The sequence below is a fragment of the Ixodes scapularis genome, unplaced genomic scaffold, assembly GCF_016920785.2.
Source record: "Ixodes scapularis isolate PalLabHiFi unplaced genomic scaffold, ASM1692078v2 PGA_scaffold28__5_contigs__length_5199819, whole genome shotgun sequence".
Lineage (NCBI taxonomy): Eukaryota > Metazoa > Arthropoda > Arachnida > Ixodida > Ixodidae > Ixodes > Ixodes scapularis.
In genome coordinates this window covers 4,754,335-4,825,426 of record NW_024609855.1, presented here as the reverse complement: position 1 = coordinate 4,825,426, position 71,092 = coordinate 4,754,335, and the positions used below count along the sequence as shown (strand labels likewise).

At 46.4% G+C, this 71,092-nt stretch overlaps 3 protein-coding genes, 1 long non-coding RNA gene and 1 pseudogene across 4 annotated transcripts; 3 read left to right on the top strand and 2 right to left on the bottom strand.

Moving 5' to 3' along the window:
- Positions 1-2,584: 2,584 nt before the first annotated feature.
- LOC120849213 lies at positions 2,585-5,904 on the top strand. The gene is made up of 3 exons (XM_042291205.1): positions 2,585-2,696; positions 3,254-3,482; positions 5,767-5,904. Exons 1-3 carry the CDS (start codon positions 2,641-2,643, stop codon positions 5,902-5,904), a joined length of 423 nt encoding a protein of 140 aa, XP_042147139.1. The 5' UTR covers positions 2,585-2,640.
- Positions 5,905-6,967: 1,063 nt separating this feature from the next.
- Positions 6,968-11,188, top strand: LOC121832938. The gene is made up of 3 exons (XR_006077887.1): positions 6,968-7,095; positions 10,486-10,609; positions 11,098-11,188. It is a non-coding gene; the product is annotated as an uncharacterized LOC121832938 (long non-coding RNA).
- A 21,235-nt stretch (positions 11,189-32,423) lies between these two features.
- LOC120849217 lies at positions 32,424-34,804 on the top strand (annotated as a pseudogene).
- Positions 34,805-43,080: 8,276 nt separating this feature from the next.
- LOC115311553 (angiomotin-like) lies at positions 43,081-46,111 on the bottom strand. Its single transcript, XM_042291204.1, has 5 exons — positions 45,876-46,111; positions 45,691-45,810; positions 44,477-45,058; positions 43,566-43,990; positions 43,081-43,140 (listed from the first exon to the last, which is right to left on the bottom strand). The coding sequence occupies exons 1-5, from the start codon at positions 46,081-46,083 to the stop codon at positions 43,081-43,083; spliced, it is 1,395 nt and encodes a 464-aa protein (XP_042147138.1). The 5' UTR covers positions 46,084-46,111.
- A 15,539-nt stretch (positions 46,112-61,650) lies between these two features.
- On the bottom strand, positions 61,651-62,244 carry LOC120849216 (gastrula zinc finger protein XlCGF49.1-like). Its single transcript, XM_040221394.3, has one exon. The coding sequence runs from the start codon at positions 62,242-62,244 to the stop codon at positions 61,651-61,653; it is 594 nt and encodes a 197-aa protein (XP_040077328.3).
- Positions 62,245-71,092: the final 8,848 nt, after the last annotated feature.

The following is a 71,092-nucleotide window of genomic DNA, read 5'->3' as shown; positions in this document are numbered from 1 at the left end:
ACGAGATAACCGGGGACCGGCGCAAGGTGCCGCTATGACAGCCCTCACGCCGCGCGTCTGCCTCAGCCACCGTGGTGGGTGACGAAGCTCGCGCATGCTACAGATAACATTTCGCGGCACCTTGCGCCAGTCCCAGCTATATATCGTGCATGTCGAACGGAAGCGAGCGAAAAAAGCATGACCGCGAACAAAAAAGGAAGCGCGTGCGCATAGCGTGAGTCTTGGAGCAGCAACGTGCCGTGAGAAGGCGCAGCCAGTCTTTTCGGCAGGCGCTCCCGTGCCCCGCAAACTTTTGCTCCCGACTGTACGTTGGCCGATGCTCGTGTCGGTGCACATCTCAATCTCAACTAAACATCGAGCGCCGATTGTGGCTGACTCCATGCATGTAAGAACGAATTAATCTAACAGGAACTTCGTGAATAAGAACGAGGCAAGCGTGTGGCTGTAGAAGGATGTCGTGACCGGTGGCATACGTACACTGGTTTCCGCACGTTGCTTCTGTTTACTTTATCTGTTGTAATAGCAGTCTTTGTACCGGTGCGTGAAGGCCTCGGTTGCTTCGAAAACCAAAGCTGATACAGCCAGACTCTTTTTATCCGATGATTCTGTCAAGTCCTAATCACGGTGTCATATATATATATATATATATATATATATATATATATATATATATATATATATATATATATATATATATCAAGAGTGCACGTTTGGTGTTGTTTGCATTAATTTTACTGCGGAGGACGTTGCCTTTTGTGCGGGATCAGTCTTCTCGTGTAACTTGTCTTCCAAATTTGCGTGCAACAATTTTTGCACCCTCCGATTTCCGTTCTATATTCGGTTTCTTTTCTTGTAAATGTGTTTCAGCCTTAACATTTTGCCGCGGCGCAGCTCTGTTCAGAGAAGAAACGGTCTCAGCACAGCAGGGTGCACGAAGCGCGTCGTGTGTTTAGAGAGTGAAAAAGAAAATGAAATTGGGCAAGAAATGATTTGGTAACTGCACTGTAATAAGTGGCTGCCAGCAGTGAAAAAAAAAAAAAGAGATATGTTGCCTTATAGTTGGAGTTAAGTCATCTGCCTTATTGTAGTATTTGAGGTAGAAAGGAGAACAAACTAGATGCCTGGGCCGGCTTGCAAGAGACAGCGTCTCGGTTGAGACTGCTCAAAGAAAGCGCTGCCAAGGCTCGGGCGCGCGAGCGTCTAGGACTCGGTTTAAGCTCTAGCACTAGCCTTGACAGCGCTTTCTTTGAGCAGTCTCAACCGAGACTCTGCTTCATGCAAGCCGGCCCACATATCTAGAAAACCAATTTTCTGCCCCAAAAGGTGGTAAAAAAAATGTGTCGCATTACTGTGCAATTGCGGGGCGTTAGCATGAAACATTTTCGCGGTAGACTGCAACGCAAACAAAAAATGGAAAAGAAGAAGAAAAAAAAAAAAACAGTAAGTCCAGCGCGAAATGCTAGGGAAAGGAAGGTGGGAGTGGAGGAAGCAGATGGATAGCTGGCAAGGAGAGGAGGAATTTCCCTTGCCAGCTTTGTTTACTTACTCCTTTCCATGTTCCTTTCCCTTGCCCTTGGCAGCAGTTTAAATCAAATAGCGCTGCGTCGTCCTGGCTTTCATTGCACTGCTCAAGCTATGAATGACAAGGCGCTATACCATTCCAGCCCAGCTCTGTTCACCTGACCTCTCAAGCCAAATGCACAGAAGCGAAAACCTAGCCAACCTAGCCGAACGCTTCACATGACAATTACTGCGGCCATTCATATCACTGCCCAATGTTAGCATGCTAGACTGTAGCTCCTCATGGCTAAAACCTAAAAGAACACGGAAACATAGTTTTGTATGTTAAGACTGGACGACAAGACGACACGCACGCTGCAGGTGTAGACAGGCAGGTGCAGCTGTTCTATCTTTCTGGTGTAAATAGAAACATTGCCTTCAGATTAACACAGAACATTGAGGATGGCTGTTTTGTACTTCAGTTTAAACACAATGTTAGTTTTGAAACTTGATGAAAGGTCACGTTAAGTGCTTTATAATCCTTACTGTGTTCATTTCTAGATAGGTGTATGTTTATGCTGTGTGTCATTATCTTCACAAGCACAGTTGATTTAATGTTCACTGACTTCAGTTGTGGCAGGAATAAAAAAATTTGGGGTCAAGGATTAATATCTTTGGATTAGGACTTCGCCATGATTGCTTCGAATATTGGTAATGTTTCAGGTACCTTTATAAAAATGCAAAGATCATGTGTTTAAGTACAAAATCGTGGAGAGAAAAATGTTTTTTTGCAGATCTTGTGACTTAAAGTAGACCTTCAATCCGAAAAAAGAAAGCCAAATTGTTCAGCTCTCATGTCGTCTTAGAATATTGTATTTCTCAGGGTCCCAACAAACATGTTCAATATTAAATCAACTTGAAATAAACCAAGCACTCCTTTTTGGTTATAGATGAGACATCACTGCAAAAGATGCCAGAAAAAGTTTACATCATTGGACACGTTCTTCAAGCACACATTATATCATGAAACATCATCAAGAGGTGTTCCATGCAGCGTTGTCAGCTGTGAGGCTCCATTCAAAAATTACAACTCATTGCGAAGCCACATCACAAGGTGTCATTCTCCGCTTGCACCTCGTAATGCAACTAACTTCCAATCCTGCCGGACATGCAGTGTTAGTTCCTGCAGTGAAGAGGTGAGCCCTGGAAAGGCTTTTATCGAGCACCTCAAAAAACATCTCACCGGCAACCCGCCAACTGTTGTAACTTGTCCAGTTGATGCGTGTGATAGCCAGCTTAGGACATGGGGTTCACTCAAGACCCATCTTTCCATATACCATGGGAATGGAAAAAAAAATCAGTGGTGACAGAGCCAGTAGAGCAGGATGAAATAGTGACGTCATGCTGTAGCAAGGATGACAATGGTCTGGAGAACATTAGGGAAAAACCAGACGTTGAGAGTGAAGTGCCTTCAGTCATTGATGATCTGGATCCCACTCACTTAGATCAAGACTCTTTCCTTTTTAAAAAGGCAGAATATGTTCAGTTCTTTGCAAGAGTCACTCACTTCTAAAACAAACATACACTATTATGCTCATAAAAAGGTGCTTTGAACGACGAATACGATTGCTACTTTCACCATACAGTGGTCCTTGCAGATTTCTTTCCTTCAATATTTTGCTTTTCCCAAAAAGGTATTTTGATTACAAAGATTTTGGATATGAGGAGTCAGTGATAACATGAATTTTTTAAGGCTTACAGGTGTCTGTCTGGACGGAACATTGAGCCTGCCCAAAGATGTCCTCCTCCTCGTGACATGCCTACGTTCAAGCCCCAAAAATGATGCTGTGCTCGAGTGGAGCCTCAAAATCAACAAGGCCGAGGCAGAGTTCAAAGATCAAAACGCAGCAGCTGTCTGCCTCCTCCCATTGCTTGCATCCTACTTTCAAGAAAACCTCGGAGAGCTCTTCCAGTTACATCAGGTAGGAGCATTCATAATAACCAGTTTGTTTCCAAAGACACATCCTCATGACCTTGTTGAAAATAACTTCCTGGAAGTCTCACACAGGCAGTCAGCATTCCACTGAGAAACTATGCATCTGGAAATACTAAACTTTTCTTCATTTTTTGAAATTTTCAGCTATATCAGTCTTCCTGTATACCGTAACATACCGGTCATGCACCTATGTCCGAATAGGCGCCTACCTTGTGATTTTTAACCATTGGAGCAATGCTTTGTACTCTTTCTGCAGTTTCGCTTTCTGAGCGACCATCCCCCCACTTTTTCAGAATTGTCTGCAAAATCTTTGTGAACGCTTTCTTGGTATCTGACGACAATGCTGATAAAGAGCACGTAAAAAGTGAAATTACTATTGCTCTACGAGGAGCCAAACCTTCCTTAATCTTTTCCTGGCTGAGGTGGCTCAACTTATTATACTTCACATTAGAGTGCAATGGGAAGATATGCAACTCTAGGCTGGGTCATCTTATAGTATGTTCTACATAAATATTTCACTAAACCAAAGGGGGAGCGGCGGTGGGCACCCACTCTTCTACCACTTGCTTCTAATGGGTTCACATGATGTTTTGCATTTTTGGGATCGAGTGTTAGAGTTAACACAAAAATTATGCTAGAGAATTAACTAGTGACAAACGTTTGTACTTCCACTTCGACTCCTAAGTTAGGATCATTTGTTTTTAATATTAGCAGCTTCCTTGTCCCGCAGGTGTAACAATGAGGCTTTGTGACAGATATCAGCAGATACATTGCTGCTTATTTAACATTGTTTTTAGTTGTTATTGAGCGTTAGGACAACAAATGTTTGTAGTTAAAAATGTCCTTATTAGTGAGAAAATAACAGGAACTGCATCCTTTAATCTCAGCAAACGCTATCTCCTGTAGGTGGGATGAAGGGTTAAAGGAAATAAGGGTGAGATGAAAATAAAGTGGGTGAGATGAACCTCTTTCACATAAGTGAGGGGTGAATGGAGAATAGCCTTTTGGTATTCCCGAATACCCGTGGGATTAACAGACTCTTTCAAGGTTTGGGGTTCTTGCATGTGTGGGCAGTACCAGGAGTGCGCTTCTGAGACTGTGACCTCGCAGTGGGCGCATAGGCTCTTGTCTTTTTCCTGTGTATGGCGGCTGATGCACCATGTTCTTGTGGGTGTTACATTTTGCTGTTTCCTTGGAAACCATAGTGGTGTGGGTCCGTTGTCTTTTCAGGCGAACCTCTTCCCACCTGGTATAATTACCATCTGGGAGTGGGTCTAAGTCTTCTTTGAGTAGAGCCGTGAGGTGTTTTCAGTGGGCCTGTTGTTTGGCTTCCTGGGAGAATAGGGGATCCTTTGTGTCTTTTTCAATGAAGGCGGCGCTGTTGTCACCAAGGATAGTAAGGATAAGGGAAGACAGGAACTCGCATGCGGCGGCAGACACTGTTTTATTTACTTGGGAATGGTTTGGTGTACCAGGAAGCAGTGGATTTAAAGTTGTCGGCCTTCCTGCCAGAGTCCTTTGAATGTGCCCCACACTCGTCGTGTGTTATCTCGGAGCTTGCACCTCAGTTGTTTACGGAGCTTCTGGGTGTATTTTTTATCTTCACCATGCTTGCACTGAAATTGGCTTGGAGTTTTCAGTCCTTATTTCTCCTGTAACATTGTTGGGCTCGCACTCTGATAGCACACAAGTTGAGGAGATGAAGGTCTGGGTCGTCTTGTTTGGCTTGGTACTTCTGAGTGGATGTGGCTTTCATTCATTATCCGCTCACCTAGACACTTTTTCAGGTGCTAGGTTAATGAAGCTGATCTGTCATTTAGTGTTGGGGTGTCTTTCTGTCATTAATTCTATTTCGACGGGTAGGTGCTTGCTTCCCAAGGCGTCGGAGCAGTTCGCCCTCGGGCTTGGATGTTGTGTATGGCCCATGTCAAGTCTGTTGTGGTGTCGTTCTCAGTGCGACGTTTGCCAATGCGAATGGCAGTCTGTTTTTCTTTGAGAATTCATAGATTGGCCTGCTTGGCGGGTGTGAAGACATTGCACTCTCTGTCATTGTTTCGCTTGTATCCCCATATTCGTGCATCTGCGGTAAAGTCGCCGGCCATGATAAGTTCTTCTGGCATCATTCTTTGCGATCCGCCTTACGTCGTCTTGCTTGTGTCCCACAGTTCTACATTCTGTGGGAATAAATATAGAACCATAGATGTATGGTACCTTCACTAGCATTTCGTGCATTTCTCAATTAACCACACATGTTTTCTGACTTTTCTTAGGTGACAACAGAAATCACAGAGGAGTTTCGTAACAGTCTGCCTGCTTCTCCTGTAATTGTTGCACTGGGTGAGCTTCATGTGTCTTTTCCTTGCATGCTTTGTATTTTTGAAGGTGCTTTCTTTTTTAATTTGTGTTGAATTTTGGAACAACAACCTAGACCGTTTTATCGTGGGTAGTGCCATTTTGAGAGTGAGAGAGAGAAGAGGGGTCAGTGCAGATGACTCCTAGTGACTCAATTGTAGTGGGATACTGTAGTGGTGTAACCAGAGTGCTGGAATACTGCAGTGGTGTAACCAAAGGGTGGTGTGCCGATTTTGACCAGAGCTAGATAGACGACCACATTGTTTGGTTTCGGCAGCCTTATCAAGCACCAATGTAAAGCACATGTCCTGGTATTATACCATACTTCGACAATCAATGTTTGATTGATCCAGCAAGAAAAAGAGAAGTTTTTATTTTGGTTTGTGAGTGCAGGTGCCACAAAACGGCATACAGCCCAAACAGCAGGTGCCTGTGAGGCATTTGATTGTTTGGACCTGCATTCTGTGTCTTGTCCAACCCGAACAGCCAAATTTTCTGCTCATAGAATGTGTGGTCGCATGCGGTCCCCGGTCATTTAATTTCTAGCTAAAGCAATTTAAACGAAACCGACGACTGGCATTGCACGTTGGCATCAGACTTCCATGCTACTGATTCTGTTCACAAACTCAACAAAAAGTGTTTGATTCTACATGCTCATATACAAATTTTATGTTTTGTTCAAACCTTCAGGAGCACTTTGCATAACTTAATGTCATTACTGGGTATGGTAGCTCAACACTATTTAGTGCGACCCTTATTTGGCTTGGCATATAAGGTGTGCCTTATCTGTGATTGTGATGCATCTGTCTCAGATCTCAGATATGCGTCACAATCCTATATCGGTGTGCCTATCTATTCAGTGTCCCTGCTGGTAATACCTCTATAGAAGGTTCCAGATGTGAATATGACAATGGTATTTTTTTCTTCATTTAATGCGTGAGCGTTAAAAGCCCTATTAGAGAAAAAGCCGGCGTAGTGGTGTCGGTCGCATGACTTTTCTGGTCACTTGACTAGATAGGTCGATACATCTGATACTAACACATTTTCTCCACATTAATTACATTAATCGCTTGTTTCTTTCGTAGGCTGCTCACTTTTCGAATGCAGCTGCCAGCTGTTTGTGGACCATGAGGTGATGGTGGAAGATGTGGGCTTTCTGCAAGCTGTGGAGCTCCTTTTCGCCTTTATTATTGTTTAAACATCCAGTATGCCAAAGGTGCGGGAACCACACTTGAGTTCATTCAGAGGTATGGTTTATTTCCTTCATAATTTTGAGCCTCATGAGAGGCAATAAAGAGCAACTCTGCTGAATTTTGGCTGAGAAAACGATTAGTTCTCTTTATAATCATCTAGGAAGGCTACAACTGAAATCTTTCTGTATATAAAATTGGACCCTCAAAGTTTGACAAGCGCTAATCTGCTAATTTTAGCGAGCGATGTGCAGGCTAGCCAACTTTGGCACTTCCTTCAGATGTGACGTCATGTTGATGTCTGTTGTATACACCGGCTTTTTTCTCTTTCAACGCCATCACATGTCCAGTCAGTTCAGACAACACTACCTAGAGTTGACCCAGTGAGTGGGGTAAATCACGTAATCATGCATCTGCCATGGACATGAGTGTGCATGCAACTGACGTCGCTGCTTGCCCTTTGCCGAAGTTTCGGTTTCAATTTGCGACTTGAGTTATAAATAGCAAAGTTGCACAAACAATATTCTACTTTTCGTGAAACAATGTAGAGTTGTTCATGAGTGCTTTTCAAAGTAAGGTCATCCACTATCTTGAAATTTTCTAAATTGAGTAGAGTTGCCCTTTAATTTGTCACTGGCTACCCACATTTCCAAGCTCAATTTCAGAGTCCATTATTAAACCGCAATAGGGTGTTGTATTCTTGGACCACAGAATGAATAAAACGTGCTCGGGACGAAGGAGACGACAAACATTTCTTTCAACTAAGAACAACAGGAATGAACTTAAGAGCACTCCGTGCAATTCAGACTGCCAAGAAAATGGAGAGAAAGGGAGGCAGGAAGATAAAAAGGAAAGTGTAAAGTTAGAATTGTAACTCATGCTGTTACTTCACTCTTTTTCTTATTTCCTTCCTTACAATTTTTGACACTTACCTTTCTCTCTTTCTGCTTCCCTTTCTCTCAATTTCCTTGGCGGTCTGAATTGAAGGAAGTGCGTTTAAGCTCATTCATGTTGTTAATTAAAAGAAATGTTTGTCGTCCTTCGTCCGGGTATGTTTTGTTCTTTCTGTGGTCTGTGAATTTTACCAACACACTCTTCAGTTACTTTAAAGGTTGTTATATCTTGCATAATAATTCGATTTAAAAATTTCACCTAATGTTACAATGTGACTATGTTTGATCCTATCCCAGAAATCACAAATAAATATGTCAATATATCTACTATTCCTATTGTTTTATCTTTACTGAATGTGTCATTTACTTATAATTCTATTTGGCATTCAGTTAGAAGGCAGAATCATAAGCAGTATACATCATTAAATTATTTTTGGCTGGAAACAAATTGGAGCCTCAAAATATGTTTAATATACTCAGCTAATTATTTATTTAAGAGTTTCTTTACTGCACCACACTATTCTGTATCACTCTAAAAGTGTCTAGAAGTGATATGTGCAGATGATCTCTAATTCATCTAATTCATAACTAAATTTGACTGATATACAACCTTTTCACAACTTTTTGAAGCTTTATTTCTGCATGTTTTAGTAGCATGTGGTTCATGTTTGATTTTGTACCTGAATACCTTTTTCTCGTCTTTATACATGTTTATCAATCGTATGTTCTTTCGACAGTGGCTGGCCAAAATGTGGCTTCCTAAAAAAAGAGAATGATTCTCTTACAACATTCCTTTTGCCATGTCTGGTGCTTTTAAGCAATCATTAACAGCTAGTTGAGTATTTTAGGTCATTCAACTGTCTGCAATACTAATTATGCAAATGAGTGCTTGCTTAATTACGAGTAGAAATGCAGAGGAGGAATTGCTTTGTGACTGTGTAGGACAACAGACAAATTTTAATGCTGTATTGTAATAAAAGAAATAAGCATGAAGCAGGGATGGGCAAAATACATGCAAATATGTATCGAAATACAAATACAAAATGCTTCGTCAAAAATGTATTTAATTACAAATCTAATTACTTTTGCAAAAAAGTATTTAAGTACAAGATACAAATACAGACAGAAAAGTAGTTGGTCTCTTCCAAATACTTTTCCAAATACATTCCTTAAAATTTGCGTCAGCGACTTCAGGGCACCTGCAACAGGTTTCTGGGTATCTCATTTTAATTTTGCATCGCACACTCGGGAGTTAGTGCTCGAGGCTCTAGTAACGTAATACAAATATAATCACAAAAAAAAATGTAATCAGCTTGGACGTAATAGGTGAAAAAAGTACAGAGCTTCAAGCAGTTTTTTTTTTTTTTTGATTACATTTTGGTATAGGCAATCAAAGGACCGAGACGACCAAGACGCACAGCACTAGCTACAGATTTTTTTATTGTTGCAACTCGCACCAGTTACAAACATCTGGATGACCCGCGCATTTAGAATGTTCGAGGCAAAAGTATGGATGGAAATCAGGCTGGAAAGCATCACAAGTTGTCACCGTCACTTATTTAGCCAGTCTGCCTGTGAACGTTGATTTCGTCACTATTCTTTCCCTGGACTAGCATCGTAATTACAAAGTCACTAAACGCTTGTGCTTGATTGAGAGACACTGCATTCGGTGCAGAACGTAGTTTTCTTCCTGCTCTGGACAGTGACAATAAATTTGAGGGATGTATTTTCGCCCACAAAATTGTATTTAATTACAATTGTATTTGAAATACACACGTTTTAGTATTTAAATACACACGTCAAATACATTACAGAATTTTTAATGAAATACAAATGCAAAATACACAAAGTATTTGAAATACGTAGTTCAAATACTTGTATTTGAAATACTGCCCATCCCTGGCGCCGAAGTATGTACTTGTTCTTCTGTTTATGTCGCTGCTATAAAATTTACTTTTGTTTGCTTCCAAAGCTTCTCCCAAATGACTCAAATCAATTACATTGCTGTCTGTTCAATATCTTTTTAAATCAACATGTTTTTAGTGTTTTGTAGGCCTAAAGGTTACATATATGAATCCTACCCCTTAAGATGTGCCACATGGGGCTTATAACTTCTGAAATATTCCGAGTTCTGTATCCCCATCGCATCTGAGTGAGAGAAGCCTTGAGTGCCAGATTTTCTCCTCTGTCAGAAAAATGACACATTATTACAATATTTTTTTTTGTTGTTCCCTCATTGTTTTATTTTCCTCAAATATTTTACATATTTTCATATTTTCATATTTTCTTTAAGTGCACAGTGCACAGTCTGCTGGCCTAAATGTAGGTTTTGCTCAGCTTGTTATGGCTTAATTGTTATTTTAGGAACCTTCAACACACTTATACATTTGAACTGTGCACCTATGTGACTCTGGTGGCAAAGCTTAGGGCTTTCGACATTAGTTGTGCATGTAAAATATCAGCAAGTACTGATCCCAAATCCTTCACTGCAATTTTTTTTCACTTGTCCGGTTTCTGACCAAATACTTATGGGCCAATCTGCTATTTGTTTCAGATACCAAGTTGGTATCAAACAACATGATGGGTCACGACAGGAGGCCGGGAGGTCGAAAGGAGCTCGGGCAAGAGCAATCAAAGCCGCCACAGATCTTGCTGCTTTTGAGAAAAAATGGAACAGTGTGAGTACATATTTGATTTGGCATGTGTACGATGCGGTATCAAAAGGTTTCCAGTCTTGTCTTGTATTAAAAAGAAAAGCAAATAGCGGCACGACACTGCATTCACAGGGGTCGAGGGCAGCAACCTTGATCTGTCATGGTGCTGAGTGGCTCAATGTATCAATGCACAGGCGAGTTGGTGCATGATTATAACTGGTAGCAGCATGCAAAAACACACGGACAAAGGGACGAATGCACAGGACTTCGGTGTTTCCTTTTCATTAAACATTTAGTTGAAGTTCAGCGCTCGCCTTGTGCATTTCCTCCCTTTGTCCTTGTGTTTTTGCGCGCTGCTACCAGAGGCTTAGAGCATCGCTCTGTGAGCTTGGGAGCCCCGCTGTACAGGTTTTTGTGACTTCATGTGCGTGCGCCTCTGCAATTTGTGCAAGTGGTTGTGGTCCACCCGTAGCCTTTTCAATCATCTGAATATGAATTTGTTTTATTTTCAGCTCATCTGATGATCGATCGGATGCCATGAAGGTTTCTTTATAATTATGTTCTTTTACGGTTTACAATATAGTTCTTCAATTTCAAAACTGCCTCCGTTTCGTCTTGTCCCTTTTTTCAGACACACTACACTTGTTTATAAGGATTTGTCGTTATATTACGGAACTGTACTGCGCTAACTCATGATGCCAGACGTTATCTGTAACCCTCCGTAATACTACCAAGGCCGTAGCTGAGAGTTCACATTATTGTTACCGTACAGCGAGCACACGGCGATAGAAGTGCAGTACGCAAGTACGGGATTAAAGCTGCAAACTAAACTTGAGGTATGCAAGCCGTCAAGCGTTCCGACGGTATTGAGGGCGTAAGGGAAGGGTACAGTAACTGAACTGTTACCGTTACAATACGGCAATGGAAGTGCAGTATGAAAATACGGGACTGAAACCGTACCCTTCCCTTACGCCTTCAATACCGTCTGAACACTCGACGGCTTGGATACCTCGAGCTAAGTTTGCGGCTTTAGTCCTGTACTTGCGTACTGCGCTTCTATTGCTGTATGTCTGCTGTACAGAAATGATAATGTAAACTGTCAGCTACGGCTTTGGTGGTATTACGGAGGGTTACAGATAATGTCTGGCATCATGAGTTAGCGCAGTACGGTTCTGTAATATAACGGCACTTTTTTTAACAGTGTATATTATGCTGTGATTGAAATTCTGTTCTCGTGAATTTGACACGCCGTATACGAAAAACACAATGAGTATTAAAACTTGGTTTGGGGCTGAGGCGTATGAAGATGTTAACCATTAGGTCTCAGATTAATGAGGGTGAACGCAGTACAGCTGCATTTGCATCTTCGGGTGTCAGTCGTCCCAGCTCTTCTTCTTAGAAGTTGTTTAGATTTCGATGTCTGTTGTGTGAATCTTCTTTCTTTCGTCATTCTGTACTGCCTTGGTCGATTGTTAAGGAGACACATCATGTATAAGATTAATAAATTGTAGTGTTTTCTAGCTGAGGAACAACCTTAGGTGTCTACTTCTGCCGGTTCATAGCTCCAGTCCTGAACAACAAGACAACAAGGCTGAAGAGGCAGCGGTGGCTCCAGAGTAGAATCCCTTAAAGGGACCATGAAATTACTTTTTTACTTTTTCCAGATAACTTTTACATTAAACCGTCAATGTTCACTGAATGCCGAACAGGCATCCGTTTTCGTCTCGGTTTATTAACTTCTACGCAAAAAATTAATAAAATATCGACTTTTTCTTGACCGCAAAACAATCCGTGACGTACGCTATTTCCGGAACCGGAACTTCTCTCGGCAGTAGGAGATGGGAGCATTAGCGGCGACGAGTCGGGGTGCGCCGGTAGGTTTTACTGCGCCGATGTCACCGATGTATTTTCTGAATCGGCGCCTCTCATCGCCGCATCGCAGCTGAGCGAAATTCAACGAGATATGTTGCGCTACAGCGACAGCATGGGACTATACTCTGTTTCATACTTAGCGTGCAACGTTGTCAAAGCTACTGGCGCGAGCGTGGGGCTTGATCTCGTTGATCATTTGCACGCCTTCTCGCGCAAACAAAACCTTAGATGAAGCCACGCGCTCGCGCCAGTAGCTTTGACAGCGTTGCACGCTAAGTATGAAACAGAGTATTAGCCCCGAGAAGTTCGCGTGGCGCCCCCTTACGGCGAACCGGGGTGACGTCACGGCGAGGAGAGAATTTTTCCCCGACTCGCCCCGATCGCCCTGTGGAGGCTGTGACGACGCTAGCTGTCGGCGCGCCGTTTCTATTCAATATTTTTTTCGCGTGTTTTTCGTAGGTAGTGTAAATTTTTATATGTGCCTTTATTGAGGTATGGCCTGTAGCTACAGGTGAAACTTCAGCCAACATTTGAAGCATGGTTGACAGGGCAGGCAACGCATGAATCGCAACTGGTATATGAAAATGAAGAAATATGGCCACAATTGCAGGAGCATCACTATAGATTTACATTTCGCACAATACATGCTGCTGATAGTCTGAATGAATGAGCAGGTTATGTATACTATATTTTTTTTGTATCTCTGTTTTTAAACAAGATCGCCGAAGCAGAAAAGTTGTTCGAGCAACATACTAAATACAGTCTGGGCCATGGGGAGAGAATCACAAGTACGACAGCCCAATTGCGGGGGCAAAGTAAAAAAAACAAAACAAGATACATTTATAATATACATTGCTCGCATTTGACCTTTGCTGGATTCGGATAGTATTTCAATGGACTACATGGGTGGTATCTGTGAACTTGTTTATATCAACCCTCGAGTAATGTATAACAAACGTAAGCGAGGGTGTCTAGCTTGTTATTAGTCCCTTAAGCCCTAAAATTGAGATTTTACTTAAATCGAATCGTCTTGAAGCTAAAATATCAGAAGCTTTTCTCACGCAGACTGTCGCCCTTCACAGGTTCCACATTTTCTGCTACTATAGTCAGTTACAGGTTAAGAAGGTAGCGGCAAATGCCCCTCAAAGGGAATCAAATATCCCTCCGCCACCTCCGTATCCAATAGCGTCCCACCGTTTCCGTGACGTCGCGGCCAACGCGCGAGGAGGGTCTTGCCTTTCTGTATCATATTTGCTTTATCTTTCGACTTTGACTTAGCATTGTGGAAGCGACGAGAGGGAGATTAGAGTTTTACCCCACCGACGGAAACAAATACGACGTTTGGGGATTAGCTTCCCCCCTTCGATGGATACAAAGGCTGCTTTCAGGGGCTCGGTTCCCTCTCTGATGAATACAAAGGTAGCTTTCTTAAAAAGTGGGATCGGAGACAAGTGGGAATCCATTGAAGCGGAACAAGGAGCGTTTCCAGTGAACTCTTCTTTCGACTGCGGAGAGATTTGAAACGGGCGCATCACCGATTATGGGAGGAGCTTCTCCTACCTTCTTGACCTGTAACCGACTATAGTGCTGTATCTACCACTGGACAGACGTTCGAATGCTTGCTTTTACTCCTGTTTTCCTCTGTTGTCAGAGAGTACAGCTGTAGGGAGTGTGGAGGCTGAGGAAGCTTTTGGGGACCTGCAGCAGTGTCTTTTTTAATTGAAAATGACAATTCAGACCCAACAGTGTATTTTCCGAATACCAAAGGCTGGAACAAAGAATGTCAGGAAAAAGTATAACCATTCCAAATTACGGCACTATTGCTGTGCATATTTTTGGCAGTTCAATACATATCATACAGGCAACTGGGGGCAATTCAGCCGTTTTTGCTGCTACCATACAAACTAATTTCCAGTAATCGTGCATCTTCTAAGAAATATGCCTGCATACGTGTATAAACTATATAATTAATTCACGAAGAAGCTAGATTTATGTAAAACGGCAATCTTGCGAGGGGTCGGTGAAGCGGTGGCGCAAGTGTTTCAGACGGTAGAGTTCTGTTCCTTGCATGTTCATGATTTAGGACGATATTACATCCCGCTTTCAAGGCATTTGAAGTGGCATTTATATCACGGGCCTTTGGGTGGTCGGCAAATTAGCTCGCGACCCGACTCTGCGCTGCCACTCTGCATGCGCTGGTTCGCAGATGTTTTAAAGGCCCTGCGTCTGATGATCTTTGAAGTGCTAATTGAACAGCGTTGTTTTACAGGTAAAGATGTCGCTGGTCTGCCGCTGGCGTGGCCTAAGAAGAGGGGAGGAGCCTGGGAGAGGGGAGGGGGAGGGGCTATTGCGGAGCGCCAATGGCGAGGTGCGCGGAGGGGCGCGCGCCGGGAAGCAGGCACGGAGGCTGCGGGCTCCTATTTCAGTTGCTTTGTCGGAGTACAGATGGCGCTAGGAGCGCGCTGTCGCGTGGAGTGGGGAAGGCGGGGCAGGCGGGCGCAGCAACGACGCGGACACCTCTTTGAGTTGCTTTGTCAGAGTACAGATGGCGCTACGAGCGGCGCAGTGCGCTCGTGACGGTTGTGCGCCTTTGCGCTACGCGGTGAAACGGGCGCACGGTCGCACTAGCGACGCCGGCATGTTGTCGCAGCCCTGTCGCGACGGCTCTTGCGGCGCGCCGCCGTGTTTCGCTGGCTTTTGACGGCTTTGCGCTCGGTCGCGCGTCGTCGCTCTCTGCGCGCTTTAGCGCTAGTCACGCGATGAACTTGGGGTCCCTTTCGTGCGCGCTTTTAAACTGCAGATGACGGGGCTCTGTTGCGCTTTTGAGTTTATACATTTGAACAGTGATTGCAGTGATGTCTTGTAAAATTTAATCGGATTATATAAAACCATCCCTGATTGATAGACAGTTTGACGTCTATTTTTAGGTTATTGTCGTATCAATACCGCTTTTCTTCTAGCAGTCTTCTAGCTGAAAGGCTCAATATATAAAAAAAAGAAACGCATTACGTATAGTGCTGGTACCTGATCCCCCCCCCCCCCCCCTCCCGCTCACTAACGGAGATGAAAGCGGGGAACAGAAATAACTCTCGTATAGTAATAAAGTTATCATTTTTGCATGAAAAAGCAACGGTAGAAAATTGCGAAGGGAAATAAATTTCCTTATCACATATTTATGTTTTCTTTTCACATTTTTTTCGTTAGTTTCAGTACGGATATTGTGATCCGAAATCGGAGCAAGCAAGCCCAAAGACACAACTACGCAAAGCAGCAGAGACTGGGTTAAAGAATTATACATATGTCATTTTGGGACTCCACAATTAGCTCACATTCCTCACCTACCTTCAAAACAACTTCTCACAAGGTGTATCGAGTGATGAAAAAAAAATACAGTAGAGATATTTCGACTTGTGTACGTGATCAACCTATCGCGCGAGCACGGACATAGCAACCGGAGCAGCTATCATCCAAGCATTTGAGACTGCTGCCGGGCGAAAACAATAAAAATGAAGGAACAGCTGCACTGCGCGATAAACCGGCCCTCACGTTAGGGTGCCCGTTTGGAATTTTGCTTTTTGTGGTGGTGCTCAGATACGGGTTCCCCACCAATGCAAGCCTCGTCATCGTCCGTTCATTAGAGCTCAGTTATAAAATTTATTGAGGTTTTTCGTGTTTTGTTTTTTTGCTTCCAAAGCACCTGTCAACGTGCTCCTGGCACTACTTGACCGCGCGCAGAGCAGAAGACGTCGCGGTGTTACAAAGTCCCTACATAAGAGCAATTCGTACAAGCTGCGACATTCTTTGAAGCGCCGACTGCTTGACGGTGCAGTTTTAAGGAAGCGAATGGCGGCGCACAGCAGAAGACTGAACGGAATGACGCCATTTTGTTTCAGCGGAATGGGCCCCGTCATTTTGATTGGTTCTCGTTACTTATAAAATTAATAATGAAGGGACTTTACGGTGTTAAGAAGCGGGGCGTCCCCTACATCGTGATGTCACTGTCCTCCAAGCGCCGGCCGCTCCCAATGCACGGCGGAGGCTACGCGGTCACTGTCGTGCTGTCGTGTGACCGCCAGTGATTGCCTGTGGCCGTGTGGACGTACACTTTCGTTCGCGGCTCCCGGAAGGCTCCCACTTGCTTTGCAGTCACTTGCTTTCTCTTTCTTTATGACAGCATTTCAGAAATTTCATAACATAAGTATCGTGATAGTTTAATACCAAAATTAAAAAAAAAAAAGAAATAAGACGTCCTCGGTGCCCTTTTTAGTGCGACACTTTTAAGCTCAATTATCATACTCAATCTCGAGCCCTTGTTTGTTTCATTCTCCCAAGCTTGCCGATCGATACCAGGGGGTACGGAGACTGTGCCAGTCTGACGAAGGCACGAAAGAAGCCAAGCGAATTCGATCAATCTTAATGTTCGAGAGTTTCCCATCAACTCATAAACCGTCATACATACGCAGAATGAGAGTCGTGGAAAAATGGACTGCCATCTAAAGACACTTTTTGGGAAGTGCCAGATAATGTGTGTGTGTGTGTGGGGGGGGGGGGATCATAACGCGTTGACACGTGCTGAAACGCGCAGTTGTTCGGCGGCGCAAGTGCGCATGCTTCGGACGGTGGCGAATTCTGAGTTAGGTTCCGTTAGAATGGAATTCTACATTGATATTGGGAACTTCTAGCAATCCGTTACCGTGTTCCGCGTACTGCGCTACCGTCCGCTCAAGGTATCATCGGGGCGCGCCCTTAAAAGCATGCTTCAGAGGCTCCGGTATACGTGCGGTACGCGAAACACGGTAGCGGATTGCTAAAAGTCCCTATTACTACTATCTACGACTACAAACTGTTCAGAACGCTATTGAGCGAAAATATTGCGCTACTTTTACTCCGAAATTGTTTCTCCCCACGTCACCTCTAGTTGACTTCTTCAGACATGGCTCGCATACGTCAATCGTACAAACCCACCGTAGGGACGTACCGTTCAGAAGTCTGGCACTCTGGGACTGATATGTTTTCTTGTTTTTTAGACTACCCAGCTATGCGGAAGTCAAATAAAACACAAAAAGCTGTATGACAGTAAGACAAAGCATAGAAGAGTAAAATAAGGAATAAGGAGAAATATAGTAGATGTTTTATTCTGCCATGAACATGAACAGAGTTTTAAGTCGCACTGAATAAACTGATGCACTTTACACACAGAAGTCGGATCTATTTCAAGATACGCGTATTCATTTCAAATACAATTCATAATGCGACCGTTGGATATAAAGTAAAAAACAATTATATGTTGCTCTTTCAAGACGAAATCAAAACTAGCCCATAAAGTGGGCGGTAAAACAAATTCTGTATTTTGCGCGAATACGGCCTATAACCACGTCAGACGGGAAGGTAAATGTCATTTTTATCGAATGTCATTCATCGCTCGGCGAATCAGCTCGTGATGCTATAGTTCTGCATGTGGCGGGTGCACGCGCAGCGTGGCGTATTAATCACGCGGATTGGCCGAGCTATAATGTCATTTTGCTCAAATGTCATTTAACGTGCCCGTCTGGCAGGGGTATTAGTACAGTGGTCTGAAACTCATTTGAGTGTAGGCTTATAGATTAGACACGACAACTGCGTGGGCACTCGACTTCGGCTCGTAACAGTCAATGCCTCGGCGGACACTCGGATCGTGGCTCGTGTCCACCCACTGCGGTGATGAGAATAGCCGTAACAATTCCTGGATTCCTGGAGCCGTTTGGCGGCATAGGATTGGCACGAGGCCACGTGGCCGCTTGTTCTGGCTTAGATTTGAGGGGATAGACGATGCATATAGATATTTCTCGAATTTTTTTAGCGACTGCCCATTGCCTAGAAAGAAAAACTAAGTCAAGTTTATTCAGTTATTAACGTTAGTGAGTAATTTTAAGTAGCAATTGGCGAAGGTACAAAAATCGTTTCGTGGCTCCTTTGATGGTGATATTTATTTTATTTTTTTTTTTGAAGGCGAGAATAACGAGCTTTTAGCTTTATTTTTGGCAGTTGCTCCTGTTGATCGAGCGATCGCGCAACCGAGATGCATCCCTCAACGAATAGCTCGCTCTTGCATTACAAAAAGCTGAAAAGCAAAAATAAAACAATACAAAGGGCAAATGAACACGGATAAGTTTAAACTATGTGAATACGTTAAGAGAGCAGAGGTACTTTTCGAGCAAAAATGAATCGACGACACGAGATCACTACGGCGCATGCCATGTCTATAGCGGTCGAGACATTGGAACCGCGGGACTCGAAGCTGATAGCCTGCGGGCCGCGTGTTTGAAACCCCTGGCTTAGAACGAATCCCTGCACGTTTATGACCAATGAAACACGCGTTCGTTTTTCTCCGCACAAAATGAACGTCGCAAAAAAAAAAGACGAAAAAAAAAAAAAAAAACAGCGTTCATTCTTTCAACTCGCAGTCAGAACAAGCGGCCGAGTGATCTGGAGCCGATGATATGCCGCCAGTGTGGATCATAGCCACACGCTGAGGTTGGCAAAGCACAGGACACGCGCTGAGTTTCAGACATTATTTGGGTTCGGCGTCGTGATTGCCGCGATCGGACACACGAGCCACTATACCCGAATGCTTGTCGAGCTGTCGATTATCACGAGTCCAAATCGAGTGCTCACGCGATGCTCGGGTTCAATCTATGAGCCGCATTTAAATATTATCACTAGGGGACTATACCAACACTGCGACCCCCACGCTACGTCATCAAGTTTTGCGAAGGATAGACTGAAAGAACACGCTCGCTTTTATCCTTGAAATTACACTGCAACAAAGAGGTTTCTCGGTCAGTGGTGTTGCGTGCGAGTATACCTGGGTCCCACGAGCGCCAGTAAACTCGTGTAAAGTGAAACAGATTCCAACTGAATATCCTTGCACCGCCCATTTGTAGGGGTAGTGCAACAAATCTAGTGTTAAAAAAATTGTCAGTTTTTTGTTTCTTTTTCTTTTGCATTCAATCACTACGAATGACATGTAACAAAACGACGAATAACTGAAGAAAGTGAGACGTTTAACAAAGCGAATTTGTACAAATCCACGATCCCGGCACGTCGCAGAACAAAGTTGTTTTTCTTGTCTTAAAAAAAAAGAAAAAAAAAAGAGATGCTTTTGATGGCATTGCGGCCATCTTAGTGGCATTTACAGTCAGTGCCTCCATCACGCGCTCTTTGTCTTTCGCAGTGCTTTGGCTAGAGTGTACTTTGGCTGCGTGTATAGGGAGTATTCACTGTCGGCCATAGCTGTGTGCGCGAATGCTGAGCGCGTGCTGATGGCGAGCTTCCACAGTTCTTTTGCAACGTGCATTCCGCACCATCAAGAGTGCCGGTCTTAGTAGCCTATTGATGTGAGCTCGTTCTGAGCTTGCGCTCTAAACAGCACCCACAAATATGGCGTCCAGTGAATACTCCCTGCAGCTGCGTGAGCACTCTTCCGCTTTCAAGACGAGAAAGCTCGCGCTGGAGGCGGAGCTTCGACTGCGCTCTTCGCCTGTCACCACGACTATTCGCCCCGAGATTCGATCGACACGGCTCATACGGTGAAAATCAGAACTACGCTTTGTTTTACACTTACTTGGAGCAAAAGGAATGCTACGCACATGAGGCCGAACCCATGGGAGACGCCAATGCAGCGCTCGCGCACTGGGATCAAGTGCTAAGAGCTCGTGCTCTGTACCCTTGCCCGTGCTCTGTGCCGCTGGTGTGGATGCTTTGTCTCCACCCGCATTGTGGACAAATGGAATCACCACATGCCTCATAGAGAACCATAGATAAACAAAAGCACGCTTCCATACAATCCAATCTGGGTCTCGAGGCCAATAATGTTTGTTTTGTGCGCCATAAAGAGAGCAAGACGCGTTATCGGAACTGTTTTCTAACGCCTATAAACGAGACAAAATGCCTTTATATAAACTCGGCTTCGATACTTAGAGTGATGACATAACGAGGAAAGGATCATGCCGGCGGCATCGCTTCTTTCGCCTATTGTTCGTGATAGCCTAGATCAGGGGTCTCAAACACGCGGACCGCATGCGGCCCGCGACTCGCCGAGACGCAGCCCGCAGGCAACCGGCTACGAGTCCCGGTTCCCATGTCTCGAGTACTAGAAATGGCCTGCGCCATCGTGATCTCATCTCGCCTATTCATTTTCGCTCGGAAATTGGCCCTCTTTTTTCAACTTTTTCACATCGTTTTTACATACCCTATCTGTGTTCATTTGCCCTTTGTTTCGCTTTATGTTTTGCTTCCCAGTTTTTTGTAATGTACAACAATTCCGCGACTAGGCTGCAAGCGTGAACTCTTCCTTGAAAAATGCATCTCGGAGAACTCTCGATCAGCTGGAGCAACTGCCTAAGATAAAACTACGAGCTCGGGATTCTCGCCTTAAAAACAAGATATATATATATATCAGGGTGTCGAACCGGAACCGAACCGAACCGAAAACCGGAACCGAACCGGTATTTTTTCCGGAACTGAACCCGAACCCGAACCGTTATATTGTTATCGCGATGAACCCGAACCGGAACTGAACCGGAAAAAAAATAACGGTTACCGGCTCATGTCAAAACGGTTCGGCCACGCGCTGTTGACAATGAATGTGCTATCAATGCCATTTGTTTTTTAAGTGCCGTCAACTGACGGCACTCTTCTATTTTAATATTTATCCTATTACGTCCTTCTGGCGTTGCGTTCGGCGAAGTGTTTTTCATATTCCGTATCTTGTTTAATGAAAACTTCTTTAAGGGTCTAATTTGAGTTACCGAAGGCTAGTTCAAATAAAGAAAGCTGTATTTTCTCCCCACTGTTCCTTCAATTGCTTACACGCCGAGGTGGCGGGATAGCTAGCGAGTTCTACTTGTAAGTGGGTTTGTAAGGAGGTCGCGGATTTTACAGCTACTGCGTCGGACCCAATTAGATGAAGTCCGAATGCGTAAACGTCGGTGAGGTAACCTTTGAGTGCACATAAAGAAACCTTTCCTGGTAGAAATCCCTGAGCCTTACACTACGATGTATCCCGTTTCGTATGTGCTGATTTCAGATGTTTTATTTGTAATTTATTTTGATGTTGCAATTTGTCATTTATAATTTCCGAACCGGTTCGCGAACCGGTTCAGCGCCCCGAACCGGTTCGCGAACCGGTTCGCGGATTGAATTAATCGAACCGCAACTGAACCGGAACAAAATAAATTTACCTGAACCTGAACCGTAACCGAACCCGTATTTTTTTTCGGTTCGACACACTGATATATATATATATATATATATATATATATATATATGTATATATATATCACCATGAAAAGACAAGTATATGGGTGTTGTAATGAAAATCTTCGGGAAAGCAAGAACTGCCAAATTAACTGATTCTTTCATAGAGACATATCGAGCTTGGTTAATTCGCGAGTGAATTGAGCAACGGGAACGACAGTGTACTTGCTCTCCTATTTTAAAAATGCGAGCACGTTGGCGGGGCGGTGTCATTTTAATTATCATTATCACATCAAGTCAGGACCCAGAGTAGTCATATAAACAAATGAAATCTAAAAACGTCCCTCGGAAAACTGGGTTTACCTAGATTGTAGCCTAGATTGTAGAGAGGGTCCAACTCAAACTATGGGGAGCGTTTGCCGTTTGAAAGCGGACGCCTCTATCGGAGATTGGTCGCAAGTGTATCTTGTTAGCTCCATAACCTAAAGGTGTACCTTCTGTTTGCAAGTAGAAGAATGCTCATGCACTCTTTGGTGTAGTGTCCTTAGGTATGGTGTCACTCTATTTTTTAACTGCTTTCGACAATGGCACGCCAGAATTGATAACATTCTTAGGGGGATGTTGAAAAGTGTTACTTCAACACCTCAGGGGATAACTTATTTAGTTTACTCAAATTGCCTTGTTTCTATTCGCTACTTATTCAGGCGGTTATTTTTTGTCACTTTTGATGCAGTGATTTTAAAACTGAGAGTTTGGCCCCACGTATATTTAGAACACTACTCGGCTTTGAAATTCCTCGTATCTATACTCATTATGGGGAAAGCATTAGGTAATTTTACGTGCCGAAGATTTTTAATGAGCTACCAGATAACTTATTTTAACCATGGGTTCAAAAAGAGTCTGAAAAAATTTATTACATGATATCACCAAGTGATAAATCTACAGTTGATATTTAGTGAGTTATGTTGCTACCTGCTATTTCTGCAAGGGATGGGCTGTACCGTAAGGTCATGCAACATAAGCCTCCCTTGGCTCACGCAGACCTGTATTTGTATTTGTTTATTGCTATGAATAAAAATGTATAATTACTATATTATTAATAGTATTATTAAGTGCGCATGCAATGCGTTATCGCGTGGCTATACCCCGTCTCACTAAAACTGTGCAGTACAGCCAAAGCTACAGGAGAGAGTGTACCCCTGACCTGTTCAAGAGGAGGGAAAGGGGGAAGGAGGGAATCCCGGTCCCCCGTTCCCTCCTCGTGAACAGGTTAGCACATGCTCTCTCCCCTGTAACTTTGGCTGTACTGCACGGTTTTAGTGAAATGGAGTATAGACACTTTTCACAAGGGCGCCCCAGTATCGGCGAAAACGTTGTTTTGCCGTCGCCACGCCAATATAATATATTTAGGATATAAGTGGTAGCCGTCACATATTCTCGTTTTGCCGCCCCTCTATTTCTTTTTTTTTTTTTACTATTTAGAGGTTGAAGCGTTTTATTATTTTTTCGTCGCCCATACCGGATACGTTTATTAAGTGGCCGGGGACAAGAGTACACAAATATGCGGATGGCTCCGGTCAGCTGTGCCTGGGAACCTCCTGGGTTCGATCCCCGCCGCCCCCGCCCGTTTCGATCTGGATGAGTTTCGTACCGGCACGCGTTCGTGTGATCACTACTGCGTGATGCACGTTAAAAACCCCAGGTTAGCGGTTGTACCGCACTGGCCAAATTTCTCATCTACAGCTAAGAGACCGATTACCCGTTGAGGCGCATCTCCATCAAGGCTGTATAAACATAAAGAGCAAGCCAATTTTTTTTTTTCAGCTGTGCCCGGAAGCAAAGCGAGAGGCGCCTTGGGGTCGCCAACGTGGCCTCCAACGAAGGATTATTGAGTTGACTGACGAAGTTCGTTTCGACAGCCTTGGAGAGATTCCGCCTTCTTCTAGCTTCTGGCGCGTTTGTGGGATTATCCCTTACCGCATGGATTATCCTCTTCCTCCGTCCGGACTTCGATGGCGACACAGCGACGAAGGACGTCTGGCCCCTCGGCGCGGGTGTGGTTAACGCGAATGGCGGTGTTTGAGGGAGAGGGGAAGGCATAGCTGTACGTTGAGACAATGGCCCTATTGCTTTGGTCGGGGCATTGTCCATCGAAATTCCCTGCTAGGGAGCCTTCATGTGCGCTTTGCTAGGGTGATGCCATCCTTTGTAATACCACTCGCCGACAAACCAGCAGCCATTTTGTTCCTCGGCGATAATCCGTGGGGCTTATAACCCTCCCGGAAACAAGCACCTTATCTCAGAAGTTCGGAGCAGCGTTGTGGAACCTACGGAGGGAGGATTAGCATTTTCCCCCTCAGATGGGAGGACCGATGGACACAAAGGCCACTTTCCGGCGCACGGGGAAACAATGAGAGAAACAAAATGGCGGTGGAAGAGGGTGTGGGAAAGGGAAACAGGCAGTTGGCATCACTCTATGCGAAGCGCACATGAAGGCACTCTATTCCCTGCTATATACTCCGTTCCACCTTCAGTCTGAGCGCAGTGGACGCCACAGGCCATCCAGCCGATCCAGCGCCGGGAGAAAATAGCGTGATCTGCCGGTTGGGCAGAGGTACACAGGGAGCTCAAGGTCACATGACACTCTCCCCACGCTTTACTGGCTGGGATTACTCCTAGCGTCCCCTGCGCTCGGACTGAAGGTGAAACGGAGTATAGCGATATGCAGAAATGTGACGTTATAAAAGGAGCGGCAGGCGGCTGCTAGCGTGGGTGCGATTGCGCTATGAGCAAAAAGTTTCCATATGCCGCCAACGAAGTTTTGACGCAAAAAAACCATCCTGTCGGCAAAAAAGAAAAAAATTTTTTTTTCATTGCGCGCCCTCAATTGTGACGGACGGCTCAAGGAGCCGCTTGTAGTAAAACATTTACGATCTTGCGAAGTACTGGTAAGCAAAGTAAGGTTACCGTCATAATCTAGACCCTGAAAAAAGGAGAAAAAAAATACTGAACAAGACGACTCACCTTGTATCAAGGTTTAAATTATATTTCCTAAGCAGCTCACGTGCACACTTTCGCTCCTTGCAAAGGTTATCGTGTCGCAGACGGCACAAGCCGATGCCCCGGCGGCGGGGTCTCTGTGAGCGTGCATACGGCGGCGCCGCTGACCGATCGCCGTCTGGCCGGGCAAACAGCCCAAATGTGCGCTTGAAGCGTGGAAACGGCGTGATGAAACGAAAGGCCAAGGGTGTCTACAGGACGAACGGAGAAAGCAGATGCCAAGGTGTGCACCAACATAAACAACGGTAGAAAAGTGCGGTCGTTCGCCGCTATGCAATCCGTCCGCAAACTCAGTAATGCGCGCCCGCATTCCTTTCCTGCTGCTCGTACTTTTTCTAACTTGATGATTACTCTGTCGCGGGGCATGCCGACGAAACGCTGGGCGGGGCACTTAGCAATTGCTACAACCGAGCGCGGCGCAGTTTACCAAGGCTCTTGCCGCGAATCACCATCGACTCAACCACCACCATGGGTGTTACCGGCGTTCAACGTCGTCATGTGACGTAGGTTCAAGGCATGTATACAAATGACGAAGCAGATTCCACTGGAACAAAATGGCGCCATTCCGTTCAGTCTTCTGCTGTGCGCCGCCATTCGCTTCCTTAAAACTGCACCGCCACGCAGTCGGCGCCTCAAGAAATGTCGCAACTAGTAGGAAGCTCTTATCTAGGGACTTTGTAACACCGCGACGTCCCCTGCCCAGCGCGCAGTCAAGTAATGCCAAGAGCACGTTGACAGGTATTTCGGGAACAAAAACAAGACACAAAAAACCTCAATAAATTCTATAACTTAGGTCTAATGAACGGACGATGACGAGGCTTGTATTGGTGGGGAACACGTATCTAAGCACCACCGCAAAAAAAAAATTCTAGTCGGGCATTGTGGCGTGGGAGCCGGTTTTTCGCGCAGTGCAGCTGTTCCTTTATTTTTATTGTTTTCGCCTGGCAGCAGTTGCTACACTGCGAAGATTGAAATGCTTGGATGATAGCTGCTCCGGTTTCTATTTCCGTGCTCGCTCGAGTGGTTGATCCAGAGCCTTTTATACTGGGTTGATAACCTACAGAAGTGGAAATATTTCTACTGTATTCTTTTTTTTTCTTCATGTTATTGATACACTGAGTGAGAAGTTGTTTGATGGTGGGCGAGAGATGTGAACTAATTGTGCAGTCCAAAAAATTGGATATATGTAAAATTCTCTAACCCAGTCCCTGCTGCTTTGCGCCGTAGTGCCTTTTGGGTTGCTCGCTCCAATTTTGGGTCACAATACCCGTGCACAAACTAACAAACGTACGCAAAGAAAAAGAAATTTGTGAAAAGAAAGCAGGAATATCTGATAAGGAAATTCATTTCCCTTCGCAATTTACAAGCATTGCTTTTTCATGCAAAAATAACAACTTTATTACCGTTCGAGAGTTATTTCTGTTCCTCGCTTTCATCTTCTTTAGTGAGAGGTCAAGTAGCCAGTGCGTTGTCTTTGTTTGTCTTGAGCCGCAGTATTGATACGACAACCAATAACCTAAAAATAGACAAAAGCGCGCAGAAAAGTGAGCGCGAGTTCATCAAGTGACCAGCGCCATAAGCGCGCCCAGAGAGCGATGACGCGCGACCGAGCGCAAAGCCGTCAAAAGCCAGCGAAACACGGCGGCGCGCCGCAAGAGCCGTCGCGACAGGGCTGCGACAACATGCCGGCGTCGCTAGTGCGACCGTGCGCCCGTTTCACCGCGTAGCGCAAAGGCGCACAACCGTCACGAGCGCACTGCGCCGCTCGTAGCGCCATCTGTACTCTGACAAAGCAACTCAAAGAGGTGTCCCATGGCCTCCGAGATCCCGAAGCGCGCGCGCGACCCGAAGCGCGCGCGCGAAGGCTTCTCCGGCCGTCCCAATCGTCTCGCTCCCCAGCAGAAGAGTGTAATTGCGCTAACTCCGTCGCTCGCCGCGAGGCGGCGCTCCCAACCCAGTCATGGACAGCATGGCGCGAGGCTCAGGAGTTCAAGAAAAAGTCTTGTTACGTCGAGTTACTGCAACTTATAGTTACAAATGTTTGTGTATTGTGGTAGAACGGTGAACAGCTGCTCTGGGGACGGAGATAGAAAATTTGTTGTGCTTATTTAATTACTGTACTTGATTTGAGATATTCATCTGGACATGTTGCGGCTAGCGCTACAAGCTCGCCTTTTGGTATATTTGATTGCAATCTGTAGAAACCGGGCAGGGTACGGGTCTTGTATTCACATCTACAAGGGGGGCCAAAGCAAGCCAAACCGACCATTACTTTCTTTTTTCTTTTTTAACGGCTTGTTCTTTCGAATTATGTTCGGGGGTTGGTAGAGGAACCACAGTGGGGGGATAAACAGATGCTAAAGCATGTGTGTGTGGGTATATGTTTTTGTATGGTTCGGTGTGTGCAGCGAATGCTCTTCCAGAGGACTAGCGGCACGGCGTTTCTTTTTGTCCCCGGCGGCGCCGCCATCATACAAGCGCTTCTCACCACAAACACGCACATACACGCGCCTAAACAACGTGTGCACCCTCGCCGGCGTAAACCATCTGTACGCACGAGTGCTTGCATCCCCAATGGACTTCTTCCAAAACCGACGCGCCCCATCGCGGCGAAATACCACGCAGTGCACTCTGGGAACTAGTTGGCCACTCAGTTTCGGTTTCGACTGAGCAACTTCATCTCATGCTATCACGCCGCGACCGAACGCGCTCTTGCGTTTTCTATTATCTGACTTTTCACGAGCGTACAATACACTACTTCTCGAGCAATACAAAACGAAGACCGGAGCACTTTCCTTGGTTCCCAGTCACCGGATATTATGAGTGCGAATGAAAACCTAGTAAGACGTGGCTTAGTCACCTCACCCCGTGAGTGCACCTTTGAGTTCAATTTCGATAATCCCGTCTAGTACCAGTGAACTAGAACTGAAATTTGTTCATCTGGAGCCTTACACGCATTTTGTTTGCCAAACGTCCGCTTCTTGTTACTTCATTTGGCGAAAAGCAAGCCGCATCCTCAGAGAACTATCAATGTTGAGCCCAGCGTTGACGCATGAACTTTTAAGGAAACCCAATAAACTCGACCTCACTACTGCACAAAAGTTACTGTGATGTCTTCCTCGTGTCATCATATATCTCCCACTCAAATTTTATGCTGATAGAAGATTAAGTTCAAACACTGAGATCGGCTAGTCACGACGGAGGTCCTAACAAACGTCCCCTACTCCTCGCTAAGCCTTTTTGGACGAGCTTTTACTGACGCCCAAGATCTGTCTGAACGGTGTGTCTGAAATTATCTCGGCATACTCAGGCAGGAAGAAAGCAAACACATAACAAATATTATGGCCATTAGCAACCGTCAAACGCGCTTTGAATCATTTCGTTCGTTTGGCGCACCGCATAGGGGTTCATGCCCGTCCGGCGCACTTCCGGCGAACGGTGCGACATTCTTCATACAAGTGCTCGACTTTTGCTTTCTTAAAACGGTCTGTATGTGCGAATGTGCCTATAGAATTGGCAGGATAACTTTATGCGCATACGCGATGTTGAATATTAGTGGAATGCAAGCGGGTCAACTTCACTTCGTGCAGTGCTGCGGGTCAGTAATAAGAGATAAGTTTTCAATGGCGCCTCCTAGTTTTACCTCGCGTACTCAGGCGTATTAAGAAAACAGTAATTGCAAAAAGTGATATTTCTTCTATGAACGCACGAAACAAACAAACTTCCTGATCAACAACACTAATGTAAAGGCATGAGCTCGATGGATGCATACTTATTGCTTGCTACAGCTTGTTGATTCGTACACAAGCAAGATCCCCCAGCTTCGCAGCGTCGAGATTCCCAGCGCTGGCTCGTCCACATACCTCGATTGAAACGCTAACAGAAAGGCTCGAGCCTTGTGCTAAAGCTTCGAGGTCTCGCCATTTAGGTTAGTTTAAAGACCACAAATGACGCTGTCGGGACCAGAGAATATGAGATAACGACCGTTAATAGTTCACGCTCTGTGTATAATCTCTTGTCGACCTGTCGATCGAAACCGAAACCATGCCACCCTCCTCCCTGGCCAACTAGTTCCCAGAGTGTAACGCGCGCCGTGTTGCATGGAGGGCTTTATGGAAGTAGTCTATAGGGAGTTTTCACTGACGTAATTTTGTCCCCCATTTTGTTGTTTTGAGCTATTTAGCGTGTGCAGAAGGCAAGCATTCCAAGGATTTCCATGATCCCTTAAATGCGTAGAACACCGAAGTTTATAAGTCTTACCACGCTGACATCTCCTCAACAGGTTGCGATGTAACCCTTCGTATTAGTAAATTTGTTTGAAAAAAATAAACTAACAACAAAATGGCGGATTGACGTCATATGAAAACAACCTATAGGGGTGAAGAGGTTTCCCGGAGGGGTACTCTTCCTGAACAATTTCTCGCAGACCACCGCAAGCGACAACGACATTGCAGTTTTTTTTTTTTTTTTTTTTTTTTTTGTTTTGTTTTTTTGACGGTTGTGCGCAGCGAAAGTGGCTAATTTAGAACTTTGCCCGTCTTTTGTCCAAACCCGTCGCGATGTGTCCCTTCCTTTCCAACTGTGACACGTTGTTTTGTTTACTTCTACTTGTCATTTTTGTTTTTTCCGTTCTTTCCGCGCGTGTTTGGTCGCAGAACAGGAAGATCGGGTGATTCTTCTTAACAAGCTGCCTACGCCTGCAGATTGGTCGAATAATAATATCAGCAAGAATAAAATGCTTACAGTATTTACTGTAAGCATCGTAATCAACCTATGTGTAGCAGTTGCAAGCGAGCTGCCATGCCGCGCAATTTGTGAGCTATTCATACTGGGCTAAAATAAAGCGCAGCGTGCCCGTGAAAGTTAGCTTCGGGTCGGGCTGCGCCGGCTGTCGGAAATGGATAGCGGATAAACCAGAGTTCTTTTTCCTGAGATCCCATTGTTTGTTTGCATATCAATTAAGTTATATCACAAAGTGCATTACGGGATACAGTGGTCTGCGCTACATGTGCCAAAAACTAGATGTTTACAAGATAACGCCCCACCTTTTCAATAAGTACCTACAATTATCACGAGGTTTATAAAAAAAATGGCGAAACCATTGCGAGGTGCTTGTACCTTACCGCCAAAGGTTTTTCCCCAAACCCGGGGTCACGCTGCTTGTACATCATACAAAAGACAGTCTGCGAACAGATTCACACTCGAGTCACCACGAGATCTCAGCTTCGAATGCCACAAGGCAGTTCAATTAGAGAGTTGGCACGCAGCGTTTGAACCACGGATATCGTGGTGACTGATATCTGCAGACTGTCTTTTGTATAATGTATAAGCAGAGTGACCTCGGCTTAAAGGTACTTCTAGTAGAAGCAAACACCGGAATACGACCCGCAAAAATTGCGTAATATTAAAAATATTAAAACAAGGACAACACGGACTTCATATATAGTATCAGACCTCGTGAGGCTCAAAAAGCTACGCCAAACAACATGCGAAGGTAAAAAAAAAAATATATATATATTGCAACATGAATATTTTTATTTAGGGAAGTACTATTTTTTTATATACGGAGCTTTTCTTTTTTTAGTTTTATACGTGCTACAAATTGCAATCAAATATATCAAAAGGCGCGCTTGTAGCGCTAGCCGCAACATGTCCAGATGAATATCTCAAATTAAATAATTAAATAAGCATCACAAATTTTCTATCTACGTCCCCGGAGCAGCTATTCATCGTTCTAACACAATACCCAAACATTTTTAATTATAAGTTGCAGTAACTCGACGTAACAAGACTTTTTCTTGAACTCTTCAGCCTCGCGCCATGCTGTCGATGACTGGGTTGGGAGCGCCTCCCCGCGGAGACACGCCGCCTCCTTCTCTTTTTTCAATTACGCCCTCTCCGCACGAATGGGACGGCCGGAGAAGCGTTCGCGCGCTTCGGGATCTCGGAGGCCATGGGTGTCCGCGTCGTTGCTGCGCCCGCCTGCCCCGTCTTCCCCACTCCACGCGACAGCGCGCTCCTAGCGCCATCTGTACTCCGACAAAGCAACTGAAATAGGAGCCCGCAGCCTCCGTGCCTGCTTCCCGGCGCGCGCCCCTCCGCGCACCTCGCCATTGGGCGTGTTAAAGGCCGACGACCGGTTCGCGCTTTCCACTTTTGCCCCGCTTCCTCCTCTAGCCGTTCTACCCTGTCCACCGCTGCCGGTTTCTCCTTCCCCATGGTGAGGAGGATCTTCTGCCTTGCAGAATCTCGAGTCTGGTCGTCGGCCTTTAAGTTAACGCGCTCGAGCGCGCTCCAGCGGTCAGAGTGCACTCGAGCTAAACTAAACGACACCGTCCCACTTCCGGTGCACGGTAACGGAGCGCGCTCCGCGAGCTCCGTCGTCGGAGATGGTGCGCGAGAGCTCGAACAGGTTGGTTTCCGGTGTAATGACGACGTTTCCGCTCTCGCGGCCAGTCTCGAGACTCGAGGTGGTTTCACGCGGTGGTCTCGCACGGTGGTCTCGCACGAGACGGAAGAAACATCAAAACCCCTAAGCGTTTTGGGCTCCGGGCCGGGCCGCCGGGACACTGTGGACCAGAGGCGTCGGGTGTGCGCAATCCTTGGCGAGCGAGTTCGCTTCCGAACGCTCCGAGGATGCCACCGCGCTCGCCTCGCCAAACCTCGCCGACCGCGACCGCACCAACTGAACCCCGCGGCCCAAAGGCTCCGGCCTAGCCAGGAACGGCGCCGAGGTAGGCCCGGTCGTGGGTAGGAGCTGCTCGTTCTGCGCTGCCATGCAGTGGTCGGAGCTCTCGGCGTCGTTCGTGCTTGCGCCGAAGCCTTTAGGAACTCCCTCGGACGCGCAAGTCGCGCCTGCTTGGATACTTCGACGGCGATCGCTTGGCAGCTCGTGCAATCTTTCCGTCATCGTGGAAAATAAAAAAGCATGGTGCTGGTGTAGAAAGGTATGCATACATCCTTCAAATGCTTGTCAAAGTTGTTCGTGTACCTTACCGCAATTTCAGGATCAGGCAAGCCAATAAATTCGGCCATTCAGCCGTCATTCTTTAAGGCTTTTGGGAATTCAGGGGGCGCTCGGCATATCTTTAATCGCCGCACTAACAGCGTGCAGCACAAATACAAGCTCTTGCTGTTGCTGCCGTCTCCGCGCACTTATTTCATCGAAGTCGTCGTCGAACAAACACTTTTTCGGCGTTTCGACGAGATGGGAGCCATGTTCGAGTGCGCGCCGAAAAGCCGGAACCGGAAACGTTAAAAAAAAAAAAAAATAGGCGTCAGATGGCGCCTCGGTACGAAAGTGCGCCGTTAAGCTACGCTCCGAACCCGCGCGCTCAAGCGCAGATGTCCGGAGTCTGGAGCTCACTAACTTAACGCGCCCATTGGCGCTCCGCAATAGCCCCTCCCCCTCTCCTCTCCCAGGCTCCTCCCCTCTTCTTAGGCCACGCCAGCGGCAGACCAGCGACATCTCTGAATCCACGTTTTGCGACACATGTGCTGCCACCTCTCGGAAAAAATTAAAAGCTTCCTAGAAAGCTGGGGAGCTGGGTTCGAGGCTTTTCCGGATGATCACACACAGACCCGGCAGGCGTGTTTCTCACGTTACGGCACGCTGGTTTTCTTCCCTCTGTTTGGTTTATTTCGTTCCGCGGCTATCTAAACGGTAGCGATGACCGAAGACGAGAACATCCCGTTTTGTTTCCTCCGGACGCTTGGGTCGAGAGGCCTCCGTCGTGTGTGAACTTCTCGCAAGACGAAGTGTGGCGGTACATGCAAGCCAAGCCTGACACCCTGCTTCAGGCCCATCGCGGTTGGGCTTTCAAGGAGGAAGGCTACGTACGCAATGTTCGGTGGAACCTGTCGGACGATTCTCGGACGTGCCTTGTCCGATGCGTGTGCCTGCCTTCCATGAAGAAGGCACCGTATACTGTCTCCGCGTGGTTTACGAGGGACACCGGCACCGTCAGAGGCGGCATCTGCAGTTGTGTTGCTGGGTGAGTAATACCCCGTTACGTTTCTGAATAATAATTTATGTCTATGTAGCCCCGCACCACGTGAGAGAGCACGAACGCTTCGGTTAAGTGCTCCAGTCCCCGCATAAAACGTGCGCCACAGCACTAAATAACGTTCGTACCGAACGTTTTATTGTGTGATCGATACAACTATTTCCACCCAGATTAGTTACTCGTTTTCGTAAACATCTACACACAGCTTGTAGAAGTCTCCTTGCTTTCACTTCTCGTGCACGCAGTTCGCACGCTAGCGCCCCGTTAGCATAGCAACCTATCTAGTCATAAGAGGTTCATTTTGTATTTTGTCGTTTTCTAGGAAAAGCGGGTGCTGCCAGCACATCGTAGCGCTACTTCTCTGTGCAGAGGAGAGCTGCAACACGACCACGGCAACCTCTTGCACCGACGTTCCCTGTTCTTGGATTGTTCCAGCTCAAGGTGTGTATGGAACAAATGCTTCCGTAAAATGTGTTGCACTTGCACATTACGTATGTTTGAGTACTACATCATTAATGGTGTATTATACGAAGATTGTTGCTCTCACTGTCTCATTCAAGATATGCTTTTCTACGTCATAATTTTTAAGTCAACTCTGGCCATTTTTCAGTTAATAGAGAGCCAATTCTGGTTCAGATTGAGGGTCTCTGGTGGCTTCAGAGGCCTACAACTTCTCACATTCAGGTGTTATTTTGTATTTAATAACATGGAAGCCACAAAGAGCTGCGTTGACAAGGTGTTTGTCAGCGCATCTTTGAAACCACATGGGACATGAATAATAAAAATGAGGGAAACTGGTACAATTATTAATCAGTAACGCCTCCCCCCCTCTCCTCCCAATCTCCTATTTCTCTTCCATTGCAGCCAAGAAGCCCGCAGCTCCTGCACCGCTTGCAGATATTACGTTCAGCAAGTTCCTGATCAACAACCCGACTCATCAGAAGAAAAGCCGTTCGTATGACCCTTGTGAAGGAGTGCCTGGCCCGTCGCACGAGGACGTAACGAAGTTCTATGGGAGGCTGGCTGAAATAAAACCAAATCTTCTTTGCCTGAGGTATGGCAACGTCATGCCAGTGAAAGAAGCGAGGCACACAGGAGCGATCCCTCAAATCGACGATGAACAGGATCTGTGGAGCCAGGAGGCCCGGAAGCTTGTACAGCACCACATGCAGACACTGCCACAACTGACTGCCGAAGAGAGGGCTGGCATTGTGACCTCAACGATCGGTCAAGCCTGCAACCAGAGGTGGCACAGTGAGCGACTTGGGAGGATAACGGCATCACAGTTTTCTGCTGTGATTAAGTGCAGAGAGCCTGACTACCTTGTGAAACGGATCATGTATCCTAGCCCAGAAGCAACGAGTGAGGCACTGCATTATGGAAGGATGAAGGAGCCCGTTGCTGTTGCCGCCTACGTCGCGCTCATGAACTGCAGGGACGACCCAGTACAGGTGTATGAGACCGGGCTACACATACATCCGCGCTACAGCTTCCTCGGAGCGTCGCCCGACAGGATCATCGTCAAGAACGGCGAAGTAGGGCTTCTTGAGGTGAAGTGTCCCATCTCGAAGATTGGGTTAACACCCGAGGAGGCCTGCGGAGACGAGAAGTTCTGCTGCGAGTTGATCGACGGAACCGTGCAACTGAAGCACAAGCACGCGTTCTACTACCAGGTGCAAGGACAAATGATGGTGACTGGGCACAGGTGGTGCGATTTTGTTTTCTGGACGAACAACACCACTGACGCCAATTCGACGCACATTGAGACAATCACCCTAGACGAGGAGTTTGTCAGTAAGGAGCTGCTACCTGGCTTGCTGTATTTTGCCGAGCATGCTCTGTTCCCCGAGGTGATCACTAAACGCATCCAGCAACACAAGGACCTGGCTAGGGGAAAGTATGTCTCCTTCAAGAAGTTTCGTGAGGGAACCTACAGGGTGGAGGACGGTCCTGGCTTAAAGAAAACATTCAGAAAACTGAAGTGAAGTGGAGACTGAATGACCACAAATGCAAAACGGCCCTTGTGTGTGTCGGAATTGTCGTGAGAGCCACAGCACGAAGAGCGCGCCACAAGCCAGACGACAAAGAAGCCAGCGAGAGGGCTGAGTGCGAGAGTATGGGTCGGAGAATGCCAACACGACGGACGCACGGAGACTGATGTGCGGGCTCACTGCTCATGTAACCATGTAACGTATCGTTAACTCGAATTAAACGCTTCGTTTACGCCAACCTCGTCCCGACATGGTGGCAGCGGTGGGATGCTGTGGAAGACAAGTCAACTAGCTACAACAGCAACCGCTCCGGGGAGGCAAGGCACGGGAACGCTCGGAATCCGAAACTTTGCACCGCCACGCTTGGAATCCGAAACTTTGCGTCGCCACGGCAAGGTACGTCGGCGGCGGTGGCAATCAGTTCGTCGAACGACGTTTCATGGACAAATCGTTTCGTCGACACTGCGATGTTTCATCGACAGATCGTTTCGTGGAAACGAGCACCCGCTCGTTTCATCGACAGATGTTGCGACGTTTCGTAGACAGCTCGCTCTCCCAGCTCCTGGCTCCGCCAGCTGCACCTCCTCGCGACCTCTGCGGCGCGCGGCCTTGTGTTGGATGGATGGATGAAAGATGGCCGACTGGGCCAAGTATGGCGAACCAGTGCGCAGCCATCTTGCCTCACCGACTTAAACTATCGCAATTTTTTTTTTCTGTTTTTTTTTTTTTTTGGGGGGGGGGGGGGGGGAGGAGGGGGGCGCCGATCGCACTGATTTCGGAACTTAGGATTTGTATGGTTTCGCTCGTATCTTTGCCCGAACCTTTGGGGAAGCGTTGTCAAAGCCGGGAAGTTTTGTTCTCGACCACTCTCCTTTCTCAAATTAAATTCTTAAAACATTCAACATTATGCGCTGCTCTTGAGGGCTACGCTTTCGGCAGCATACGTGATCGAGGTGTCTGCACGTCATCGAATGCAACCCTTCGCGGGCTGGCCGCCGGCACTCCGACTGTTTTGAAAAAAAGTGGCAGGGTCGTTTCCAGAGCAAGTATATCTTTCCGCGCGTCGCGTATTTTGGTAGAATCCTCAAGAGCCACCTGAACAAAGCATAGATAGTCCACACGTCAAAACAATGAAGCTCTTAAAAAAAATTGCATGAAAAAACGAGGCCTGTTTGCGGTGCACACAGCCTTTCTACCGTTGAAAATTGCATAAAATCGGTTTTTAAGCTAATTGGCATCTGGTCTTAGCCGCAAGCAATAAACTTTGAAAGAAAATGAGCCTTCGGCTACGTGTAGTTTGCTTTACGGTGATAAAACACGGTTGTTTTCTTTTCAAAACACCGGGTATTCAACGTACTGTACTTAGCAGACCGCATACGATTTTTAGACTTTAGCATATTTAGCTTCTGGATATTAAATAACACTATAGTTCTGCATATATTATGTCTGTACTAAACTTTTGCATGCACATAAATCAATATGTGACCAAAAAGCATGAGATTTGGAAGCCGCTTTTTTATGCAAAGAGCTGGGTCACGAACTTGCCCCAGGTATCTGTCTGCTGGCATCGATAAAAGAACAATTGAATGTTGCCTGTGAGGACCAGTCGGCTGCTGCCGACAGATCTCGTCTAGTGGTACTACTGCCTCCAAGGCCTTGCATGTGGCGGCTGCTCGAGAGAAGCTATATAATGCATTAAGTTGCACATTTGATATCAACTATGGTTTACTTTGTGTAATAAGACTAAACTTGATGTAATGTTTTATATGTATGTTACCAATTCTCGTGTTTTTCTGTTTTTGCATTGCAATGTAGCTTTTTTTAGGTTTACTCGCGGGCAGCGTGCTCGCGGTAGTGCGAGTGTTATTGGCTTTCGTGCTTTTGTTATTTATTTTTATCTGGCATTGTTTACAGCCCCCTTATGTAATGTCCTTTTTAAACGGCCCTTAAGGATAAATGACGATGAAACGAGTGCGACTAAACAGTTTTTTCGCGTATAAGTCGCAGTAGCTAGTAAAACACTGCATCACTTTTTCTTTTGAATAATTGAGGGTAATGAGCATACTTAATTTTAAGTGAAATATTAGGGTTGTAATGTTTCAATAAAATACTGCAAGCTGTCTTTGTTTCAAAATAACCAAATCAGTGTTTACGCCTTTTTCTGCAACCCACCATTGGATCGAAGTTTCGTTTTGCGCCTACGCATATTTTTCTCCACCACTTTTCTTCTTCCAGTAACTCTCGGTTCCATAAACGGGCATCGGAACTTGCAAATATCCGAATAGGCCGCGCGCGAAGTCCTGCGCACTCTTGCTTATTCCATGTGACACGGATGAGAGCGAGAGGATAGCGCAGTTGCTCACCTTGGAGAGCTACTGCGTTAGGCATCGTCTTTGTCATCTCTTACAAGCGCTTGTACCTTAAGTTTCCGGCATTCCTTTCGGAACAGAAAAAAAAAAAAAGTTTGTCGACGAAACGTTTTACGGTGGTGCTGTCGACGAAACGATTGTCGACGAAACGTCACAGTGTCGACGAAACGTGTGTCCATGAAACGTGTGTCCACGAAAAGTTGTCCACGAAACGTAATTCCACGAAACGAGTTTCGACGAAATGATAGGGTCCCACGTCGGCGGAACGCTCGGAATCCGAAACTTTGCATCGCCACGCCAAGGTACGTCTGCAACGACCACGCCGACCGGTAAGCGATGGCCACTGGGCAACAAGCTGCGCAACAACCAACGTCGCTAAATCCTTTCGTCGTTGAGTTGCCAGAAAAGTTGGATTTTCGACGACCCGATGATTGGAAGCGTTGGTTCACCCGATGGGAGAGATACCGGGTCATTTCTGGGTTGAAAAAACAAGACGGGGAAACCCAAGTGAACACGTTAGTTTACGCTATGGGACGCGAAGCAGAAGATGTCCTGGCGTCGCTGAAACTGACTGATGCCCAGAAACACAACTACGATGCAGTGACAACCGCCTTCGGCAGACACTTTGTCCCTCGGACGAATGTCATCTACGAACGTTCAAAGTTCAACAGGCGTGTGCAGGAAGCGCACGAAACGGTCGACGCCTTTGTGACAGATCTCTACAAGCTGGCAGAGGTATGTGCATACGGCGACTTAAAAGAAGAGCTAATTAGAGACCGACTCGTCGTGGGACTCGTCGACGTCAAGCTGATTGAGCAGCTTCAGCTCAACCCTGAACTAACGTTGGAGACGGCGATCTCCAAGGCTCGAAATTCGGAAACTGTGAAGCAGCAACTCAAGGAACTGCGACCACAAGCACAGCCGAACGCGATCGTAGACGAGCTTCACTTCTCCGCGCAGCGGGCCAAAAAGAAGAAGCAGCTACCAGTCCGCAACAAAGAACAGAACCAAGCTTGCAGATGGTGTGGTTCCACGCGCCCACACTTGCGTGCCAAGTGTCCTGCTGCCGACAAGACATGCAATGGGTGTGGAAAAAAAGGACACTTCGTGTCAGTGTGCCTGTCCACAAAGAAGAAAACTCAAGACAGCCAGAGTCAGCGCCACGCCGCACTCGAAGAGGTTTACCTGGGTAAAGTAACAAGTCAACTCGGATCAGAACCATGGCGGATCACAGCTTGCGTCAACGGCTCGCCCGTAGAGTTCAAGGTGGACACGGGAGCTGACGTCACGGCCATCCCGTCCAGGGTCTACAACAAGTCACTCATGGGACCACTCAGCAGACCTACGAAGGCACTCCTGGGGCCCGGCCGAGCCAAGATTCCCACCGTGGGACAGTTCAAGGCGACCCTGAGGTGGAATGGACGATCGTGCCAGGAGCAGGTGTTCGTAGTGGACAACCTTCACGACGCGCTTCTTGGCCGTCCAGCAATCAAGTCTCTGCAAGTCCTGTGCAGCCTGTCTGTAGTCGAGGGATCCGAGGTAGACGAAGACGACACAGCAGACATCTTCAGTGACTACCCCAAGCTGACTGCGGGTCTCGGACTACTAAACACCGAGTACAAGGTAGCTCTGCTCCCCAACGCCAAACCGTATGCGGTAACGTACCCGAGGCGCGTCCCTCTTCCAAGTGTCAAGCAGGAGCTGGAGCGGATGGCGAGCCTCGGAGTCATCGCAAAGGTAGACCACGCAACTGAGTGGTGTGCACCGATGGTTGTGGCCAGAAAGAAAAACGGAAAACTACGCATCTGTGTCAATTACAGTGGCCTGAACAGCTGCATCCTGAGGGAATGAGTCTTAATGCCAACTGTCGACGAATGCCTTGGAAAACTGGCTGGAGCAACCTGGTTCAGCAAACTCGACGCCAGAGCGGGCTACTGGCAAGCCCCACTGGCAGCAGAATCACGGGAGTATACAACCTTCTTGACGCCATGTGGTAGATTTCAGTTCCTCCGACTACCATTCGGTATCTCCACTGCACCCGAGTTCTTCCAGCGTGAGATGCTAAGAGTACTCGAAGGTCTCGAAGGTCAAGCTTGCCTTCAAGACGTCATCATCGTGTTTGGAAGAACGAGAGGAGAACGTGACTCACACTTGCATCAGGTACTCAAGCGCCTGCAAGATGCGGGCATAACTCTCAACAAGGACAAATGCGTTCTTCGCAAACAGTCTGCAGAATTCCTCGGACATGTCTTCTCGGCCAACGGGGTCAGTGTGGATCCAGTAAAGATCAAGGCTCTCGCTCAACTGACACCGCCAGGAGATGTATCGGAGGTCAGGTCGTTCCTGGGTATGGCAAACCACCTGGCTAAATTTCTCCCTGGACTCTCTCAACTCACGAAACCGCTTTGCGATTTGCTTCACCATGACGCTGATTGGTGCTGGGGAGAGCCTCAACAAAAAAGTTTCGACTCCGTCAAAGAAGCACTGACGACCACACCGGTACACTACGATCCTCGAAGTCATCTCACAGTCTCAGCGGATGCATCCTTGTACGGCCTTGGGGCTGTCCTCCTTCAGGAGATGTCCGGAAAACGACTCCCTGTTGCCGACGCATCACAGTCACTCACAGAAACTGAACAACGCTACGCCCAGATAGAAAAGGAGACGCTGGGAATCGCATGGGCATGCGAGCATTTCCGCCAGTACTTGCTCGGTCTGCAATTCCACATAGAGACCGACCATAAGCCGCTCATGCCTCTGTTGTCATCAAAGCGCATAGACGAGCCGAGTCCATGATTGCAGCGTCTGCGAATGAGACTGCTGGAATTTGACTACACAATCTCCCATATTCCCGCAAGGAGATCCATACAGCTGACGTACTCTCACGGAAGCCACAAGCAACAACGGACAGCAGCAGTCCAAGAAGTCTCGAAGTAGCTTTGACAGAATACGAGCGACTCAGCGTAGAACTCCTACCGGCCTCCACCAACATGCTGGACAGGATCAAAGAAGAACAAAAGCGAGATCCAACTATCGTGACTGTTGGGAACTATTGTTCAACGACGTGGCCCAAGGGCGTGTCACTGCCACTAGCAGTACAGAAATATGCCAGTGTGTCCCAAGAGCTCACGGTAGTTGAAGAACTTCTCCTCAAAGGAAGTCGCATCGTCATCCCGCCAAGCATGCAGGACGAGGTGCTGGAAAGCCTGCACACGGGTCATCAGGGCGTAGGTCGTTGCAGAGCTCGGGCCAATCAATCAGTTTGGTGGCCTGGCATCAGCAGGAGTGTTGAAGACTATGTTTCAAGATGTCCAGTGTGTCAGACACACCGAAAGCCTGGCGCAGAGCCCCTGCTACACACTCCACTCCCGAATCACCCATGGGAAGTTGTAGGCGCGGACCTCTTTAACGAAAGTGGCGAGAACTACCTTGTAGTGGTAGATTATTTCTCGAGGTTCTTTGAACTTGAGAAATTAAGAAAGACAACAACCCAAGAGATCACACGGGAACTGAGCGAGATGTTTGCCCATTTTGGAGCACCCGCCATCATTCGATCAGACAATGGGCCCCAATTCGCTTCTGCCGAATTCGAAAGGTTTGCGAAGGAGTGGGGATCACGCCATGTAACAAGTAGCCCATATTATCCTCAGAGCAATGGGGCGGTGGAAAGGACCATACAGACGGCGAAGCAGCTGCTTAAAAAGTCGCCGAACATCCACAAGGCGCTGCTTGCTCATCGGGATACCCCTGCAACTGAAGGATATTCCCATGCGGAACTCATGATGGGAAGAAAGATACGGACAAATGTTCCAGCTGTGTCCAAAGCGTTCCAGCCTCGGTGGAACAGCGAGCCCTTTCGGAAAAAGGATCGTGCATACAAAGCCAAGCTGAGTGCACATTACGATGCCCGTCATAGGGTCAAAGAACGAGACCATATACCTCCACATACAGCTGTGCAAATTCTGTCAGGAGCAGCCACAAGTGGGACAGTGCTGCAATCAACGCAGTCTCCTAGGTCATATGCGGTGAACACAGCCAATGGCATCACTGATTGCACGAGCAGACATCTGCAACCTTGGCAGCCTGGAATAACCGTCACGAGAGGTGGACGAAAATCAAGACCTCCAAGCCGCCTCAACCTGTAGGTGCTGGGAGTCTTCAAAGAAAGGGGGGTGTCGTGAGAGCCACAGCACGAAGAGGGTGCCACAAGCCAGACGACAAAGAAGCCAGCGAGAGGGCTGAGTGCGAGAGTCTGGGTCGGAGAACGCCAACACGACGGGCGCACGGAGACTTGACGTGCGGGCTCATGTAACCATGTAACGTATCGTTAACTCGAATTAAACGCTTTGTTTACGCCAACCTCGTCCCGACAGGAATCTGCCATGTCTTGATGAATACGCAATAAAAGAAAACCAGGTCTCGAAGCTAGCGCTCGTATTTTATTGAAATCAACAGCCCCTAATGTGCTGGCAAACAGGTATACAAGGTTAGTTGGAACAGGCTATCAAACATATTTACATTTCTTTCAACTGTTTATACAACAAAAAATCGCACGTGCCTGCTCAAAGCCAAGGTGTCCAAGTCTAGGGAACTTCCAACTCTGGCCATCAGTAACCTATTCCAACAAAGCACACATCTCCAGATAACTTCAGGCTTACATATAATCAACAATCACGTGTTAATGAGAAATATATTTGCAACAATGAGAGACCTGTAATAGTGAGCAAAATTTCGGAGAGGATAAAGCTGTTTGAGGTATGCCACGCGAGTCGGCTACTTCTACCAAGCACACAGATGCAAAGCGGTGAAGCTTTATGTGTGCGCAGAGCAGTGGTAGGAAGCTTGATGTGGCCAGACTGTCCGTTTATATTTAATTAGTTTGTATTTCGCCTCAGATATTTCTTTTTCTTTAATACAAGGGTCGACCTACATTCAGAAATTATGTATGTTCTAGTAAATATGATTGCTAAAATCGGGAAAGTGCCACAAACAATAGGTCTAACGTGGTTGGACAGAGTGATGAAGTTATAATGTAAGCAGCCAATTGATTACCTCATAACATGATTAAAAAAAGATAAATACATCATACCGGATGGGCCTGGTGCAAAGTTGTGAAAAACTCGAAGTACGGTAGTCGTAGATTAATGTTTAGAGAGTGGTCGGACTGGCTTTGCCGTGGTGACACTGGTCCACATCATAGAGGAACAATTTAGTGATTGCACAATGACTACTAACACAGGGTCTTTCAAGGAATGCTGAACCAAAATTCGGATTTCACAAAATAAGGCCGCAGAAGTGTTCACAGGACGCTACGAACGCCAAAACATCACTCGTACAGCAATATCTCGAACCGATGGCCGTGTTTTTGGACAAAAAGGGCAGGACTGAGCAAAGAATGCGACGTAGCCATTCTCTGGGAACGGTTGAGAACAAGAGAAAACGGACGTCCTTCTCTGCTCCTCGGTTCGGTTTACCTCCTCGAGGGGGCAAAGGGGAGGGGGAATGAGGATCTGAACATGACAGGCCTTGCCTGCCTTTGTCGTTCAATCGCTCCCTTCTTTCCTAAAAATACGGCCATCCGTTCGAAATATTGCGGTACGAGTTATGTTATGGGGGTTTGTAATGTCCCGCCTATTGCACCTGGCTTGTTTTACGAGATCCAAAATCTTGTTTCGCATCCATTTAACATGCATCATTCAGCGTGCATGCTAAATAAGTCGTGCAAGTGATTTGTTTTTTTCGCAAAATTTTTCATTGCCTTAAAGTATTTACACAGGGAAGTTTACATGTTTTGACTGTGACACTAGTCATCCCTAGTCAGTGGCTCCCGGAAATTGCTTAAGAAACAACAAACTTGAAAGACCTGGTTAGCAATGCCGATCATTGTGATGGAGAACGGACGATCCAAAATGTGAAACTGTTTTACCCTCCCAATCACACGCTCAACAATTACTCTGGCACTAGCCACCCGGCGGGAGTGTGCAACGTCCTCCTCTGGCATTTGCGGCTCTTGCGGCTTTCTGAAAGCAGGGATGTGCACCTGAACCCCTGCTGGTATGTTATTAAGCTTGAAACCCTTATCCACCATAATGGCGTCACCTGACTCCAATAGCCCTAACAACCCACTCTCCTCTACAATCAGCCTGTCTGAAACTGACCCTCCCCATAACTTGGAAACATATGAAACGTAGCCATCAGCGGTACAGCCAATGACCGCCTTATAAGTATTAAAATGCTTATAAGGTGAAAAAGTATGCCTCTGGGCAGCCAGGAAAGAGGGCCTCTGGATGCGCACCTCCGTTCCGTCGAGAACTATTCTTGTGTTTACGAAGTAGCGAAAGGCATGAGGCAGATACATCTGAATTTCGTGCAGAGATGGAAGCCGTGTCAGTGTACTCAACTCTCGCTGCAGGAAGTTTATCCAGGTTGTAAACAGCCTGCTCACCGTCGCTTCATGTACTCCAAAATTGCGGGCCATTTCCCTGCCAGCCATTCCCGTTCTCAGCCTAGTAAGTACCATGAAGAATTCCTCAATGAGCTCCAACTCCCGGGGGCGGCCTTTCATCCCGCTACTCTTTCGACCGCTCGACCAGTATTGCATCTGGGATGCCCGAGGTGCAAAAAAATCGTATACTGCTTCAAATACAGCAAACTCGGGCAGCCCAGTGTAATAAATGCACTGCTTGGGGTCATGTCTGATGAAATCAACCGATAGCCGCCGTGTCTCGTGGTGCTGTAGCTCCACTTGGAGGCGCATGTTGTCAGCTTCCAAACTCAAGATCCGCTGCTGCATCTGTGCAATCTTGAGTCTGCACCCGTCATGCGTCCCAGACATCACGGACTGACCAAGATTGTCCTCGTGCTCGATCTCTGTAAAATAGAAGTATGCATAAATGAATTCATAATTATACAGTTTTTGTCTCTATTTCTTATGCTGAATAATTATATATGTGCTATTCCTGCAGATTTCTGAAATAAGCCCCTTGCACTCAAGCACAGAGGAATTTTGGCTCCAATTACTGGCCATTTTCTGCTTGCCAGCAATATTTTATTATACCCATCCAAATGTCGGAACGATAAATGCATGTAGATAAATAAAATAGTGAAGTAGTAGATTGAATAAAACTTGCGCACCATTTTGCTCAGCTTTACTCTAACTGCTTATGATGAAAGTTCTGAAAAGGTTGTCTACCTTGCGTAACAGCCCATTTGTATGCTGTTTAGACACCATAAAGCAGGTTCCTTCGTTCAAAACTACAAACCATGCAGGTATGTATATTACCAGTTATGCCGAATGATTTAGCGACATGAACTGTGACAGCTGCCTGCTGCACAAGTAACAGCAAGCATGAGCACCTTCGATGGTTTGCTGGACACATGGAGTGCTTGTCTGGGCTCCATGCCCATTGTCCAGGAGGGGCGGACAATGTTCCGGGATGCTGGTCTCTCCTGTAAGGGGATCAACGACCAGGGATGCTCTTGCTTGTGCCACAAGTTGGATTGCTGCTCTGGAAGGCCCAGCTGCTGCTGCTGTCGAAGGCCCGGCTGTAGCTGAAGGTCGAGCCGCAGCTACGCAAGGTCTGGTTGCAGCCGCGGAAGGTCCGGCAGCAGCCGCAGAAGGTCTAGCTGCAGCTGCGGAAGGTCTGGCTGCAGCCGCAGAAGGTCTGACTGCAGCTGCAGACGGTCGTGCTGCAGACGCGGAAGGTCTGGCTGCAGCCGCAGAAGGTCTGGCTGCTGCTGCGGAAGGTCCGGCTGCAGCTGGGGAAGGTCTGGCTGCAGCTGTGGAAAGTCCGGCTGCAGCTGTGGAAGGTCTGGCTGCAGCTGTGGAAGGTCGGGCTGCAGCTGGAGAAGAACCGGCTGCTGGCTGAGGTGCCCCATGTTGAGTGCTTGCAGGAACTGGAGCGGTTATTTGGGCCACAATCCTTTTTTTGACAGCAGCTGCAGGGTCACAATCGCAACACACAATATCGGTGCTGCATAACCAATGCATACTATTATTGAAACCTGCAAAATGTAAATCTCGGGGTTGTAGATGCCAAACAAACGTAGGGCATCTGGCACGTCTCAGCGTTGGACGAGAATAATTTCCACTACTTGGAAATCTTATGACGTGCACTAAAAATCTCCACCTAGCTATGACCATTTATAAATCTGACGACTCTACACAGTGTCATAATTTTTCCTCTCTAATCATAACGCTTAGACATCATGCAATGAAAAGAGGGAAGGCAGTGGCAAACTGGTCTGCATGAGCTACTTCTCTAGTGCAGTGAAAAAAATGCATAGGAAACAAGAAACCTGGGGAAGCACCAGCAGGCTCATATACACACGCATCAACTGTATTACGCTCGAAACTTGACGGCGATCTGACATGGTTGTCGCGCAGCGTGGTGATAAGCTGAGCTCACGATGTATGCACTGCCGCCGGCGCGGACGCTGGCAGCTACCAACGCCGTCCCCATCAACAGCGGATGTTACGAAACCAGTACCCGTAGCCCGGTCAACAAGTCAAATCGTGCGAGCATGCTGAAGAAGCAGCACGAGATTACTAAACACGACGTAGTACGTACCCCCCGTCGACAAACGATGTTTCCACCGTTCGTAGCGGCCGAGGACCGACGGCCGGTTCTTCACGTAAGTGAATACAGTCGGCACGTAGTCAGGGTGGCTGTTGTCCAGTGATGGTTCCCCTGTTTTATAAAGTGGAAGTGTTACATTTCCGGTGCTTCTCGAAAGTACGATGAAGGTGACTTACCTGTTACGAAGTGATCCTCGCATATTCGCGACTCCTTACTTGGCTCCCAAGCCTTGTTTGGGTCTGACGGGAGCACTCGCTTCACTGCTCGGATCCAGGCCGCTCTTCGATGAGGGAACAGTTTCTTCGAAGGGAATCGAAAATAGCTTTTCTTGTCTCCTGGCCGGTGCCAACTCCGGCAGCCAAAGGCCACGCAGCTCGTCGGCATCCCGCGGAACGCGACAGCGAAATCGTAGCGTAGTCGCGTAGTCTTGCTATGGTCTCACGCTTTGCTAGCTTGTCGTCTCTCCCAACATACCCTCGAACCCGGGCGTCCGGCGCGCAGAGATACCGCGCATGCGCACTCCGTATTTTCGCAAAACGTGGATTCCCGACACAACGCGAAACAACTCGCCGCTCGCGGCACAAATGCAGCCGGGAACAACGTTCGCCTACGCATAGAAAACGAAAGTTCCGAGGAAGGAAAAGCTCCACGGGTGAACCCAAAGTCCAGGGGAAAGTTCAACCGTGGTTCAAAAGAAGTCCGAAGACTCACCGACGTCTTCGGTCCGACGGACGACGAAGGCTTGACTTTCCGGCGTGGTGGACTGGTTGCTCGGCGGTGGACGCAACGCAGCCCCGCGCGCACACTCACTCCCCGAAAAGGGAAAAACCGAAGCCCATACGACTCGTGGGAACAGACGACGGGAGGAACGACCAGCCGACCTGACCGGCCCTTCTGGGGGTCCTAGAGTAACTGTATAGGCTCTGCTTGCAGAGCCAGAGTATCGCGTTCCTTTTCCTTTCGCCGCCATCTCCGTATTGGCGGAGGAGTGGTCACGTGCGGAGAACTGGAGCCGACCTTCGTGCGGGAAAGCGGCCTTCCAGAGCGCCGAGTTTCGGGGGGAACATATTTCCCGCTTTGCATTCGCAAAATATCGATCCTAGTCCAAAATCGAACGAACCGAAAGCTTCCTAAGTCATTGAACATCATGTGTATCAACTGGGTACAGTACAATCCCGTTTTTTATAACGCGAGCGATGTTTGGGGACGTTCGTTTTCAGAGTATGTGAAGCAGACGACACGGACGGCGATCGCGTTCCCCGCGTCTGCGGCTCTCGCGGAGTGATACGCGGAACCGATACGTGACCGGTACATCCGGCCATCCTGGCGAGTCGGGGAGCTCTCGTTTGAAAGCGGGGAGACGGCGTTTTCGTCAGCCGCTACGTCGTTTACCGCATTAAATTTTGCATGCGCGTGGAAAGAGCCCCGTGAAAATGACAGGCTGTAGTGTTACCAAGTGCACGAATCGCGCAGACAGCGGCAAGAGCTTGTACTGGATTCCAACGGCGAGATACGATGTGAGACGCCGCCTCGTCTGGCTTTTTCGTATGGGAAGGAGATCGTTTTTAATCATTGTCTGCTTTTTTACAATACCCCAAAAGATTTCTGCAGGCAGTTGTGTGGATAAACATGTTTTAGAGACTGTTAGTGCTGTGCCTGTTCGCAATTTCTTCAAGGGATCATGTCGGTGGTTGTAAAACAGTTTAACAGGTTGAGCAAAATGTTCAAAATAGAAGAGAAAGCGAGATGTAGGTTGGTGCCACACTCTGAAAGTAGACATAGCTCTATCGCCCTATTCTCAGGGCGGAATATACTGGTGAATAGGAAAACAGTCAATCTCGGCATCATTCTGGTCCCTGCCAGAAATTGGACTGCGTTTTCAGATTTATCCGCAATGAAAATGGAACGTCGGTGGACTTTTTTTATATCAGGCAGTTTGCACCTTGCGGCATCTCCCAAACTTTGGAGCACCGTCTAACATTTATTATTCGCGAACCCCTAATGTTTGCGATTCAAGCGAATTCAAAATTTAGCCCAACTTGAAAGCATGCGAAAATTCCGGTCTCCAAAAGCTCTCAGTCGGGCGTCTCGAATTCGTGAAATAGCAAAAACTTCGGATAAAAAAGAAAAAAAAAAAAGTCGTACACTATTTTAGCATGACAGGAAAGGGGGGGGGGGGGGGGGGTGCTCGGCATTCCTTAGATTCGCATATAATTGAAACGCGCGAAGGTAAAGCACTGTTCTGTCTACATAATATCAAGTAAACTGTCTTCTGAAAAAAAGGTCACAGGCTGAGCAGCGGCACTTGCTCTTCGATTGAACACAAGAGGAAAATAAACAGGCCTTCGTTTTTTGCTGCTTTCGATTGCTCGAGGGGAACGGTCCACCAAAAGTTGGGCAGACAGCGGGCTCACAACGCTATCTGCATCCCAGCAACGGCGACTTGACGACCTCACTTCACACGCGACCCGCACGACCCGCGGGAGCGTACACGGGTACGCTTTTTCCGAGAGTGAGACAGGAAACGACGGGAAAACGATCACGGGGCACGCGCATCTCGTCGCCCCCACACCGCACTATTTTCCTTCCGCAGCGCGCGCAACACGTCGCCTCGCGCCTGCGCCTTCGAGCCCCTGCAGAAACCGCCCGTGGCTTCCCGCAGTGCTTGGCTCCAGAATGGCACCATTGCGGTACTCTGCTCCGCAAGCGGAGCATATACAGTTACTCTTGGGGGTCCGCCCTTCTCCCGCCACCTACCAGGGTCTCCGAGCTCGAGGTCGGGGGAAATAATTTTCTACTCGGACCAAGCCACCCAAGCAAAACATAAAAATAAAAACTCCCGACGACTGGCCTTGACAGAAAAGCATGTCTACAATTTCTCCCTTTCAGGAAGGAGGCAATGAGCTGCCCGGCGGCCTTGTCCTAGCGGCAGAGAGGCGGGCACCTCCAGAGATAATCCGATAAGTGGAAGCGAAAATCGACAGGGATGGATTCCAATTTTTGTGAGAAAGAAAAACACGCGCTGAACAGAGACATAACCAAAATAAAGCAACAAAAAATGCAAATATTCGTGACAGAAGGTCGCTACTCTTAAAAGCCCATTGTCAAATGGAAACAGGCTCGTTGCTTTTCCTTTTTTCTACTCCGCGTTGTCACGAGGGTGCAGGTGCGCTTTGACGCTTGGGGCCTCTGCTTATCATCTTAATTAATTGGCAACTCACAGGAAACGACATGTCGAATTGCCGGCGCTCGGATACAAACATCCTGAATCCGACAAAGTTTCGAGCCAGGCTCTGGTTTGCGCAGTACGCGCAGCATCGCAGGAAAGGGGGGTCGGGGGGGGGGGGGGGGGGGGAAGAGACGTCAGTAGCAAACGGGTTCTATCAACCGCCACCGGTCTAACACCATCAAGGGTGCAACTTGCAATTTAAGGTTATTATTATAATGCAACTAAATGCAAAGGTGCAAGCGAGCTGGACAAGAAGGATGAAAATAATCTCTGGAGAAGGGGAACAAGAGCGACAAGGGACAAACACAAATCTCCAAATACAGCTCGGTGACTGGTGAGCGACCGAAAAAATCCGCCTGGTGCGGGCATCGAACCCGGTACGTGTCCGTTACAGGTGGAGCGCTCTACCAACCGAGCTAACCAGGGGTTAGACGTCAGTAGAGCAAACGGGTTTTATCAACCGCCACCAGTCTAACAACAACGAGGGTTAAACTTGCAATTTAAGGTTATTATTATAGTGCAATTAAATGCAAAGGTGCAAGCGAGCTGAACAAGAAGGATGAAAATAATCCCTGGAGAAGGGGAACAAGAAAGACAAAGGACAAACACAAATCTCCAAACACAGCTAGGTGACCGGTGAGTGACCGAAAAAATCCGCCTGGTTTGGGTATCGTACCCGGGACCTCTCCATAACGGGTGGTCACTCTCGCCGCTTCCTCTTCGTCGAGCAGCGGGATCAGCTGGCGACAAGCCGCGGATGAAAGGCTTGAGCATCAAGAGCCCAAGTGCACTCGGTGCCGATGCGGGCGATGCGGTTTCTGTCAACCGGTAGCCCAGCACAAGCCGTGACCGTTCCAGCTCTTCGTCATGACACGGTGTTGCAGATAGCAGGGTATAGTACAACTACACGGACCACCGAAGCAAACGCACTGTTATCGTAAATCTTGGCTTGTGATTGTGCCTTTGTAGATCATCTTATTCGTTTTGCTGGAGATGCAAACGACGGGCATAACACAATCGTTTGAACATTCCGCATACCTCACAAAAGCATTTACCCAGTCACCTTGCGAAAAGCGCAAAACACGGAGTCGGTACCGTCCTGACCCCCCGGTCTTTTACCTGCTTTAGAGAGTTTGTACCTGCTAGTAGGTATGCCTACTAAAATTGAAAGTTGAAACTAGGGGCAGTGCCAGAGACAAAGTTGGGAAAGCTTGCTCGCTCTCCCCAATTTCTAAACTCTCAAGTGATTGTACCATAATAAATGCACCAATGCCTCTTCCCAAAGTAAAGAAAAATCACTATGTTCACTACGTAAAAAATGGTTTTAGTTCATGCATCTGTGGGCAGGTAGGAAATATTGCCCTAATTTATTCATACCGCATGGTGAGCGCAACAAACTCACTCGAGATTTACAGGAAAATATCGGTGGTGACTTCAGTTTCCCTGAAATTCTGTATAACGGGTCGTTTGCAGGACCGAATCATCTTCTCGAGCGGTGTGCGTCGCTGTGCAAACACGTCGCTGTGCAAATGCAGTCCAACAACACGAAACATAAAAACGGCAGATTTAGGACAACAATCCGAAGTCCATTGTCAATTATATAATGTTTCTTCAGCAGTTACTACCACCTTGTGTAATGCCAGCAATGGCCTTCAAGGTTTAATAAATGATGATGATGAAAACGACGTAATTTTGTTGAAAACGCCCGCAGATTTTTACTCACGGTATGCGTCGGGAATTTTCCACATCTTGAAACGGAACGAAGGGGGGTTTACTTTTAAAAACGCTCGCTGCGTCCTCCCGGACCAGCTGGACCGGATAAGCTGACGACGACGGGACTGAACCCATTGAACCTCAACCCTACAACCAATTTGAGCTCCGTGTTAGTGTGGGTTTCTACCTCCAAGCACCGGACCACACACCACGAACGTTTCGGCTTTTTCTCGCCTCGCCGGGTTGGCCCAAACATGAACGAGATCGCCGAAGTCAACGCAGCGCTGTCGTGAACCTTGCTTGTGGTTGCATACTTGTGGACCCTGTGACTCCCTTCGCTTTCAAAGCACACACGACGATTACGAATGATACTTTCTGTCTTCCGGGAACATCACAGAGGCACTTCTCCGGTCACGTCTTCGCAACATGTGCTCGCAAACTGCGGAGCTCCTCACGTCCTCACGTCCCGTCAAACCGAAACACTAGCGGCGCCATGCGTTGTAGCCAGATTTTCTCCGGTCAAACAAACTTATGATTTACCGCAGGAAAGGCTACAAGCGCGAGCTCTTTGCTTTAGGGCACATCTCAGCAGCACAAGCTCTCGTGCATTAAGGGCAGCAGCCAAGGCCACCAAGGCTACGAGCTTCCGCTCCTAGCCTTCGCTGCGGTACAACATAAGGTGAAAGGGAGTATAGCTTCCAGCGTACATTGGCGTTGCGCTTGCGCCGTGGCCAGATTTTCTCTGTCAGCTCCAACGTCAGTTTTCAATATCACCTACAGATGCAGCAACACTGATATAAAGTTTTAATATGGCGGCCACCACGGACCGCCGTAAATTCTGAGGGAGGGCAAGGAGGTTAAGAGTACTAGAAGGGGGCACGTTGCAATATTGGTGAAGCCTAGTCATAAAAAGTTTAAACGATGTTGTGGCCAACGTGACCGTAGATCCTTCTGGCCAATGGTGCGCGTGACATGTCACGTGTAAGATGGATGGTTGATTGTAGGATTCCTTGCAGGCTTGCGCGCACTCCGTCCGGTAGGTTTTATCACATCGAAGGCTAGACTGTGGTGTATTCTGATATCCCATAGCTAGACGAAGGCTAGCTACGGTCACGTGATGTGATCACGTTGGCTTGATAAGTGAGGAGAGTAAGGATGAAAATGAGAAAGAGGCGAAGCGTCAAAGGAGCATGGCTTGTGGAGGCTACGCGGCTGGCGTCATGCCTTCTCCTACCAACACCTCTTAGAAATGAGTCCGTAGCGCTCCGAGTGGGCACGTCACAATGTCAAAGGAAGGAAGGCCATGGCGCAACTGCGTGAGAGTATTCCTGTTGTCGACGCGTATCGACGTGAAAAAAAAAATATATTTCTTCTCGAGCGGCGCGGTAATGTTTGTGCGCGTTTATCCGACATTAATGCGCGTTTTAAAAGTGCAATCTTGTACAATTAATTACATATATATATAATATAAACGTAATATACAACGCGTTACGAAGGTTGAAAGTACCAAGTTTATATTTCTGATTATCCCCGTAACCGCGGGACTACGCGCAGTCCCGCAGCTCCCCACACTTTTCGAATGAACCGGCTCTGAATTTCCGATGCGGCATCTTCCATCGTACGGGCTCTGATTCTGGTAAATTTACGTTGCATGTGAGCTGCTGACTGTCTGCAAAGGTACGCTGAGACATTTCAGAAGGGAAAGGAACCGAAAAAAAAAATTCATTCATCCCCGCAGGGAGGGGAGCGCACACGAGCAAGAGATGGGTAGACAATGTTAAGCCTCTCGTCTCACACTGCTGGTGCTGCTCTCGTGTATGTGTGTGTGTGTGTGTGTGTGTGTGTGTGTGTGCGCGTGTGTGTGTGTGCGTGTGTGTGTGTGTGTGTGTCTGTGTGTGTGTGTGTGAATCTTTTGATCCTCCTACCCTTCGTTTGTTTTTTGGTTTTTTTGTCGTCACCGCAGTCCCAAGAAGGTCTTTTTTTTCGCTTGATACTACGGCATTTACGTGAATTCGCGAAGCAAGTCCTGCTACGGTTTGAGCAGGGCCGGCCTTAGAGCAGCAAGCGCCCTGGGCAAACTGCGGCCGTGGCGCCCCCCCCCCCCCCCCTCCTTTCACCTATTTACGCACCCAACAGCACATTGTTAGTAAATATGCCAGAGTTAACCAGCGCGTATGGTCGCGATTTCGTCGTGGTCAGTCGAGAACCACATTCTAAAAAGTCGGTGTTGGTCACTGGTAACAATGATCAACATCTCCTTGTATCTACTGTTTACATTGAGCCTGCTTACTAACCTTCCAATTTAGGTCTTTTGAGGCCTGCACTTACTTCTTATCGCAAGTACCGAACCGACGTTTGGTCCACAGGCCGGCGTCGTCTAAGAGAGCAGACGACAAGCTGAAACGCTTGAAAGAGCAGACGACAGTTCGAACGATCAGGCGGCCGTTTGAACTTGAAGACGCACTGAACGTAGTCCGCAGGTGGTCCGCACAACTTGACGGTTTTCTGGCGTTCATGTAGGAACAAAACAAATAAATCTGATCACCAGAAGTATCCGTGAATTCAAGCCATAGTACTTCCCGCCCAAGCAATCGTCGTCCGACGGCGTCTGCTTTTCCCTTTTTGCGGCACATATCCAGATTCTCTGACGAACCGAGCACGTGAAAACTGACCTTCAAACCTTTCTTGACACTTTTGGTACGGGCCCAGTCGCGGCGCTTTGACGAGAAGGCAGGTTTTTTGTCTGGTTCCTATCAAAACAACGCAGGAATACACATCTGGCATAGGGACTTCTGCCCACAGCCCCAGACCGGAAGTGCGACCGACACGCCACCACAACGCCGTGACGTCACAGAGATGAGTTGGTGTGTACAGTCCCATACCATTTAGGTCAGTGAAGTTTCATCGTAAACATTCGTGTTTTTCAGTGTTAATCGCAAAAAAGAGATGTTGTAAATATCCCAAAATGCCTCGACAAAACAAAATGTTCGAGAGAAAAAATGAAAGCCGTTTACAGTCCCTGTGACACCGAATTGGAGCGCAGCTCTTGAGGAGGAGGAGGGAAGGGTACTGAGGGTTACCTGTTCTCGGGGCGGGGGGGGGGGGGAGGGGGTCATGTGCCCTGGGGGGGCCACGTGACCCCCAGAAAAAGTTTTCCGCTAGATTTAGCGGGGAAATTTTTCCGCTAGATTTAGCGGGGAAATTTTTCCGCTAGGTTTAACGGGAAAATTTTTCCGCTAGACAGTGGGGAATTTTTTTCCGCTAAATCTAGCGGGGAAATTTTTCCGCTAGATTTAGCGCTGAAATTTTTCCGCTAGAATTAGCGGAAAAATTTTTCCGCTAGATTTAGCGGGGAAATTTTTCCGCTAGATTTAGCGGGGCACTTTTCCCGCTAGATTTAGCGGGGAAATTTTTCCGCTAAATCTAGCGGGGAAAATTTTTCCGCTAGATTTAGCGGGGAATATTTTCCCGCTATTTTTCTGCTAAAAGCGGAGGAATTTTTCCGCTAGATTTAGCGGGGAAATTTTTTCGCTACATTTAGCGGGGAGGTTTTCCCGCTAGATTTAGCGAGGAATTTTTTCCGCTAGCGGGGAAAATTTTTTTGCTAGACATAGCGGAGAAATTTTTTTCGCTAAATTAGCGGGCAAATTTGTTCGCTAGATTTAGCGGGGAAATTTCTCCGCTGGACTTAGCGGGGAAATTTTTCCGCTAGATTTAGCGGGGAATATTTTCCGCTAGATTTAGCGGGGAAATTTTTTCGCTAGATTTACCGGGGAATTTTTCCCGCTAGATTTAGCGGACAAATTTTTCCGCTAGATTTAGCGGGGAAATTTTCCCGCTACATTTAGCGGGGAATTTTTCCCGCTAGATTTAGCGGGAAAATTTTTCCGCTAGATTTAGCGGGGAATTTTTCCGCTAGATTTAGCGGGAAAATTTTTCCGCTAGGTTTAACGGGAAAATTTTTCCGCTAGACAGTGGGGAATTTTTTTCCGCTAAATCTAGCGGGGAAATTTTTCCGCTAGATTTAGCGCTGAAATTTTTCCGCTAGACAGCGGGAAAATTTTTCCGCTAGATTTACCGGGTTAATTTTTCCGCTAGATTTAGCGGGGCATTTTTCCCGCTAGATTTAGCGGAGAAATTTTTTCGCTATTTACCAAAATTTTTCCGCTAGATTTAGCGGAGAAAATTTTCCGCTATTTAGCGGAGAAAATTCCCCTAGATTTAGCGGGGAAATTTTTCCGCTAGATTTAGCGGGGAACATTTTCCGCTAGATTTAGCGGGGAAATTTTTCCGCTAAATCTAGCGGGGAAAATTTTTCCGCTAGATTTAGCGGGGAATATTTTCCCGCTATTTTTCTGCTAGATTTAGCGGATAAATTTTTCCGCTAGATTTAGCGGGGAAATTTTTTCGCTACATTTAGCGGGGAGGTTTTCCCGCTAGATTTAGCGAGGAATTTTTTCCGCTAGCGGGGAAAATTTTTTTGCTAGACATAGCGGAGAAATTTTTTTCGCTAAATTAGCGGGCAAATTTGTTCGCTAGATTTAGCGGGGAAATTTCTCCGCTGGATTCAGCGGGGAAAATTTTCCGCTAGATTTAGCGGGGAATATTTTCCGCTAGATTTAGCGGGGAAATTTTTCCGCTAGATTTACCGGGGAATTTTTCCCGCTAGATTTAGCGGACAAATTTTTCCGCTAGATTTAGCGGGGATATTTTCCCGCTACATTTAGCGGGGAATTTTTCCCGCTAGATTTAGCGGGAAAATTTTTCCGCTAGATTTAGCGGGGAATTTTTTCCGCTAGATTTAGCGGGAAAATTTTTCCGCTAGGTTTAACGGGAAAATTGTTCCGCTAGACAGTGGGGAATTTTTTTCCGCTAAATCTAGCGGGGAAATTTTTCCGCTAGATTTAGCGCTGAAATTTTTCCGCTAGACAGCGTGAAAATTTTTCCGCTAGATTTAGCGGGTTAATTTTTCCGCTAGATTTAGCGGGGCATTTTTCCCGCTAGATTTAGCGGAAAAATTTTTTCGCTATTTACCAAAATTTTTTCGCTAGATTTAGCGGAGAAAATTCCGCTATTTAGCGGAGAAAATTCCCCTAGATTTAGCGGGGAAATTTTTCCGCTAGATTTAGCGGGGAACATTTTCCGCTAGATTTAGCGGGGAATTTTTCCCGCTAGATTTAGCGGAAAAATTTTTCCGCTAGATTTAGCGGGGAAATTTTTCCGCTATTTAGCGGGGAATTTTTCCCGCTAGATTTAGCGGGGAAATTTTTCCGCTAAATCTAGCGGGGAAAATTTTTCCGCTAGATTTAGCGGGGAAATTTTTCCACTAAATCTAGCGGGGAAATTTTTCCGCTAGATATAGCGGGGAAATTTTTCCGCTAGATTTAGCGGGCAAATTTTTCCGCTAGATTTAGCGGGAAAATTTTTCCGCTAAGCGGGGAATATTTTCCCGCTAGATTTTTCTGCTAGATTTAGCGGAGAAATTTTTCCGCTAGATTTAGCGGGGAAATTTTTCCGCTACATTTAGCGGGGAATTTTTCCCGCTAGACAGCGCGGAAATTTTTCCGCTAGATTTAGCGGGAAATTTTTTCCGCTATATCTAGCGGGGAAAATTTTTCCGCTAGATTTAGCGGGGAAATTTTTCCGCTAAATCTAGCCGGGAAATTTTTTCGCTAGACTTAGCGGGGAAATTTTTTCGCTAGATTTAGGGGGGAAAATTTTCCGCTAGATTTAGCGGGGAATATTTTCCCGCTAGATTTTTCTGCTAGATTTAGCGGAGAAATTTTTCCGCTAGATTTAGCGGGGAAATTTTTTCGCTACATTTAGCGGGGAGGTTTTCCCGCTAGATTTAGCGAGGAATTTTTCCCGCTAGCGGGGAAAATTTTTTTGCTAGACATAGCGGGGAAATTTTTTTCGCTAAATTAGCGGGCAAATTTTTTCGCTAGATTTAGCGGGGAAATTTTTCCGCTGGATTTAGCGGGGAAATTTTTCCGCTAGATTTAGCGGGGAATATTTTCCGCTAGATTTAGCGGGGAAATTTTTCCGCTAGATTTACCGGGGAATTTTTCCCGCTAGATTTAGCGGAGAAATTTTTCCGCTAGATTTAGCGGGGAAATTTTCCCGCTACATTTAGCGGGGAAATTTTTCCGCTAGATTTAGCGGGGAATTTTTTCCGCTAAATCTAGCGGGGAAAATTTTTACGCTTTCGCGGAGAAATTTTTCCGCTAAATCTAGCGGGGAAATTTTTCCGCTAGATTTAGCGGGGAAATTTACCCATAATGCACCGCGCGGTTACGCCGACGGTGACCCCGACGCCGCTCAAGCCGGAAACGGGCCCCTAAGAGCTGCGCTCTAAAAAAATAGAAGTAAGCCCACGCCGTGAATCGAACCCGGGTCCGTATGTATGAAGCACACATCGTACCACTAAGGTATACGCTACCGCTTTGGAAACGAGCGTTGCAACCGCTGCCTAAATTGGCGGCGGCAGCGCATATCTCCACCAACCATCCAATCCGGTGTGAACGTCGTTGCCGGGGTGTGTATCGCCTGCGCGTTAACAATATGCCACCGCGGTTCGGAGGGCGGTGCCTTTGGTATCCCTTGGGCGCGGCCGGCAAGTGTTTTTTCCTGCCCAGTGGCGGCTGATTCAGGGAGGGGGGGGGGGGGGCAAAACACATGCTTTGCCCCCCCACTCTGAGAAGTGGGAGGGGAGCAAGCCCTCCCCCCCCCCCCACGGTTGGTACGCCAATGGCTGCTGATTGTACCCCGAACCGGTTAGTTTCGGGTTTTTTTTTTCGCACAAGGAGATCAGACACTCTTTCGAGTGAGTCGCGGGAGTGAAATCTGGGCTCTTTGGACGCGACGCCATTCCGTCTTTTGGTAGATTATTTCGCAACATTATGACAGAACTCCATGAAAGAAATGTATGGCATATGTCGTTTTTGTGTTGACGATATAAACAATCTACATGCAATTTGGAAATGGCATCGTACGAAAAATCTCGGAACACGGAAATAGCCGAAAAACAAAGCGCTTAAAACGTTTGTTGTTGTTTTTTTTCTTTTTTTTTTTTATCTGGTGCGAATGGGACAAAGGGCCCGCTTTGCGATGGCTTTGGAAGCCCACACCCCTCTCCGATATCCTCTTTTTAACTACCGAACAATAAACAGCCATTCTCGCAGCTCTCAGGAGGCGCCCTACTCGAAACAACCTTCCCGCTTCGGCCATCTTTCGTTATCAATTGGGTCGGTTCGTTTGTATTGTTCGTTAATAGTTGGTTAGGTTCAAGTGTCCAATGTCTGTCCTCCTTGCTCCCCCTCCACTTCTCCCTCTCCCGAAACAACCTTGGAGACATGGCACCGTAAGATAAAAGCTGTGTCAGGGAGAGCTCACCCGAGCATTAATGGCTTCATCGATCTGATCAAACGGGATGAGGCCTACACAAGACATAATTAAATATAAAACAACGCAAATACGAGAAGTATTCCAGAGCGAGTATTTTTTTTTTCTGAAAAGGACCGCCGTGTTTAAATAAATTAGTAAGCTAAAAAAACTTTCAAATGGGGGCGCAGCGGCGCTACCCTTTTGATGGCTTCCTGGGCGGCATCTCAGCTCGCCTATCCCCGGTCCTGGTATAAAGTCCTGGATATCGAAAAAATATGATGCTCTTTTTTTTCTTTGGGGCTAATTTGAAAGAGCAACTATTTTCTGCGGTTGCGGTCGTCACGAACGTTTACAGTTAGGGTCGATAGGTCCTTATCAGTGCTCCATTTTCTTTTTTTTAGTAACTGTCGCTAAGCCCAGTTTGCACGCTTAATCACGTTCGAAATGTGTCGTTAGCCTACTGTGGTCCTTATTGATTCGTGTTCCCTACACCGCGGCTTCGACTTATCATGAATAGATCTATTCTTTTCACCCATAAGAGCGTCGCCTCTTTTACTATTAATTACACTAAACTCGGTCCTAACACTTCTCCACCAGATAACCTATCCTTGTAAGTAATTTTTTTATCAATTTCTTCATGCCCGGACTGATTCGTGACCCACCTCTAATATCCCTGCTTCAAGTGCGCTTGAAACTGGGTTTTAAGGGCTTTCAGAACAAACTCATGAAAGAATCAGAGAAATCGGCTCGCAATCTCCACTCTGCGCATAGCTCAACAGAATGCACTGGTTCGCCGACTTTCTAAAAGAGTTAAATCGGAGAACCTTTTGCAGCATTCCCAAGAAGGGGTATACTGTAAGTTAATGCATTATACCCCATTTTCTTGGGAGTACCTCTAAATACTCCAAAGTGTGTATCCGTTCAGATGAGCAAAAAAGTTGTCGACACCTGGTGACCTCACTCAAATGAGTGTTTTATTCAATCAGTTTGTTGCAAATCCCTTATGGTCGTGCAAAACATTACTACATTATTTGGGAAAAATAGAAAATAAAAGAGAGCGCAGTCAATAAAACCAGTTTTCAAATAATGATCATGCAACAAATCTTACAAACTAATAACTCGCAAAGATGTTAAACGGTTGTCTGAGTTCATATCCTCGGCCTTTCGCTGTGGAATGAGTGATATTCAAATTGGCGCAAAAGTAACATTCGTTCACTTTTGAAAGTAACCATAACGGTATATCGTTACGTTCGTAGGACGGTAACGAATATCAGTAGCCCGTTAAGTTTTGACAATAGGGAATTGTAGTAGACCGTTTCCGCAGCCCCCTAAGCACCCGGATAGCGCTCCGTAATCCACCACAAGACCTTGAACTATGCAGAGAAGGCTGGTGGCGCGCATGCGCAGCTGCGCCGTTTTCCTCGGGGATACCGTAGCGGAGAGGAAAAACGATCTACTACAACTCCCTAATCTAACGAGTGACTCTATTTTGTTACATGTTTTCAGTAACGGGCACACCGGTGCTTGGGTCCCACTGGTGCAGAAAGCCCAACACCCAACATCGGAGCACGGCCCCTTGAAGTTGACAGTGCGGTGGGAGCTACGCGTTTGACGAACCAGACAACCAACTCGTTTTCATCTCCTGACCACGCACTCTGCGTGGATATGGCTGGGAGCACGAACATGCTCGTGCTCGTAGGTTCTACCACTAAACCAGCTTCCGCCCTTTGCACCTGCCACCAATGAAAATGTTTAGCGTTCAATATAATTGGGTAAGTAATTTTGAATGAATAAATTGCACATTATTGATTTGAAGGGCCTGGTTTCAAATAGAATCTTGCTGTTATGATCGAAAACTACTAAAAACACCCACGCGGCAATGATATGAGGCACGCGCAGCATTCTACGACGTTCCGAAGAAATGCTCAATTTGGACGCGTATGTAGGTTTCGGTTTCTCATCGAAGCACATCTCTGTGCCGGCGATCCCGCCCCCCGTGTCTAAGACGCGCAACATGCGTGCGCCGCCACTCATCGCGCGTAGAGAAGTCTACATAAGAAAGCTTCCGGACAGTCACATGAGGTCCGCCTTTTTGACATCGGTGCCAGAGTGAAGACACTCCTTCACGAGCAATGCGTGGCGGTGCACGCACGTTGCGCGCTTTAGACACGGGGGGCGAGATTGCCCACGTGGAGATGCTCTCCGATAAGAAACCGAAAGCGAGATACGCGTCCAACTTGAGCATTTTTTCAGAACTCCCTAAAATACTTAGCGTGCCTCATGCCATTATAACATGGGTGTCTTTAGTCGTTCTCAATGATTCTGAGCAATGTTATCTTTGAAACCACCCCTTTAAAACAAATATTTGACAATTTAAGTACTCGGAGTTTATTAATTATCCCATTATATTCAGCTCTAGCAATTTTCTTTTGACAGACCGCTACGGCATCAGGCTTCTTTATTGTGCGATGCGTACTTTCTGCAGTAGAACTTTTGCCCGTTTTTTTTTCTGGAAACACCCTATATGTCAGAACAAATATTTTATACGTTTGGGAACACGACTCCGCCTCCATCAATTCTGGCGCATCAGGCAATAGTGACAACCACTGTACAGTCAGAGCAGATTAAGACATATTTAGATGGATTATACATATGTAGTTTTTAGATAGGACTAGCCGGTATTCGCCATCTCTCTGTGCGTGCTACTCCACCGGCTAGTTCTATGAAGCGCAGAGAGCAGGCCATGGCGTTGCGCTTTTTGCGCTGTTTTATTGGTCCTCAGGCTCACAACATCGTCCGCGCTCGTACCTAAGGTGCAACGAAGTATATATGAACATCAAATGAATAGCACTGAAAGTATGAATATCGTAAATGATGAGGACCGTCTTCGTGAATGTGCAAAAAAAAAAAGAATAAAATCATGCAAAAGAAAAACATACATACTAGTATTACATGTAGCAAGCACATTGAATGATGTCATCAGAATTCAGATACTCAAACTGATCAAAAACAAAAAGGGCGAAGAATATTACGAAATGAGATAGGAAATTACACTGCATTTCTAAATCTTCGAGTCATGTATATTATGTTGCAGTCCTATGAGCACAGCATTAGTTTCCAGCTTGGTGTGTTAAACAGTTTCAAATATAGTTTTATTTTTACATCTTAAAGTTATGTTGAACCTTCCACATTACTCGGTTTTTCTTATACTTTCTTAATTTTGAAATATTCAAGCTTGCTGCTGTTGAAAGACTTTAGTTATTTTATGAGTTCGTATATTTATGGTCATGAGTAGGCCGACTTGTGAGGAACGTAAGTGACCCTACAGACAACCCAGAGACTCCAGGTGCATCACGTGATTAATGAGTCTAAATGATTAAAAAAAGATGAGGCTTTAAGTATTTTCTTTTTTTCGGGTACAAAAAAGAACTCTGGTCCCTTACTCTAAGGTAAATTCACCTTTTTTAGCTGTGTTTACGCGATTAGTAAGAGGCGGAAAGATTTTGAACCATTCGAAATCTGCACTGCTAGCAAGTAGAACCCCTGCAGGTCTATCGCCAAACGAAATGAACACACGTCGGTTCTCGAGCATTTCGTTTAAATCCCGTCCACAACTATGATGCACGTTACTGTTTCGATCCCTTGCGATGTATCTTCCGATGTTGGTGTAAACCGCTATTAGCCGCAAACGATCTACCGCAGGTCTCGCACCTGTACGGCTTTTCTCCTGTGTGAGTCCTCTTATGAACCGCCAAACTGCTTCTCTGAATAAATGTCCTGCTGCACGTGTTGCAGCTGTACGGCTTCTCTCCTGTATGAATTCTTTCGTGATCCGCCAAGCTGCATTTATGACTAAACGCCCTGCTGCACGTGTTGCACTTGAACGGCTTCTCTCCGGTGTGAATTCTAACATGAGCTGTCAAGCAATCCGTACGCGCAAACGTTTTCTCGCAAACACCGCAACTGAAGGGCCTCTTGCCAGTGTGAGTCCTCTCGTGGATGGCGAGATTTCCTGCGGAAGAGCTTGAGTGAGGACAGAAGCGGCACGGGTGCTTGTCCGGTTGTCGGTGCGTTTGCGGCTTCTGTGGGCCCGACCAGTTGGTGGGGGGAGAGGTGTCGCCCCTGCAGCTGTCAGGGTCAAAAGTATCCACCTTGTCGCCATAGCCTGCTCCGTTCCAGTCTGTTGGGATGACACGACAGAGTAAGAAAGGTCGGCGCATTTTTAATTGTTCTGAACATGGTCCAGAATACCTACATTATGCCGGTGCGGCCTACAGTGTGTATTCGTTCATTTGAGATGTTAAAAAGGTTCATTCGCAAAGCTTGTAAATGTCTACAGGCGGTCGTTTAAGACTCGACTCTGGCAGCCCCATGGTGCTGCAGCTGTGGTGGCTTGCACGTTCTGCTAACCAAGTGCGGAAGGGAAGTCAAGCCGCCGCGGTCGCTGCTGCACAGTGTTGGCGGTAACGTGTTACGAGTAACGTCGTTACCGGTAACGCCTTACTTTTTTTATTAACACGGTAACGCAATCGTTACTTTTCCGAGACATTTACGGGCAATGTACTCATGTTAGTGGGTAACATAATTACGTCACTTATTACATCTTCCGAAAACTTGAAAAATGATGTTAGGTCAGAACGAGCGGGTTGGTAGGGATAATTAAACTTGAAGAAGAAAACGTTTGTCACTCCCTTCTTGTTTTCTTCCTCAAGTTTAATTGAAAAACGAACACCTGTAATGTTTGCCAGTTTCTATACTTCGTTTTACCTGAAGTAAAGATGCAGCTGACGCTACAAGCTGATGGAAATTATCAGAGAGGGAAAAGGGAACGATCATGGTGTTCTCTGTGTTTCTGTACGTGTTCAATCTTAGCTGAAATAAACACACAAGGCCAAGTGACTTTTGATTTTGACGCTGATTGATTTGTCCGATTAGCTCATAGCGTCGGCTGCGTCTAGATTCAAGCTGAAACATAGTATGTGATCCAAGTAAATAATATTTCACTCATTCTACGTGTTTTCTAAATATTTCCTCTCTTTTTCTCACGCAAAAATTTCCACTTTAGAAGATCTCCAACGCCCGTGCCCGTCATCCGAGTGTCGAAAAACGCTGTCACCAAAATAAAACAAAAACGCCTGTTACCGCCAATTTCTAAATAAAACGTAACGCAAAAGTAACGTGCACTACTTTCTGTCGGTAACAGTAACGCGTTCCTTTATTTCACAAGTAACGAATAACGTATCTTTCCTGTTTTACGGTAACGCCTAAAACACTGCGGCTGCATAACGCTGCCAGTACGGAGCGCTGGGTGATAGGATGTTGACATTCGTAATGATTGTGACTGAGTATTAAGTAGCGCTAGAAGGGTCGTTCACACACCCACAGATTATTATGTTACACAAAATAGCATTCAATAGGCTCGTAGAATAATCGTTGTGTTGCTTTGAAACTTGAAAAAAACGCTAAGGTACACAGCGATTATTTTACGAGCGACTTGAAACAGCGAAAAACGCTATTTCAAATCAACATTGCTATGGACATTTGCCAGTCTAAAGCTAAACTTTGGCGACGCAAATAATGCTGTCAGAAAATATTCAATCATTTCAGACACAGAACATTTATTGGGCTATTTCATTCATTAAAAATCAGTTATAGTGTTTTCACAGCTACTCGATCAACCGAAACTAAAAGAAAAGACTTTTTTTTAAATAAAAAAACTCAACACGGTACAATTTTTTGATATCAGTCATCAAATATGGTGTAGCAATTGAAACTTCCGAGCGCTCGGACTGAATGTTCTTCCAGTAAAGCCCAGCTTGATTGTTTACTTTCACTTGAGTTGTCGTTCTCAAACTTTAGAATATAACTCCTTTATCCCCCCCCCCCCTTTTGCTAAGAAAATAAACTTTGCATTGTGTTGTGGTGTACTTTTCTGCTCGGTGCAGGGCGCTAACCTAACCTTACAGAACTTTCTACGCGAAAGAAACTTATGTACCACATCTGACTCCTTAGAGTTTCCACCTTATTCCACAAAATAGCATTCAATAGGCTCGTAAAATACTCGTTTTGTACCTTAGAAACTTAATAATTTGCGAAGGCACAGAGCGATCATTTTACGAGCAATCTGAACCAGCGAAAAACGTTGTTTTAATTCGACATTCGAATGCACATTTTCCAGTCTAAAGCTAAAGCTAGGTGTCACAAATAATGTTGTGAGAAAATATTCAAGCATTTGAAACAGAGAAACCTTTTTGGGTTATTTTATTCGTCAAATAGAATTTATATCATTTGTGAGACCTACTCGATCAACCGGAACTAAAGGAAAAAATATAATTTGTGTGATATAAATACGCAAATCAGCATGGTACATTTTTCCGATATCAAAAACTGAATGTTTGTTCAGTTGAGCCCAGCTTGTTTGTTTACTTTCGCCATAGTTGTAGTACTCGGACTTCGGAATGTAACCCCTTTATCCCACGGGAGGAAAACTTTGTGTACCACTTCAGACCCCTGACATTTTCCACCTTCTGGAAAACCAAGCTTACAAAAAGGTTTTTAATCCGTGTGGAACCAACCGTTCATGAATATGTGAGGGTGTGCTAAGAAGGTGCGAGGCTGGATGAGTGTTTTCCCGTGTGCGTCTTCGTATACCTGGTGTTAGTTCTCTGGGCGTCATAAGATTGGGGGCAGAAGTCGCACCGCCGTCCGTCCAACTCTGCGGGTCCATCTTGCACGGTTGCCTCCGGATTTCAACTCCTTGGAAGGAGAGCTCCGCGCCCCTGTCCTCGCAGTCCGTTCTTTGCCATTCGTTGTCGGATGCTGCGTGGGAAATTTCTGTTAGGAGTGAAGACAAACTTTTATTTGGTTGCATTCTTTTTATGCATACTACACCAACAGATGAGCCCAACCAGAACAAACTCCAAGAACAAGCAAACAGAGACACATCGTGCAGATAAAGCAGAGAAATTCAGTTGTTTACATTCGTATTGCGGTGTGATTCAAAAGTTAAAATAATCAAAGCACGAACAAACACGCGCATCATAACTGGATATTGAACATCCCGAAAAGGTCGATTGTAAAAAATGCACGTGAACAAAACTTAAAAGCAATACTTCTCTATTAACCACGTACTACAAATGTTTCACTTCACCTTTAAACACTCGCTAAAGATTACGTCGAAACAATCCCACACAAATCGAGCAAGACACAACTGGATATGATCAAGGAGCATTGTTTAGTTACGTCGCTCCTGCTCTGTAATTCTGGAGAAAGGCAGGCATGACACAAAACCAACTGTACGGTATTTTACCGCCATAGGTTTTGGGAATTACACGTCAACAAAAACGGATACTGTGTGTCGGCGAACAAAGCTATGGAAGGAATAAGGTCGCAAGTAGTTGGCTGAGCTGTGGCCATTCCTTATTGGATCCGACTAGTTGGTCCCATTAATCTGGGGAAGTCTAAGCCCAAAGGTCTGGCACTGCCAAAGTTGAGCTGGGCTGGTGGCTGGCCTCGGTCTGCAAAGTTTAGAAGAATGGGTATTAATAAACAGTCGCCAACACAAAGTTACTTTACCTGCCCTCAAATATCATCACATTGGATGAGTGAAACTAAAACTGAAGGATACCAGTCCTTGGAATTGGTCCAATTGGCTATTCATTACTTCATTAAACTGCGCAGTAAATGATTAAGAATTCCGACGCAGAGACGAGAAAAAAGAAGGCAACAAACGGGAAAACGCGCATTTGCAGTTCAGTTTAATCAAGCAAAAAACTAAAGGCCACTTTCGAAATTAAACAGGACATGGATGACAACACCATTTATCAGTAGGAGGGTACCTGCCAGACATTTCAATCTGAAGGACGCGAAAAAAATAAGTACTATGGGACTACACCATTTCCAAGTGTGAATGTTTTGGCCAAATAACACTGACCATTTCTATTTCCACGAGAGATGTTTCATTATATATGCAGGGTCAAACCGCTAGCGAGGAGGAAAATGTGTGCCGGTTCTGTCTGTGCCACATCCACGCGACTAATGTCACCATTTATAAAATGATATGCAGTGCAGATCAATCATTCAGGCTCGCATTCTGCCAAAAACTAACATAAGCGGGGCCCACTTAGGAAGAACGAGTTTTAGCTGAGATACTTGGTTCACGTTCACGAGTTCCCCAAAAAACCGCATTGGTAAAAAGCATTTTAGATCATCCAGAATTTGACCATAAAACGTTATAATTTGGTTAAGGGATCTCTAGTATAAATGCATCACCATTCAACACCAGTACAAAGTTTACAGTCCTTATTGCAACGCAAATGTTTGTTTTCTCCTTTTTATTTCTTTTAACTCAAGACAAGTTTGAGTGGCTTTCTCCTCTTGATCTTAAGAGAAGGTGAAACGCTTCTTCCGAAAAATAAGATAGAGGTTGATTTCTGCGTTGTTTGATCCCGTAATTCTGAAGATTTCGTTTGTTTTCCCCGAAGATGTAACTAAACGCGAGAACACACGAAAGACCCCCGACCAGTCGTTACGTCATAAAAGAATCTTCCGGCCGCCAAGCGTGTGTCGCTCGTGAACTATTGCAGGCTCGCCACTTCCCCGCACTGGCAGCAATCATGACGTCTTTTTTTTCCCCTTTTTAAAAATAGCAAGAGTCGCGTGCATAACTTCGATAGGCACTGAAGATGCGCGAGAGCGGAGATTCCGGAAGCTCCTTTTATGATGGCACGCTCCGGGAAGGAGGGGCTTCAGCGGTACTTTCAAAATTATTTTCTGCTGCCTTCGTGCATGAATTTGAAAAATAATTTAAACATTGGGCTTCCTGGAGGGCAAATTAAGACAATTTAAGTGTTTCCTCAATTACGAAACCGCTTCAGCTTCCCTTTGAAGACGTCTTATCTTCGAGACCGCCATAGCTTTACACATTTCGAATCCCTCGTTAGTTCGTTCGTAGTTTTGTTTATGCATTTTTAACAACTTCTACCCATTTCCTCTGTAAAGTATTCCCGGACCCTGAGGGCATGGTTCAGGCTGGAACATGGCTCTTATTACTGATTGTGTTCAGCCCTGTTCCGCCAGCTTTTCAAAACCAACTTTAGGGGTCGGTCTTGGTACCTGGTGAGAGCGATAGCATTCTCGCTTACTGATTGGACATGACGCCTCAGCGTTTTGCTCTGCGAGAGTTATCGACAAGTGCGAAGTCATGTCACTAGATAATCTCTAGTCTGTTCGCGAGTCCTTTTGGTGAGGGCTACTCACCAACATAAGGATGGTGACAGGGTTCTCGAGGTATTTGTCCCGAGTACTACTGACATAGAAGAATATGAGCTATATAGGGCAGCAGGGCTGGAAATTTGCAGAGGGACCGCTTGTTGTCGATCTCATCGAACGGGAAGTATAGCAGAACATTTTAGTTTCAGCTTGCGTCCCGTGTCACTTTCTCGTGGCACTCGCCTTTTAGCAGCCGGCTGCCTTTAATCCGGTCCGTTTACGGAAGACGTAAAAGATTTTCTTGTTTTCTCTTCGTCTGCGAATAACGCTTCGTAGCAGCCGAATTCTGTTGTTCACCTAGGTTAGAATACTAGTCATCTGCAGACGTTTTCTTGACTCGCTCCGTAAAGACCCGGTAACACTGCTCGTACACCAAGCAAAAAGCAGTGTGCAAATACCATCTGAGGCGCGTTTCTTTCTCGTGTCATCTCATATTGAGCAAACCTGCTCAAAGCACACATATGTGTGCTTTGAGCAGGTTTGCAGATAGTTTTCTTAAGACCCAATATGAGAGTACTGTCATAAAGGAACGAAGTTTGGCAGTTGACACACTTGTGACTGCTGATGACCGGCCGCTGCGCTGCAGGTCATAAGTAGTCACCAGTGCTTTAAGCATGTGCGGTTGTAAGCATGGCAATAAGAAATTAGCATACCTGCCTTTACTTGAGCAAACAATAAAGCAAACACGCAGATAGTGCACGCTGTTTCACCGAAGTAGAGACCACCACCTTCAAAGATTCTACATAATAAACCAAAAGTAAGACACACTGTTCAGTTTGTCCGCATTAAGGCGCACTTTGAGGGATTATACAGATTCAATCAATAAATGTATGAAAGGCTTTGAAAGGAGTGGGAGGGGCGGGGGGGGGGGGGGGTGAGGGCGGTAAATAGGCAAAGTGAGGTAAGGCAGACAATGGGAAGTTTACACGCTGCAGGCTCAACTGTAGCCATCTCATTTGATCTGACTCTGTCGCATACGTGTAAAGACAAAATGTAGCACAAAAACGTTGCACCACAGAAGGGGGACTCGGCTGGTGACAGGCCAACCTTCCAAAGCTGCAAAATGTCGTTCACATCTGCGTCCAAATTTATGCCGAGATTGATCTGCAAGGTTAGAAAGACGACGGTTAATAAACAGGAAGGAACGGAAAGCGACAATATTTGTTTGTACCTTTAATCACGTATATTCAGAAAGCTAAAACTGGGTGCGAAATTTAAAAAAAAAACAAGCATCGCAAATGAGGGATGAAAGAATACAATTAAGATTTACATTTGAATGAGATGAGGTTGAGGCGTATGAAGATGCGACCCATTAAGTTTCAGATTAATGGGAGTGAACGCACTACAGCTGCGTTTGCATCTTCGGGTGTCAGTCGTCCCAGCTCTTCTTCTTAGAAGTTGTTTAGATTTCAATGTCTGCTGTGTGAATCTTCTTTCCTTCGTCATTCTGTACTGCCTTGGTCGACTGTTAAAGAGACACATCATGTATGAGATTAATAAATTCTGGTGTTTTCTAGCTGAGGAACAACCTTAGGTGTCTACTTCTGCCGGTTGATAAGTCCAGTCCTGAACAACAAGACAACAAGGCTGAAGAGGCAGCAGTGGCTCCAGAGTAGAATCCCTTAATCTTGCTAGGCGACCCTCACAGAGTGGTGGCAACACTTGCGTCTGCTAACGGAGACGCCACCTTATCTTACGACACTGCAACCTATTGTCCCGACACTACAACCTATTGTCCCGACCAGCCCTTGCTGAAGGATATGAAGATCGACCCTATGCATCAAGTTCCCGTTTCTCAAGAACAGTTCCATAATCGTGTGGAGTCGTTTGTGGTTGAGGCGCTACAGTCATAAACTAACAGCTGTCATATACTAACAATGAAAAACAAAATAATTAAAACTAACCTAAAAGTAAAATTTTTTTAGTAATGGCAAGTAAGGACACCGGTATATCGTTGCATTCGCAAAATGGTAATGGAGCTCTGTAACACGTTAGCTTTTTTCCAAGTTAACGAGTAACGATATTTCGTTACTTATTTTCGGTAATGGACACAACACTGCCAGGAAGCGTCTTACTGTTTTGCCGAAGCCAAAGTCCAATAGCACAAGGCTCGCTGGAGCGCGAACGTTATCGCCGGCATGGGCCTTGAGTGACGCACACAGGCCCGCACAAAGAAGCGCCACGAACTGCATGAAGAAGCAAAAGGGATTAGACGACTGCATTGCTGGTACATTCACATGCCCACTGAAGGGTAAAGGAGAATGCCAGTTGCTTTTAACTTGCGTCAAGAGTGATATCGATGTTGATGCAGATGATTGAGCCGCCATTGCCGACCTTCTGTTTTTTTACCGAGATGTCGAGCTACTGAAGCGGTTGTTGACGAGCCTCCACAAAGGCCTATGCTGGGGAGAAGGACACAATAGCATCTAAAGGAGCAATAATTAACCTGTCTTGCTGTGGCAATGCGGAAGTGAAGCGATCGGAATAAGACGGAACAAAAACGGAAGGTCGGTTATGGCGGCGAACATCCACAACTGCCTGAAGGCGTATATAGGAATTATTCACTGGAAGCCATATTTGTGGGTACTGTTTAGAGCGCATGCTCAAAACGAGCTCGCATCAATAGGCTGCTAAGACCGGCACTCTTGATGGTGCGGAATGCACGTTGCAAAAGAACTGTGGAAGCTCGCCATCAGCACGCGCTCATCATTCGCGCACTCAGCTATGGCCGCCAATGAATACTTCCCATAAGACAATCGAAAGTACCAGACCATAGCCACCTCAATAGCCAGAAAACTTGGCACTTCGACGACGGAACCCTATATACACTCCGTGCGGGAACTATAGGGGGCGCTTTGAAAAACGCGCGCAGCGCCGCTAGCGGAGGAGCTGGTGTTCGACTGCGAGGCGCGTTCAGCAGCCTGCCGCGCCTTTTCGCATGCCATGCTGTGGCGGCGGAAGCGCGCACGGACGAAACTTTTGCTTTTTGAACCGATACGTTGAGGGTGACGTTGTTTGAGTGCTGGGGCAGACCTAAGAAGGGCTTTTAGCTGTTCTCCACTTCTTATATGTTGAGTTTGAGTCGTTATTAGGGGTAATTTCTCTAGTTGCGGCCAAAAAAGGAGTTGGAGCGATTTTCCGAAAAACAAGACGGCCGCCACCATACTTGCGCTGAGTGGGAAATTTATTTCGCTCGTCGCTGTAAACGTAGGACTGCTGGAACAATGATATTGGAGGCGAGTGAGATGTTCACTAAGTTTGTGCACGAAGTGTGCCAAGTTTCATTAAAGCGCGAAACACATGTACGACGAAACCGTCCGATCCGACGTCCGACCACGTAATACGACGGTCGGAGGCGAGGGTTTTCAACGCTCTCCGACGCTACGAAAACCCTTGCCCCCCAAGGTCATTCCGGCGGTCCGCACGTCGGATCGGACGGTTTCGTCGTACATGTGTTTCGTGCTTAATGTGAAAGTTATGTTTTTAACAAATAAAGAAATAAAGCTGTACGGGATATCCAATATTGGACCCAAAATGTTGTGTTTTAGCGGGCTGTGCAAAGTGCAGATTTGGGTACACAGGTGCTTGGACTTGACAGTAACATGACACAGCACTTAGTATACAAAAACAAAAAAAGGTGGCATAGGGAAACCAGGTGAAAATTTGGTTTGGGCGGCGTAACTCAAAGGGAACCGGTTTTCACCATGAAAAGGCTGTCAAGAGAATACCACTGGTGGGGGAAGGTGGAGAATTTAGACGTAGAAACGGACTAGTGAACTGTACTTCCAATTGAAACAA

Coding starts and splice junctions, on each gene's coding strand:
- LOC120849213 (XM_042291205.1), top strand. CDS start 2,641: ATGCAACTAACTTCCAATCCTGCCGGACATGCAGTGTTAGTTCCTGCA. Junction 2,697..3,253: donor TTAGTTCCTGCAGTGAAGAG/GTGAGCCCTGGA, acceptor GAATTTTTTAAG/GCTTACAGGTGTCTGTCTGG. Junction 3,483..5,766: donor AGCTCTTCCAGTTACATCAG/GTAGGAGCATTC, acceptor GACTTTTCTTAG/GTGACAACAGAAATCACAGA.
- LOC115311553 (XM_042291204.1), bottom strand. CDS start 46,083: ATGCCGACGAGCTGCGTGGCCTTTGGCTGCCGGAGTTGGCACCGGCCA. Junction 45,811..45,875: donor CGAGGATCACTTCGTAACAG/GTAAGTCACCTT, acceptor TTTATAAAACAG/GGGAACCATCACTGGACAAC. Junction 45,059..45,690: donor ACATCGTTTGTCGACGGGGG/GTACGTACTACG, acceptor GTGACCCTGCAG/CTGCTGTCAAAAAAAGGATT.
- LOC120849216 (XM_040221394.3), bottom strand. CDS start 62,244: ATGCGCCGACCTTTCTTACTCTGTCGTGTCATCCCAACAGACTGGAAC.